At 34.7% G+C, this 72,089-nt stretch overlaps 4 protein-coding genes across 6 annotated transcripts; 1 reads left to right on the top strand and 3 right to left on the bottom strand.

Moving 5' to 3' along the window:
* Positions 1–10,497: 10,497 nt before the first annotated feature.
* On the bottom strand, positions 10,498–16,566 carry LOC145557363 (F-box/kelch-repeat protein At3g23880-like). Its single transcript, XM_081618547.1, has 2 exons — positions 16,355–16,566; positions 10,498–11,386 (listed from the first exon to the last, which is right to left on the bottom strand). Exons 1-2 carry the CDS (start codon positions 16,564–16,566, stop codon positions 10,498–10,500), a joined length of 1,101 nt encoding a protein of 366 aa, XP_081474673.1.
* A 6,116-nt stretch (positions 16,567–22,682) lies between these two features.
* On the top strand, positions 22,683–31,670 carry LOC145558305 (F-box protein At3g07870-like). The gene is made up of 3 exons (XM_081619506.1): positions 22,683–22,936; positions 23,021–28,297; positions 31,393–31,670. Exons 2-3 carry the CDS (start codon positions 27,080–27,082, stop codon positions 31,459–31,461), a joined length of 1,287 nt encoding a protein of 428 aa, XP_081475632.1. The 5' UTR covers positions 22,683–22,936; positions 23,021–27,079; the 3' UTR covers positions 31,462–31,670.
* A 276-nt stretch (positions 31,671–31,946) lies between these two features.
* On the bottom strand, positions 31,947–37,604 carry LOC145559447 (putative membrane protein At3g27390). Of its 2 annotated transcripts, none has more exons than XM_081620872.1 (10): positions 37,478–37,604; positions 35,304–35,412; positions 34,985–35,177; positions 34,678–34,814; positions 34,282–34,570; positions 33,961–34,067; positions 33,681–33,852; positions 33,177–33,372; positions 32,854–33,094; positions 31,947–32,704 (listed from the first exon to the last, which is right to left on the bottom strand). In XM_081620872.1, exons 1-10 carry the CDS (start codon positions 37,569–37,571, stop codon positions 32,479–32,481), a joined length of 1,764 nt encoding a protein of 587 aa, XP_081476998.1. In that variant the 5' UTR covers positions 37,572–37,604; the 3' UTR covers positions 31,947–32,478. The 2 variants fall into 2 exon arrangements, with proteins under 2 accessions (XP_081476998.1, XP_081476999.1); XM_081620873.1 differs by having other exon boundaries at positions 31,947–32,659.
* A 5,335-nt stretch (positions 37,605–42,939) lies between these two features.
* LOC145558304 (F-box/kelch-repeat protein At3g23880-like) lies at positions 42,940–45,829 on the bottom strand. Of its 2 annotated transcripts, none has more exons than XM_081619505.1 (2): positions 45,676–45,829; positions 42,940–44,476 (listed from the first exon to the last, which is right to left on the bottom strand). In XM_081619505.1, exon 2 carries the CDS (start codon positions 44,403–44,405, stop codon positions 43,317–43,319), a length of 1,089 nt encoding a protein of 362 aa, XP_081475631.1. In that variant the 5' UTR covers positions 44,406–44,476; positions 45,676–45,829; the 3' UTR covers positions 42,940–43,316. The 2 variants fall into 2 exon arrangements, with proteins under 2 accessions (XP_081475631.1, XP_081475630.1); XM_081619504.1 differs by having other exon boundaries at positions 42,940–44,443; positions 45,676–45,824.
* Positions 45,830–72,089: the final 26,260 nt, after the last annotated feature.

The raw sequence follows: 72,089 nt of genomic DNA, 5'->3' as shown, positions 1-72,089 counted from the left end.
AAAATCAATGATTCAGGTCCCGATCCATTCAGGCCCGTGTCCGGTTCGGTTTTAGACCGGTGTACAGCCCTACTCCCATTTACCTAATATGCCCAAATCATTTTTCTAAAGTAAAGGAGGAAGTGAGATAATTAGATATTAATCCAAAATAATAAAAAATAAGGGTTAGCACTTGGCAAATGTGGAAGTCTATTTAGAACAAGGGTAGTATTTATTACAAGTAATTACAAATATGACTAATTGTACAGTGAAGAATATGTGATAATGCAGATTATACAATATACATGCACTGAACAAATAATTAGCATTCTGATGATATCGAAATTATGAGCTCATTCCCTGCTACCAGACCTGAGGTGGCTACAGGGCGGCTGAGTCACGGCCAATAAACTGTTTTAAATCAGAGCAGATTACTCACCAAACACTGGCACAACGAGGATAGAATGATTTTCTTCCAACGGTGTAGACTTTGTACTGTTGATGGCCTTGGTGTCAGCCATGGTGGATATACAAATGTTTATGATCATGCACCTCGATTTATTAAGCATGATGTTCTTCGACTCTTCGTACATATTATGATGCCTCTTGGTTAGCTGGAAAGCACCCACATATATTGAACGCCTTTGTTCTACTAAACGAGGGAGAAGACTGACCTTACAAGGCAACAATTCCGACTGTGGATAATGAAAGAGTGCCGTGCAATCAATACTAGATATGAACAATGCAGGAGATCCATCTCCACTTCTCCAGATTTGAGACTATTTCTAATTGTAAAACTAACTATGAACATCTTAAAGCTTCAAGCCTGCAAATCAAGAGATAATGCAGCATATGCGTAGTTTCCTACTTGACTTTCTTCTACTCAAATATACATCTCCTTGTGTTACAACTTACAAGAGATAAAATCAAGGCAATACATGCGAAAAGGAGGAATGAAGCAGCATTTGTGCAATTGTGTCTTATACCTCACCTACCACAATATCCAGACTCGGCTCTCCCTCACAGCCAGAAGAAAGAAAAGGAGATGAAATATAGTACTTCATTCCAAAATCTAAAATATTTACGCCAAAGAGGACCAGACCAACAGCTACTTTAAGAGAAACTAACGGAAGCTTGCAGTCAACTTCATAATTAAACCAAACGAAGCTCACCTAGCTGATCTATTATAGTTCAGAAAACCAGAGTAAAAGAACTGAGAACCAGCTTACAACCAAGAAAGTCACAATTCTGGCTTTTCAACTCTCAAACAGCTGTGGTAGCTCCCTATCCAGACCTGGTGCCCTCTACTCTTAAGGTCATATCATTTGCTTTCCTCCCTGCAAATTTATCAGAGATGAAAAAGTATATACTGACATGTTGTTTTATAATTAACCACATCCTAAAGCTGAAAGAGCACCAAACTATTGATCTACGAAAAAGTTAGTGGAATGCACGAAAGGATGCACACAAGCCTAATCCCTTTACTGGTTCACAGGGGTCAGTGCCAAGGCTTTCAAAAAAAATGAGAATGAAAGAACCCAACCTCAGACCTCAGTATTCAGAAATCTCACCAAAATTTGTCCTAGCAAGAGTAGCAACTCAAAGTGGACAAGCAGTTTATTCGGTTAAACCAATAAATAAGGTCAGCACTTTCACCAAGTAAATAGACAACCATCAAACTTACAATCTTGATAAGTTTATCAACTGAATAATGTCATAAATAATCACTTTAAACCTAGAAACTTGTTGAGTTGGAAGGAAGAAATAAGAAAGAAAATTAATGACAAAAAGAATTATAGAAGTTCGATAAATTGCTCATTAAACAAACACTTAGAATCTTGAATATACCACTCCAAGGCAAACTGATACATCTAGTTGTTTGAGTAAATAGATCACATGTCACATGAAACATCCAATTAGGGGAATCTAATCAAGCCTACCAGAATCAAATCAATTGAAATGCCGAAGAGGAAGTCAAGTGACAAAGTAAGTATGATTTTCGAAATTTTTCCATGTAAAGCTTGATTTTCAGACACAACTAATTAAGTAATTCTTTACTACTACCGTACTGCATATAATTTTTATCTGGTTTACTGGTATATTCAGACACTAACACGTCTAGTTTTTCATGTAAATAGATCGCGGTGTCGCATGAAATATCCAAACAAGAGAATCTAATCAAGCCTACCAGAACCAAATCAATTGAAAATGACGAAGAGGAAGTCAAATAATAAAGTAAGTATGATTTTCTTTCCATCTAAAGCTTGATTTTTTTGACACTACTAATTAAGTAATTCTTTACTATGGTTTTTATAATTTTTATCCGGTTTACTTTTACATTCGGACAATTTGTTTGAAAAAATGGTACTTTCAAGTAAAGTCAGTCTCCATAGATTATATTATTTGTAGAACAACTGAACAAGTAATATGCTACTCACAACTCACAAAGACAACATTAAACTTATTACCAGAAAGCTTAGTTCATGAGAATTTTTATTTTTATTTTTTTTTTGATAAAGTATATGAACAAAGCCTAATGATGTCTGATGTGAACTAAGAGTAAATTGTAACCCTAGGAAAAACTAATAATACAATTACAAGTTTACAACCATGAAAAGACGATCAAAACAGAACTACCAATATATGCAATTTCGATAAGATCAGTTAGATACTTGTGAAATAGCAGGCTTAAAAAATAGTAACAAAGTAACTTACAAAACCATAGCCGCTCTCTGACAAGGTTAGATCATCACCCTCCAGGTATAGAGCTAAGCTCTCTTTGTGCGATTCTACATGTCATGCCAAAAAATAAAAAGTTCAGAGAAGGCACATGTTTCACAATTTGTGTACCATTCAAAATAGAAGAAACTAATAAATCACCATCCCCTACCAAGACTATTAGAAAGTCCTTTCCAACTAAACCCAACTATAAGCTGCCCCAATAAACTCTCCTTATCAAGGTCTATGAAAAATAGCTTCATCTATGACTTAAGGCCTGTTCTCATTGACTGAAATGAGCCGAGCTCAGCTGAACTTAACTTATTAGAGCTGACTGAACTGAACTTATTAGAGCTGAGCTGAACTAAAATGAATATTTTATAAGAGAAGGAAATTAGGAGCTGAGCTAAGCTGAACTGAACTTATTAGAGCTGAGCTGAATTGAACTTATTAAAGCTGAGCTGAGGTGAACTGAAGATAATCATATGAGAACAGGCCCTTAGCCATATCATCCTCTTTCATAACCCAAGGTATAGCTCCCTGTCTCTCTCGTAGAATAGTGAAAGAGATTCGCAGAAAATTGTTAACTTGGCCGTTGAGGAGCAGAGAATAGATTTATCACCTTCAGGACGAGCTAACTCCGTAAACACCTCGATAATCAAATCAAAGGACATAATCTCGAACACATTGTCCTTAATTTTCCCAACCGATACACAAAATTACCCACATTACACAAATGAGTACAGTGTATGCCGGAGATAACGGGGCAAAATAATCAAGTCCTCCATGACTTATTATGGAGGAAGAGCCGGGGAACGCATTACCACAGTTTTATAAGGAAAACCAGTATGTTCATACCAAAAGCTCATCGCAATTTAACGTGTTTCGACAAAGAATCGTAAACAAACCTGAAACACATAGTATTCGAACAATCAGAGACCATATCACTGGCATGGCCAATCTCATTCTTTTGACAAATTGTTCAATCAAGGAAGTTTGAGGCATTTTCAAATGGCAGGATTCCAAAACATTAGGGCATTAAGTCTCTTATCCAACAGACAGTTTAATTAACAGAGCCTTTAATTGTGAAATAATAAGATTAACTCTTAAATGGGAAATCAAGAGTATCAAATTCAAATTCATGGAATTCTTTATTGTCAGGATGTAAGATGTATTTCCTTGCCGGTATTAGATTTCCTAAAAAGCTGGTTTCCAGCAACTTGATAATGATTGTGATGAAGATGTGAAATTATGAAATCGGAATCATTAATTAGAGAGCATCAAACTTGAAAACACACCTGAATCGATGTAGAGATTTTACAGGTAATCTCAATAGTAATATTTGGACAATGACTAAGGTACATAAGTTGGAAAAACCATTACTATAATCAGTAGTTCAGTGATATGAGATGATGTCCCAGGAAATGCAACTTTAAATAATAGTAGTCATAGTATTTGTCTTGTTAGCGGTAATGTTGGTGTAACCCTAAAATGCCTATAAGCCAGGAGTAGAGGGTGTGTTCTTGCGTCTTGTTAAACCATTGCCCAAAAACTAAAAGAATATGTAGAAAAAAAAAAGTGTGTTATTGCGTCTTGTTAAGCCATTGCCCAAAAACTAAAAGAATAAAAGAAATAACGCAAGTTTGATAAGATTAACAAACTTAAATATTAGCAGCCAGTAACTTACAATTCAATCGATGCTCTGCAAAATTCTTCATGGTTGTCACCTGTATTCCATTGCCAAGGGTTGTTGTTTAAAGGGGGTTGCCCAGTTGATCTTCATGATTAACGAACTTCGTCAATCTTTTATGCCATGTCAGAATTTGGAGTAAGTGGATGACGACTCAGCAGCCGAGTCAGGAGTAGAATGATACACATTGGCATATTGTTTGTAAACGGCGCTCGCTACTGTTACTTAGGGGCTGTTACTTGATTGACGGTCGAAGATGAATTTTATGTTTGCATTTAATGTTGATAGGTGGTGGTTTACTGCTTTGCTGTTTTGCAAGTGATGTAATTATTGTCTTCTTGCTCCACTCCTGTATAATTTGACCCTCAAATTGAAATAAACTTTTGAATCTAAAAGACAAAAGTCAAAAATATAGAATTATTGTAAAAAAAAAACAAAAAAACAAAATATTGAATTATTGCAATAATTTCTATTTATTTGAATTTGTTAAATATATATAAAATATTAAATTTGAATACTGTTTGTTCGTAACATTGAATATCTTATATATGTAAATGTTTATGCTTTACTATTAAAAAATAAATTTACTATTCAAAATATATACTTGTACTTTTATTTTTTAAAAACTATATAATTGTAATTTTGTTTTTAATATATGTAACATACCTATTTTCACGGTATTTAAGAAAAAATATACCTCACGTGATTTAAAATAGGGTTAAATGATTGATAAGAGTATGTGGGTCATGAGCTTTAAATAAGAAAAATTTACAACTTAAAAAAACATAATAATAATAATAATAATAATAATAATAATAATAATAATAATAATATGTAGCCCTAAGGGTTATATTAGCATTAAATATACTCTTGGAAATTGTATAAAATTGGGAATTCATGACAAAAACACGCGTAAATCAGTGTTATTAGTGTTTATATTTTGATGATTTCTTAACTTTTTACGATTTTCAAGTGTAAATTTAATGATTATATGTAGCCCTAAGAGCTATGTATGACATTTTCCTTTTAAAAAAAATATAGAGCGCCACATAAAATTATGATTTTGCGCTATGTAGGATAAAATGTGCTACGTAGGATTTGATGTGTGCCACATAGGATAAAAACTATAAAAATATTAAATTATAAAAGTCAAGATGAAATATAACAATCCAATTCATCAAATTGATCCTATAGTAATGCCTCAAAAAAAAACAAAAAAATAAAAATATTAATCCTACATGCATATTAATGTTTATCATAGTTTAGGAAAAAAATTAAAATTTTTTTAAAAAATATGTTGATCCTACATGCATATTAATGTTATTATAATTAAAAAAAAAAAAAAAAAAAAACTTAAAAAATTTTAAGAAATATGTTGATCCTACGTTATTTTGGATCAATGAATAAGAACCCACTTGAAAAAACAACCAAAAGAGAGAAATTTTGTACTCCAATTGACCGATCAATCACGAGATGTCTAATTTAATCATATGATTGAAATTCTATTCTTTTTAGATTGGCAAATGTTTAGGTCCATGATTGTGACGAAGCCCTTCTTTTTATTGGTGAAAAATTAATCCCTTTTTAAAAAAAATAATCCTTATCACCTACGTGCATAGGATTATTATAATTTTTGTACATGGTGTGGCCAGCCACAATTTCTATAATTTTTATTTTTTAAAATACCATAAGTCTTCTCACTCCTTTTCTTAACTTGTTCTTCAAGTGATCAAACTATACCATACATCACCAACAACATATCTCTACTCCATTCATTTTCTCAACTTGTTCTTCAAGCCACACCACACATCACCAACAACTATATCTTTACTCTACCCATTTTCTCTCTCATCTTTGCCAAATTGCTGCAATTAAAGCCCGAAATTGTAGAAATTGGGTGTCAAATTGCTGTGAAAACTTGTGATTATTTAACCTTAAGATCATCAACAACATTTGAAGTAGTGAAATTGATGAGAACCGGAGAAATATGAGCTTATTTTCTACGTGAAATCTTAGATCGAACATTCTTCGTCAAAAATTCAGCAACAAAAACAACAATAGTAATATGAGTAGATTGTAGAATATTTATAGGGTGTGACTGGTTTGGTCAGGGGTTACTTGTAGGGTGTTACTGGTTTGGTCAGGGGTTACTTGTATGGTATTACTGGTTTTGGTCAGGGGCTACTTGTATGCTGTTACTGGTTTGGTATAGGGCCTACAAGTAACCCTTGAATAAGTAACTCATACAAGTAATCCTTGAATGAGTAACTCTTGAATTAACTCATACAAGTAACCCCTGAATAAGTAATCATACAAGTAACCCCTGGAAAAAAAATACAAGTAACCCTTGAATAAATAATCCATACTTACAAGTAACCTCTAAGAAAAAAAATACAAGTAACCTCGGAATAAGCAATCCATACAAGTAACCCCTGAAAAAAAAAATAATTAACCCCTGAAAAAAACAAGTAACCCTTGAATAAATAATCCATACTTACAAGTAACCTCTGAAAAAAAATACAAGTAACCCCGGAAAAATACAAGTAACCCCGGAACAAGTAATCCATACAAGTAACCTCTGAAAAAAAAATACAAGTAACCCTTGAATAATATAATCCATACTTACAAGTAACCCCTGAAAAAAAAAATACAAGTAACCCCTGAAAAATACAAGTAACCCCGGAATAAGTAAGTAATCCATACAAGTAACCCCTGAATAAAATACAAGTAACCCCTGAAAAAAAAATAAGTAACCCCTGAAAAATACAAGTAACCCTGACAAAGCCAGTAACCCCGTTATGCGCGTGAATATTAACCCCGTTATGCACACCTGGGTGTGTTATTTTCGCTGACTTGGCAGCAGGCCACACGGTGCGGCCTGCTGCACCAAAAAAGCTTTGTTATTTCTAAGGGAAAAAAAAAACTTAATTAGAAACAAGATAATAATGATTACAATTTTAATAATGATAAAATTTAAGTTAGGAAAAAGATATGAATTGTTTTTATTAACTTATATATGTTGTGCTTTTATCTACCTTTTCAGTTTTTTTTTGCATTTGTGCTTTGATTATGTGGTTTTATTATTTTTAACTATTTTTTTCATTGCATTGTTTTCTTAGGTCTACTTCGTCGATTCGAGAACTTAATTCTTCCAAAAATGATTGGAAAATTAAAGTACGCGTATCAAAGCTTTTTGATGTTTTGAACTTTCGGAAACATAATAGTTTGATTAGTTTGGACATGGTTTTAATTGACGAAGAGGTATGCCTTTAATTTTATTTTTTTAATTTGATCATACTTATTGTTCTAAATTCATTGAATAATATATAATTCTTTTTTGAAAATTTATTGTGTAACTTACCATATTATTTTAACTTACAATATTTTTTGCATATGTAGGGTGATTATGTCCATGCTTCAATAAAGGAAAATTTGTCCAACAATTTCTCTCTAAACTGGTTGAAGGCAAAGTTTACACAATTCGATATTTTTCTGTTGTACCTAACAAGAATGAATATCGTGTTGTGAGTGATAACAAGATAATGATACAATTTTTTCAGATAATAATAAAATTCCGTTGTATAGATTTGATTTTGTTCAATTGCAACATTTAGATAAGTTCCGTAGTAATGCAACACTCCCCGTTATATATTTTACATATTCGTATTTTTATTTTTAAAAAATTTATAAAGTGTTATCATTTGATGAACTAATTTCTTTTAATTGTTTTTTTTTTGTTTCGTATATTAATTGAAATAGAAGATAAATGGTAATTATTATTTTAATATATTTATATATATTTTTAGCACATAAATAAAAAAAATGTTTTAAAAAAATTCAAACAAACCGTACATCGCACGGGCTTCATTTAGTAATAATAATAGTAATAATAATAATAATAATAATAATAATAATAAAAATCAAATGTGGTATGTTACAACTTGCAAGTATTATGAATCTAATTTAGGAAGTGTAACTCTTAATGAAACACGGTTGGTAACTTTAACTTTTATAAACACAAAGAGGGAATTAATGATACTTAATTACATTATAACTCCATAACTAGATTAGTTAACGGTGAAAGTCGTACACCGACATTGGTGTTTGTTAGTATAATCCGCCTTTTATATAAACACATACTTTTTCCCTTTTTTTAATAAACTAGAGATGAGTTTGCGCAGAGTTTTTAGAAAGTTTATTAAAATAAGATGTTAGTGTGGTAGATAAAGTTATTATTTTATTGAGAAGTAAAGTGACAATTCAATAATATGTGGACCATTGGAAGAGTGAGAAATGATATTAAATATGAGTGGGGACATTAGTGGGTAAAGATATATTATTACTCCCTTAGTCCTTATATTTTTGCCTCATTTGTCTGTACACGGTCTCCAAGACGCATCTTAAAACGTTTATATTTTCATTTTAGACGTAGAAATTATAAAAATGTGATATTAATAAAATATACAACGAGACGAATCTAACAAGATCACTCATCATATGATTATATAATCTTTTAAAGAATAACAACAATTTCGAATTAGTAAAAATATATAAACAATCGCAATGTACCACGCTATACTTTTAAACATTTAGTAAAAAAAATCGGAACAGTTTCAAATTTTGAACATTTAGTAAAAAAAAACAGAACATCGAAAATCTTGAACATTTAGTAAAAATATCTGAATAATCGCAATGTACCACGCCCTAGGTTGCACAAGAACGGGTACTGACACGGATACGGAAAAACGTTGAACAATTACCTTATTTATCTTACTCTACTTAATATTTCTAGAGTCGACGCCTATACTTTTGAACATTTAGTAAAAATATTTGAACAATCGCAAATTTTGAAAATATATCACAATATAATAAACATCAATTTTTTGAAAGAAGCTTGTCTAACTCGTATTAATTCAATAATTTTGTAGTATAAACTGAACATTTAATGCATATAAAATGAACATTTCTTTATAAAATGTGAACATATAAATTGGATATTTATGTTCATTTTTTGTGACATGTTCATATTTTTTTTTACTAAATGTTCATTTTTTGTAAAGTGTTCAAATTTTTAAAACTAAGTGTTCAAATTTAATTAAATAAAAAAAAACACTGACAATCCCACTACCTCTATACGGAGTATTTTATTACTTTCTCCAATTTATCTTAAAACTCCGCCCATGGAAAAATGGAGCAAGTATTTAAAAACGGAGGGAGTAATTTTTAATTTTTATGTAACTTATATTAGCCTTGTCTATAACATATAAAGTTTAATGTAACTTATATTAGGCCATTAGCGTTTTCTATAACATATAATGTTTACCCTGTCTTTATGTAACAAGGTGTCAAAATCGAACCGATTTGAAAAAAATCATCCGTTTCAAATTGTAACCGATCCGATTTGATCCGAGAAATTTAGGACCCAACTCCGATTTGTAACTGACCCGAACTTAATCCAAATCTGAATTTATTCTAATCTGAACTTAACCCGACACCGATTTGATTCGACTTGAACTCAACCCGAACCCGATTGACCCGATTTGAACCGACCCGACCCAAGTTAAAAGAATAATTTAATTTTGACCCGAATATATCTGATTCAAACAAACCCGACCCGAATAGACCTAACTCAAACTCCATCCGATTATCTGAATTGACACCTCTAATAATATATATAACAATTCATTAATTAAACTTCCATACTCTTAATTCACACTATAAATTAGAAATTACGTAATTACAATTCACACAAATAAACAATGAAAAATTACAATTTTAGTTGATAATTGGATGTCCTCATAAATGGGTTTGCCTCATTTTTCGTAAGTCAAATTGTGCCATGTGTACTGTGTGCCAATTAGTGAAGGGATTTTGCAAAATTTAATTGAAGAGTGTCGGAGGCATCTTTTCTTAACATACGACTGACTGTTAGAAGGCGTAAAGTCCAACTGGAACTCCGTCTTCTTACATGGCTGCTCAGTCAAGGTTAGTAATCCAAGTCATGAGGTGGATTTTACATGGTATCCTCAGCTTAATAGGTTGAAATACCGTAACTGCCCTTAGATTGACAAAGTTTGTTAATCATGAAGATTAACTTGGAATTCCCCTGTTTAAAGGGGTCGACTATCACGCTCATTGAATAAGACTAAACTCTCTTTGTAGGACTCCACATGCCAAGCAGATTCAGGTTCAGGAGTCACATATTTCACAACTATAACATCCTCCGTAACAGGTGAAACTAACAAACTACCTTCCCCAACCACTAGCATCAGCCCTTTCATACTAAACCCAACTATACGTTGCCCCGGTACACCTCCATCAAGGTCTACTGAGAACAGCTTCATCCAAGACTTATCCTCACCATTTTCTTTCATAACCCAAATATTGTATCTCTTGTATTCCCACTCATGGAGTAGTGCAAGAGAGTCACGAAAAATCGTTAACTCAGTCTTACACCGAATAACAGACTTAACACCTTCAGGACACGCTAATTCCGTAAACTTCTCAGCACTCAAATCAAAGGACACAATCTCAAACCCATAGTTATCGATTTGTCTCAACCGATACACATAACCACCCACATTACACGAACGAGAATACAAACACAAAGGAGCATCATATTCAACCCTCCTCCACAATTTTCTCCTAAGGGAGAAAGCAACAACTAAAGTTCTCAAAGCAATAGTATCATCTATCATCATATTATAGAATATAATCCTTACTAGTTTGTAATCATTCGACGAAATATCATACCCAAACCCGAAACACATATCACGAACAACAGACCGAGGAAATCCCATTTTCTCACTTCTTTTAAACACAGGAAGAGTATAGCATTTTCTAATTGAAGGGTTCCATAACATCAGGGTATTGGGTGTTTCATCCCACAAACAAATTAAACCATTAACACAACCAATAATCAAGAAATAATCAGAAGAACCCTTAAAAGGGAAATTAAGGGTTTCAATTTTCAGAAATTCTTCATTATCAATATGTATGCTAAATTTCCTATTGTGTATAATTTAGGAAAGTTGTGTGTATTTAGGAAACAAGTGTTTGATTCCTAAGTTTGGTTAAGTCGGCTACCTAGTCTATGTACAATTAGGGTTTTCTGTACTCCTAGTGCTATATATATTGTAAAGCTTCCGCAAAGTAACACAAGTCAATTGACATATTTTCCTAAACTTTATCTTGGTATCACAGCCAATGGTTAATTGATCCTTCATAAATTTTTTTTTTTTCTGTCATTCAAACCCTACTCCTCCGCAGCTCCTCCACCGTAGCAGCCCCTTCTAGGTGCACTTTGGGTCAGCGCAGGGTAGCAGTTTCAGTTCCCAGTTTCTGTTTCTCGACCAATTGGTTAGTTTGTTCTTCATATTCTCGTTTCAATGGGGTCTAAGGTCCAACTGATTCATGATGCTTTTTCTATTTATTATTTACATCCGTCAGAAGGTCCTAGTAATTCCCTTTCTAAATATCTGCTAAAAGGGGATAATTATGATGTATGGGAGAAAGCTATTGTGAATGCTTAGAAGGTAAAAATAAATATGGGTTTATCAATGGTGATTGTGTTAAACCTAGTGCTGACCAAGCTGCTGAGTTGGTAGCATGGAAGGCCAATAATTCTACTATTTGTTCCTAGATATTTAATTCTGTTGATGAATCTATTCAACCGAGTATTGTGTCCCACAAAATTGCTAAGGACCTATGGTCTGATTTGAAGGAACGCTACTGTGTTTCGAATGGTCCTCGCATAAATCAATTGAAATCTGAATACCACTTACTTCGTCAACAGGACTTGTCTGTTGTGTCCTATTATAACAAGTTTGTGGCGTTATGGGATGAGCTATACGGCAAGGAAGACTTGACTTGTGGTTGCACTTGTGCCGCAGCTTCTAAGATCCGTGCCCGTGTTGAACGAGATAAAACTCATGATTTTGTCTTAGGTCTTGATGATGCACAGTACAACGGTTTACGTACTCAAATTCTTAGCATGGATCCTTTTCCGACCATCAACAAGGCGTTCTCTTTAGCATCACAAGAGGAATGTCACAGAAATATTATTCGAGAACGTGATGATAAAACTAAAATTGTGAGTTTTGCGGTGCAATCCGCTCCTACCTCGGCTCCAAATTCCAATGCCACTCCAGCCCCTGCGGGTTCTCAGTCACCTCCACCAACGTGTACTCATTGTGGTCGCACTGGCCATGTTTATGAACGTTGCTATCAGCGCATTGGTTTTCCTCCTAGCACGCGGGGAGGTCGTGGTGGACGTGGCAGGGGTGGTCGCGGCAGGGGAGGCACATCAGGTGACCGCAACAACCAGTCTTCATCTCAACCAGCCACGGCCAATGCCGCACAGCAGATAGGCAGCAGCAGTAACACAGATTCAGCCCCCAATAATTTTGGTACAGGCTCCAATGATCAGTTGCAGCGTATAATCAACCTGCTCGAAAGTGCCCAATCGAGCAACAAACTGTTTGGTAAGAATAATGGGTGTACTTGGCTTCTTGATAGTGGCGCATCCCACCATATGACAGGGACTTTGGACTATTTATTTGATGTTTGTGACTTGCCCCATAGTCTTGTCAGTCTTCCCAATGGTGTACAAACAGCGGCTGTTTCTCAAGGTAGTGTGAAATTGGGAAAGGGTTTAATACTTCGGAACGTCTTATATGTTCCTCACCTCACTTGCAATCTGATTTCTGTCGGACAACTCATTCTTGACTCACATTGTATTGTCACATTTACCGATCATTTTTGTATTGTGCAGGACCGCTTAACGAAGATGGCGATTGGACTCGGTGAGCTAAAGAATGGGGTGTATGTCTTTCGGGAATTGGAGCAGCCTATTTTGTCTCATGCTACTACGGCAAACTCGACACTTCTCTTGCATCGTCGTCTTGGTCACCCTTCAAGCCAACATCTATCTTATGTTAGTAGTGCTAGTAAAAATAGCAAAATAAAGAAAGAGTTAGACTCTTGTGATATATGTTTTCGTGCTAAACAAACTCGCACGGTTTTTCCCTTAAGTGAGAATAAAGCTGATGATTTATTTAGTTTAATTCATTGTGATTTATGGGGTCCTTATACAAAATCATCTTCCTCTAGTTCTCATTATTTTTTAACTATTGTTGACGATCATTCCCGTGCGGTTTGGGTGTATTTGATTAAGGAGAAAAGTGAAGTTCCAGGTTGTTTGCGTAGTTTTCGAGCTATGGTTAAAACTCAGTATGATAAAGTTGTAAAAATCATACGTTCTGATAATGGCACAGAGTTCACTACTACTCCTTTGTTACAGTTTTATCATGAGGTGGGAATTTTGTTTCAGTCTTCTTGTGTAGGTACCCCACAACAGAACGGACGAGTTGAACGCAAACACAGGAATATTTTGGAAGTAGCTAGAGCCTTGAGGTTCCAAGCTTCTCTTCCTATTCGATTTTGGAATGATTGTGTTAAAACGGCAGTTCATTTAATTAATAGAACTCCGACTATGGTACTTGATGGAAAGTCTCCGTATGAGATTTTGTTTGGTAAAGCTCCGAATTTGGAGTTATTGAGAGTATTTGGGTGTTTTTGTTATGCTCATAACAAACCACGAAACAAGGATAAGTTTGCTCCGCGTGGTCGAAAATGTGTGTTTTTGGGGTATCCTTTTGGGCAAAAAGGATGGCGAGTATATGATTTGGAGACAAGGGAATTTTTTGTTTCAAGGGATGTTCGATTTATTGAAGATGTGTTTCCTTTTTCTACTGAATCACAAATTGAATCCCCATAAGATATGTCAAAGGAGTTTGCAGATTTGGACTTTGGTGTTCCTGATGATTCCATTTCTGCCTCAAATGTGCCTGATGACAGGGGGAGTACTCCTATTCTTGCTCCTGCTATTCCTGCTCCTACTACTCTTGTCTACACACGTAGACCACGCACAAGTCAGAGTGCTAGTACTAGTCAGCCTTCACAACAGCCCTGCACATCACCAGCACCAACAGTGCGTGTGTGCGATAATGAGGCTGTGCTGGCAGGGGCTCCTACATCTACACCTCTTGATGCCTCGGCCCCTTCACTTGTTGCCCCAACTCAAACGACTCGTCAGCGTCGTCCTCCTTCTTGGCATACAGATTATATTTGTCACTCGGCAACACATACACACCCCATTTCTACACCCGAACCAACGTCGTCTTCAGGTACGCGGTTTCCTATTGCTTACTATGTGACATATGATAAGTTTAATACTAGTCATCGTGCATTTGTTGCTGCTTTAAATGCTAACATTGAACCTAGATCGTATAAGGAAGCATCACAACATGGACGTTGGCAAAAGGCTATGAGAGCCGAGATTGATGCCCTAGAGAGAAATCATACATGGGAGATCACTGATTTCAATGGGTTTTTAAAATTAAGCTTCGGTCAGATGGTACAGTTGAACGTGATAAGGCACGGTTAGTTGTCCTTGGCAACCACCAAAAAGAGGGTGAAGATTATACGGATACTTTTGCTCCGGTGGCTAAAATGGTCACTGTTCGCACTTTTCTTGCGGTTGTCGTTGCAAAGAAGTGGGAAGTTCATCAGTTGGATGTCAATAACGCCTTTCTTCATGGTGATTTGAATGAGGAGGTATATATGCGTCTTCCCCCTGGTTTTATCGGTGCCTCTCCCGGCAAGGTATGTCGACTACGCAAGTCCCTCTATGGTTTGCGTCAGTCACCTCGTAATTGGTTCCATAAACTTACTTCTTCCCTCCGAAAGTATGGGTTTCAACAATCTCATGCTGATCATACTCTATTTACATATCGGAAAGGGGGAGACACGTTGTCGGTTTTAGTGTATGTCGATGATATTTTGGTTGCAGGGAATAATCCTACCTTGTGTTCAGCTTTTAAACGCTATCTAGATGATTGCTTTCGCCTCAAGGATCTAGGTCCCTTGAAGTATTTTCTTGGCATCGAGTGTGCGAGATCTTTAGAAGGTATGTTTCTCAACCAACGTAAGTATGCATTAGACATACTAGAGGAGTCTGGTCTTCTTGCGTGCAAGCCTGTCGAGACTCCTTTGCCACAGAACCACCAGGTTGCACTGTCTACTAGCCCACTGTTTTCGGACCCGGCACAATATCGACGTTTGGTTGGTCGCTTGATTTATCTCACTATTACTCGGCCGGATTTATCATATGCTGTTCATATCTTGTCTTAATTTATGCAAGCCCCGAGACAAGATCATTTTGATGCTGCCATTCGTGTATTGAAGTATTTAAAGGGGCACTCCGGGCAAGGTCTAATGCTACGTGCTGATTGTGACTTGCAACTCTATGCCTTTTGTGACTCGGATTGGGCAAGTTGTCCCATTTCGCGTCGGTCTGTTAGTGGTTATTTTGTGACCTTGGGTCGGTCTCCAATATCTTGGAAAACAAAGAAACAGTCAACGGTTTCACGCTCTTCGGCAGAAGCTGAATACCGTGCTATGGCTCATGCATGTGCTGAGGTTAAATGGCTGCGAGTGTTGCTTGCTTCCCTTGGGGTCCAACATCGCCAACCTGTTCATTTGTTCTGTGTTAGTCAGGCTGCAATCCACATAGCTTCAAACCCGGTTTTTCATGAACGCTCGAAGCATATTGACATCGATTGTCACTTCGTGCGTGAGTTGTTGCTACGTGGTATCATTTCTATGACACATGTTGGTACTAAATTCCAGTTGGCAGATATTTTCACTAAGTCCCTTGGGGTTCCTGCTTTTTCATTTCTATTGTCCAAGTTGGGCGTTCGTGATCTTTACGCTCCTACTTGAGGGGGAGTATTGTGTATAATTTAGGAAAGTTGTGTGTATTTAGGAAACAAGTGTTTGTTTCCTAAGTTTGGTTAAGTCGGCTACCTAGTCTATGTACAATTAGGGTTTTCTGTACTCCTAGTGATATATATATTGTAAAGCTTCCGCAAAGTAACACAAGTCAATTGACATATTTCCCTAAACTTTATCTTTTCCTCCTTTAAATCCAATAAATATTTCCTAAAAAGCACATCATAGTTTCTATCAAATTGATTATGATGAAGTTGTGAAAGAATGAAATTTGAAGAGCTGATTAAAGAACACCATGATTTGCAAACACACCTGAATCGAAGTAGAGATTTTACTGGCAATCTGATTATTTGGTGCAACATCTCTTCTGGTAAATTGATGATCATTTTCTGCATTTTGTAACTCAAAAATTGCAAAGTTATCAAATATTTTGGGATTTTCTCTTTGTTTGAATAGAAGGGGATATGAAATTGGAGGTTGAAAAAGACAAAGTAGTTATTGACAATAGTCACAATATTGATCATTCTTACAAGTACGTGGATTAGGTTCGAATAGATCAGGTCGGGTATTTCAAAGTTGAAATAAGTTAGATTATTGCGTTTATACAAATTAAAATCTGAATTTGATTTTTTGGAGTCAGGTCAAATTGAGTCAGTTTCGGACCCTTTTACTTACAAGTAAAAATGTCAATATGATAAAGTCACCAAGACGTATATCGATATATAGGATACGTAGAGTGAGGGAGTATTTGACATTATTTAATAGGAAAAATACACTTTAATAATCCCAACTATTGGCGATTTACCTACAATAGTCCAAACTAACGATTATTCTACAATAATCCTAACTATGCACCCAGTTTTCCTCCAATAGTCCCAAAAACCGGTTACCTGTTGAAATGGTAAACTTTTTTTTTTTCTTTTTTAAACGCCACATGTCAACATATGATTGGCTTATTTTACAAAAAAATAAAATAAAATAAAATAAATATCAAAAATAATCCCAGCCACCCCTCTTCTCTTCAACCACCTTACACCCACCACGAAACCCTAGGCCATGGCAACTCCACCCTAATTCATCTCCCAACATCGCGGCTCCGCCGTCGCCCACCATCGCCTGCCCCTTCTCACAGGGTAAAGTTGTATCCCCTAATCAAAAGTAATACCTAAATCCTCCAACTAATGTAAATAGGGAAGTAGCTAGGGTCGAACTCCACAGGGAAACAAGTCTTTTTACTCCTAATTATTTATTATAATCTAAATTATCTAAGTAACCAATATTTTTGGGAATAAATTCTATACTACGAAGAATAAGTTTAGGAAGAAAAGAAACAATAATAAGGAAGCCTAGGGTCACAGGTTCACCAATAATTAATATTCCGGGATAAAACGAAGTAATTAATAATTAACAATGCACAAATAACATGATTAACAGGCTCTCGCAATTTATTAATCAACATAGATCTAACAGGCTCTCGCAATTTACTAGATCTAAGTTCCTATTGAAAATAGCCTTTAATATTAAATTAACATCTGCTCGATTCACCAATTCAATATTGCTAAACATTCACAATCAAATTACATCTGCTCGATTCATAATCTAATTGAAAAGAATTAAAACAATTCAATAAAAAATTATCATGCAATACCAATAATCAATAATAACAAATTATCCCTTTATATTAATTATGGATCCCCATAAACCCTAGAATGAAACTACTCAGACATAATCATAACTAAACTAATCAAATAACTAAATAAAAGCATAATCAAAGAAGTAAGTAAAATAGCTGAAATTAAAAGGGAAGAAATTGTTACCAAAAGAAAACTGGATTAATGGAAGTAATTAAGAACAAAAGTTGAGAGAGAATTTAAGAGAGAGAAAATATTCTAAGTAGAGAGAGAAAGTCTAAGAAAGAAGGTAATCCAAAATTACGCAATCTCGTACTTAAACGTTCCCTAAAATGAAAATTAAAACTAACTAATCAGGTCTTGAGAAAACACGCGCCCGATTGGGCGAAGGGCCGCCCGATCAGGCCCGCCTTTTTCCTTGCGCTCCTTCTCAACAGCGTCGCCCGATCGTGCTAGACGCTCGCACGATCGGGCGCGCTATAGGCCAGCACAGCACCAAGCATGCCGCGCCCGATCGTGCTAATCCTTGCCCGATCGGGCCCTTGCTTCACTTTGAGGTTCGGACTTCGATTGGGCTTGATTTCTCGGCCCAATCCGGATTTCCTCTTCGGGTCTTGAATACTCGGTCCAAATACCTCGGAATCCCAATTACCGAGCCCTTAATCACCGGCTCGATGACTCTAACCGGCCTTGGGCTTCAAAGATGGTCGTGCTCTTCTAATTCCCGTAGTCGCTCCATGAAAAACCCGAGAAAATGCTCCAAAGGCGCAATTTCCTACAAAACTCAACAAAAACTACGAAAACACTAGAAAACACAAATTAGTAATAAAAGTGGCTCGAAAGAGCTAAAAACACTACTAATTATGACCAAGGGACGGGGGTAAATTACTATATAAAATGGACATATCACCTTCCGACCAATCGCAGCCTCACACTGCTTCTACCACTCCCCTTCCTTCTTCCTCCTCCAACCTCAAAAACCACCGGTCACCAAAAATCGCAGACCCGCCCCACCAAGGCACCAACAACCCTCCCAACCCCTAAAACCACCATCCACGATCCACCTCCACACCAACCCCTAATTGCTCGCCTCTTGATCCTTCCGATTTCAGACGAATTTGGGGGACTTTCTCAGCATTAATCTCGATTATTTTGGTGTGATTTAGGGTTGCTGGTGGTTTCACGGGCAAGGTTTCGGGGGTGCGGCTGGTGGTGGTTTCACGAGGGGGTTGTGGTTCGGCTGGTGGTGGTTTCAAAGGGGGCTATTGGTGGTTTCACGGAATCACGGGCAAGGGTTTCACGGGTACGTGCTGGTGGTGCGATTTAGGTTTTTTGGCCGATTTCGGGGGTGCGGCTGGTCGTGGAAGTTGTTTCCGACTTGGGTGGCTGGAGAAGGTGGTGTTTTAGGGTTGGGCGGTAGGAGGTGGAGGTGGTGGTTTGGGTTGGTTGCCAGAATTTTTATTTTGGTTTTTTTTTTGTTTTTTTTTTTAATTTTTTTGGAACCACTCACACGCTGATACGTGTCAAATAACCTACAATAATAGGTTGTTGACTAATGTTGACTGGTTTGGGACTGCTAGAGGAAAACTGACCTAATAGTTAGGATTATTGTAGAATAATCATTAGTTGGGACTGTTGTAGGTAAATCGCCCATAGTTGGGATTATTAAAGTGTATTTTTCCTATTTAATATTCATACACATTCTATGATTTATAAAGTGTTTTAAAAAGTAGGTCGTGTTTAATGAATAATTGTAAATTGAAAGATTATGCGGATCATATTTGCTGATTTTAACTAGCTAATTGTTTTAACTTATTTGACTAGTTGATTTTATAAGAGTATTTGGTAAATAATTAAATATACTGTTGCTCTTATCAAACACACTCAAAATTTAATTTTTTGAATTAGCTCATCACCAAACATCTCAATTAGCTTATCCTTATAGATATGCCAACATTATGTGTGAAGGGACCCTTATGCCTTTATTCATATTTGCAAGCCAACCCCAATTGATCTTTATGATTGACGAAAGTCGTCAATATAATGACATTACTAAATATTGAATAACATTACTTGATGACACCTCATGAGTGAAGCTAACGGCCGATTTAGTTGCCATTTTGTCGTTATTCCACCGACACCACCATCAAAACTCTTTTCATTGAAAGCGCTTCATGCTTCTTCCTCCATTAGAGTTTTCCCAACCTAGACCATTGTTGAAGTTTCCTCGATACCAAAACCAATGAACCTTCCCCATCTCCACCCACCTTCTCCGATATTAAACGAAATCCTATGAATGAAGGGTGAAATTAAAGTCATGGTCAACCCCAAAAAGTATGGTGACCATATTCTCCAGAGAAGGTTTTGTATGAGTCCGTTTCACATGAGTCCGGTTTATAATGTATACTCCCATCTCCTACCCACTGTCACTGCCAGCCCTTGCCGGCGGCCGACGACTTTCTCCCTCCCAACCCCTGGTGACGACGACCCTCCCCCACCGCCAACCGAAAAGAGCCCCAACAAACACGTTTAGGTGGACTGTTGCTAAAGGAAAATATAGCAACAATGGTTCTTGAGAGGTGGGAACCCCTGTGTCATGTATTACTTCACTATTGCAAATCAGTCAATTTTTATGTTGGGTAAATTGAAATCTATATTCGTCGGCCTTTGAAGTTTCTAACTCCATAATCTTGACAACTTGCAGCCCTTTCTATGGACAGAGGCGTCCCATGCTTCAATATGGCTCAAAACTTCATTGTGTAAGTGATGTTGGGTTGTTGAGGAGAAAGAAAGAGAGGAAGGAGGGGTTTTAATACCTGACCATTATAATCTATTTTCATATATATATATATAACCAATTTTATGATATATTTAACCTATTTTTTTGATACGTATAACTTAATTTTTGACAATTATAATATAATATCTGATATATATAATCTAATATCTGACCATTATAATCTAATTTCTGACCATTATAATCTAATATGTGACTATTATTATCTAATTTCTGACCATTTTTAAATAAAAAAAAATTCCTCAAAATTTTTTGTTCTGTTTGTATGATCGGACTCGGACTCACGTGAGTCCGTTCTACACAAAACTTTTACCTCCATTAAAGCTCCCTCAATAAAGGTTGATTTTTGAAAATGCTGAAAGAAATAATGTCAACGACAAAGGGAGAGGAGATAGCAAATGACAATGATTGATTGATTGTGATGTTAGTTGTGGTGGTGAAGAGGTGAGGTAGGAAATTTTAAAGTTGAATTGCTTTTGTTAAGTTAGATTAGGAGGAGTGAGGAGAAAGAAAGTTGGCCGGAGAAAGTAATAGGAAAGAGGAAGGAAGAAGCTAAAACTAACAAACATTCTAGTAAATTTTCAAAAACATCCTAAATAATTTTAAAATTTTATTTTTTACAAAACAATAACTACCAAAGTACCCATCTTACTATATTATTTATTATTTATATTTAACTTAAAAAAAATCAATAAGGATAATAATTACCTATCCCACCCCCTTTTTTTTTTTTTGGTATTTCTTTAAGGAATTACAATAATTAATCAAAATTCACTTTTTTTTTTTAAACATTACTAACATTTCACTTTGTCTTATTTTCTTTCGCGTATAATACATGTCGAGCATTAGCACGGATATACAATTCCTTTATCAACAATTCACCATAGCACTCTAAATCCCCAATCAATTGTAAATATTACCTTGTATTTTCTCCGTATTTACTCTCCCACTTCACCTCACCCTTTTTATAAACTTTCTCTCTCTTAATTCATCCCCCACCCACCAAATATAATAGCCCGATTTACCACTGTCATTGTCATCTGCGAGCTCCATCACTAACTCCATCCAACTTTCAATAATACTATGAAAGTCCCACTAAAGAGAAGGGAGCTTCATCCTTGACTCCTTGTTAAAAAAAAAAAAAGAAGCGAGCTCCATTATTTATGAATATTGTTAACTTTAAATATTTTTGTAAATGTTGTATAACTTTTATTTATAAATCAATTTTATTTTTTTTTTAAAAAAAGGATAAAGAGCTGCATATAAACATTTAATATACTTCTTTTTTACTCCCTCCGTCCCCGAAAGAACGACTCATTTGGCTTAATTTTAGTCCCAAAAAGAATGACCTATTAGAATTAAAATACCCACCAATTTGCAACAATATTTGTGCAAAATTAGCTTCCCCATATAAAATTTTGTTTTTCCATATACTTTTATTACTATCTCTCTCTATTTTTTTGTAAACCCCATATAAATCTTTTCAATATACTTTTACTTCTTTTTATTTAACTTTATTAATTCCCGCGAAATCAACCCAAAAGAGTCATTCTTTCGGGGACGGTGGGAGTAGTATTAAGTTGGAAATTTATCGACACGAATAAATTGGTGTAAATAAATGTTTATTTGTTGTCTTTTCTGTCCATTTTTAGCTTCTTATATGCAGTTCTTAGAATTGCATATATTTTTTTCCTAAAATTTTTTTTGATTTGTCTAAAGTAACTTGTACTTTCTCAATTCCAAACAAACATCCAACCTAGGCCTTGTTTGGTTGATTAAATATTTGTTGGGAAGTCAAAATTTCCATAAATTTCATATTTAACCTCTTGTTTGGTTGACACAAAAACCTGAAAATGAGTGCATTGAAAATTTATGGGAATTTTGAATTCCCACCATGAGAATTTACTACAGAGTACAAATTTAAATTGAAATTTCATGAGAATTTGTACTTCCCTTGTAAACCAAATGACCTCCAATTTTTAAATCGACCAATATACTATCACCTCCTCCGATTTAAATTGAAATTTCACAGGAAGTTATACTTCCCTTGTAAACCAAATGGCCCCTTATTTTTAGAAACCGACCAATATACTATCACCTCCTTCGGTTGTGTTTTCACCCTCATCAGTCATCAAATTCATCAACACTTCTAAAAATGAAACAACACTACACAAGAATACAACCCATAAGAGGGTCTCCTCCTTTCGAACATTTCTCTTTCCAAAACTCGAGAATTCGAGGATCAAATTAGCATCTTTAGATGAATTTATCTGCAAATTACTCAACCCTATTCCAGAAATCGAATCCTGCATACACACCAGCTCTTAGGTAAATCAATGGTTGTCTTATAATTTTATTTCATTGCTTAACTTTTTTTGAATACTAATTGCTTTTTACATTGTCATTTTCCAGATTAATCCATGAATTCAAATGGGTGTTTAGAGAGATGGGGTTGCAGCTAAAGACAAAAGATTGTGTGTTTTCTGCTCTCCTTTGATTTTCTGCAAATTTAAATATAAAATTCATAATTGACAAGCTTATGAATGAATCTTGTTGCTTGTTTTGTACTTATATGTCAAGCTTTTTGAGTATGAGTTCACATATATCACCTAGTTGTGAATATAAGTGTATTAAACTAATGAATTAGATTTGTACAATGAAATTGTTATTTCCTTAATAGACCTTTTGGTATTGTTTGTGAAAAATAAGAGTATATTAGCAATTGATTATTTACAGAAGCTGGAAACAATTTCATAAAAAGTGGTAGAATAGGCCAATTCAATGTAGTTATCAAATCGGCTACCTCAATGTAATTAAGAAAATCTCAAACCATCTCAGTGAAAGTTTCCTTATTGTTTATAATGAATTTCAAATGCTTGGTTTTTGAAGAGGGGATATTTCTTTCTTTCTTTTTATGTTCTTGAATACTAGTAAGATTTGTTACATTTGGATAATCTTTCAGCGGCTTATGTGACTATATATCACGTAGTTGTGAATATAAGTGTATTACACAGGTTAGATTTCACACTTACTAGTATTAAACTAATGAAGTAGATTTGTACAATGAAATTGTTATTTCCTTAATAGACTTTTTGGTATTGTATGTGAAAAATAAGAGTATATTAGCAAATCATTATTTATAGAAGCTGGAAACAAGTTCATAAAAAATGGTAGAATAGGCCAATTCAATGTAATTATCAAATCGGCTACCTCAATGTAATTAAGAAAAATCTATCTAAATTCAAGTGCTTGGTTTTTTAAGCGGGGATGTTTTTTTCTTTATTTTTTATGTTCTCGAATGCTTGTAAGATTTGTTACATTTGGATATATTCAGAGTCGTTGACGATAGTTGCCTATAAGTTTTATACTTCGATAAGAGAGATCTCAGGCTTGGTTTGATGCTTCGATGAGCTGTTTGGTTACTCTTCTTAAGTTGGACTATGATTGTAATGTTTTAATACAAGGTTTTGGAGGAGAAAACCAAATTTGAGGAGCATTTAAGGTACCCTACTTGTGATTAGTTCAATTTGTGTGGTTGTTGTGCATGCCTGTTGTGATTGCCTTTGGTGTAAATTCTTTTGTGTAGAAAAATCAGTGTTGGTAATTTTCAAGAGGGTAATTGAATATTGAACAATATGATTATTAATTGCAACATTACCTGCATATGATTTGGCTTATCTGAGCTATCGCATTTCTTATCTCATGGGTCCCTCTTATATTTCTCTCTTTTTCTCTTTTTGTGACTTGATCTTCTTAGATATTGTACAGCCTCTACACTTTGCAATAATTTATAAATAAATACATAAGTAGAGGAAGTAGCTTATATCATAAATTTGTAATAGATAAGCTTATGAATGAATCTTGTTCCTTGTTTTGCACTTATATTTCAAGCTCTTTGAGTATGAGTTCACATATATTTGTGAGTATAAGTGTATTGCGCAAGTTAGATTTCACAGTTAGTATTAGACTCATGATTAGGTTTTCCTATGAAATTGTTATTACCTTAATAGACTTTTGGTATTTTATGAGAGTACAAGAGTATTTCAGTATAGATTATTTATGGAAGCTGGAAAGAACAATCTCATAAAGAAGTGGTAGAATAGGACATTAGAGAGATGGGAAGGACAAAGGTGTGTGGCTGGATTTATCTTTCTTTCTTTTTATTTTCTTGAGTATTTGTGCTGATTGCTGTTTTGGTCTACTGGGATTACTTTACAATTCTTGCCGTGTATTTGTCTATCATTTCATATTTAAACCAGGAAGCATTTAGTCAGAATTGTTCAATTGATTTCCTTAATAGTCTGGTGTCATATCTCTTATGCCAGAGAACATATTTTGCTGAAGTTTCTGAGGTAATGACATATTTGATACTTTGACAAATGCATATGTCATATCCGAATCTACCTAATAATGGTTTATTTCTTTTTCCTCCGAGTTTATAACAACTTTGTTGGTTCAATTTTGTTGGTTCATTGCATTTGTTATTCTTCTGTAAAATTTAGGGAAATCTATTGTACTTATTTATATACATTCATTTATTATACTTTTATACATTTGTTTGATGTGAGTATTCTGGCAGAAGTGCTTTGTTTATAGTAGGAATAAATTGTTAATGTGGTAAGTTAATCTTTGACCTTATTTTTTCATAAATTTTTTAGATAAATAATATTATGTGGGATCTTGTTAGTTTCTTCTCAGTGTAATTTTCAAATATCTACTTTATATAATGTTTTATACTGATACACAATTAAAGATATTTACATATAAGTTAATTGAAATAAGTTTTGGCTTGGTTTAATCAGCATGAGGTCTAGTCTAATGTGATTTGGAACATAAATAAGTAACAAGTTCTTAAAACAATGTAAATTTGTGAATCTCTGTGGGAGTTGTTCATTTCCAACTGTAATCATCCTGTTTGGCCTCATACTTATGCATAGGTGTTCATTAATCAAGTTCTATACTTATTGGTGCTCGGTTGGTGAATGGTTTTAGAATTATCCGATCCCAAATGAAACAAATTATCAAAAGTCTGCTAGCTCAACACTATGATTTTGCCTGAATTGAGCTGATTTAGTTACCTGTTTAAATTCAAGCATACAATACTTTAAGTTCACTGTTTTTGGATCCATTCATAAGTGTAGCATATGCTGTGAACAAGTCAGCCACAAAGACCATTAGTTGTTATTAAAGTGATGGGAAGGACAAAGGTGGCCAGGTGGGTATGCTTTATCTGTCAATGTAATGCTAGATTTCTGCTTAGATAAGTTCTTCAAGCAACTTTATTAGTGCTTGCATTTATATGCGTCTTATTTGACTCATTCTTCCAAAACACTGTTGTGGTGAAATGTAAACACATCCCTAATTTACACATATTAAAATTCATCTATGTAATGCTAGATGTGTGCTTGGGTAAGTTCTTCAAGCAATGAATGCTTGTATTTATAAGCGTTTTATTTGGCTTGTTCTTTCAGAACTTTGTTGTTGTGGATTATTAGCACGTCCTTAATTTACCAAAAGGCCCATTGGAAATAAACGGAAGTGTAAATAGTTAAACAGGTTTAGGACTTTGTTACCTTTAGCTTCTTTAAGATTTTAGCTTTATATTTTTATTTTTATGTTAAAAAATCTGTTTTGAAGAAGATTATGCACATATACTGTTCTTGAAGGTTCCTCCCTGCATTAGTGTTGTAAATATCATCATTTGTTATGGAGCATTTTGCCATTTAGCTCTTATCAAATATATCATTATGATTATGTCAGTAAAGTCAATTCTTTTCAACCTAGTTAATACTACCGCCGTTCTTTTATGTTCTACTCACTGTGAGTGGGTGTAAGATAACGTAAGAGAGAGGATGTTAAAGGGTGGCTTTGTGTAAAGAAAAGTGAATAAAGTAAGGGGGAGAGAGAGAGAGAGAGAGAGAGAGAGAGAGAGAGTTTGAAAAGGTGTAATTATTGTGGGGATGGAAAGGTAAGATGATAAAGAGAGTATGTCGTTCATAAAATAAAGCAAAGTGGGTAGAACTTAAAAGAACAGCCTAAAATTAAAAGTCAATAGAACAAAAAGGATCGGAAGGAGTAATTATTAAATTATATGATGTGATCAATCTGATCATAGTTGTGATTTTTATATGGTAAGTAATCAATATGCAGGATTCTTTCTGCTAGAAATCATTCATTCCATTCTGATAAATGAATTGAATAAATACATTAAGTTAATATGGGCTGTATCATTTGGGATTCGATTCACTTTGATATGATTTGAAGTTTTTGGGGGCGTTATACTTAATGTAAATGGAGCCTTGATGGCCCAAATTCAGAAGGCATAGTGGACTAGGTTTTCAGAAGGCCATCCATCCTCTTTCAATTCCTTCATATAGTTTCTGCAGCCATTCTCTCACCTTTTTAAACCTGATTTTGGATTCATCTACACCCCCATTCTCCTTGTTCTGAAACTAAAATAAAAAAATAAAAATGAGTGATAATCCTGAAAAATTGGTGCTGAAAATTCTGGTGCGATTGCCTACAAAGTCTCTGCTGCGATTCAGGTCTGTTTGCAAATCCTGGTCTTTGTTGATTAGTAGTCCCAATTTCATTTCTTCACACAAACTTCACAACCAATCTACTGGTAACTATAATCTGCTCTTTAGGTGCTTCACCGATAAAGAAATCTACACCTTATTTGATGAAAAGTGTAGATCTAGTGCTTTACGAACTTTTAGGAAAACAATTGGGGAACTTGATTTTCCATTTTATCAGCCTCTAAGGGAGTACTACACAGTTGTGGGTTGTGTTGATGGGCTCATTTGCTTATGGGATGAAACTTATGACCTTGTGACTCTGTGGAACCCCGCCATCAGAAAGTCTTATCCGGTTCCTTATTTTTATGGTAAACCGTCTGATATTACATCACGGACTTACCTAAAATGTTCTTTTGGGTTTGGCTTTGATGCTTTAGCTAATGACTATAAAATTTTGAGGATTGCCTTTTGGTTTCATAGTTGCCCAGCAGGTAGGAGAGTTGACCGTGAGCCTTTTTCTTATAGGACTAAACCCTTTTTATGCTCCGCTGACATTTTCTCTTTGAGTACTAAATCATGGAGAAGTGTCAAGTTTTCTATGCTGTTGCAGCAACTAAGTGTTCCGGTTTTTGTTAATGGTGCTCTCCATTTCTTGACTCGCAAAGATAGTAATCAGTGCTGTATTGTGTCATTTAGTCTGAATGCTGAGACTTTTGTGGAAATGGCATGTCCTCAGGGTGGGAAACTTAATGCTAACTTAAATCATCAGATTGCGGGGTCCTCTGGGACTATTTTTCTGTTCCATCAACTTCCTGAGAATCAATATGACATATGGGTAATGAAAGAGTATAATGTGAAAGAGTCATGGACCAAACTATTCTCAATTAACTTGAATCATGGAGGACGGAAACAATTAATTAGCGTCACTAGGAATGGAGGATTGATTATATGTGGGAAGGGTAGCTGGATTGGCTACCCGATTGTGGAAGATGTAGAAGTTGCGGATCTTCGGCCCCTGAAGTCATACATAGCTGCACATGCAGAATTCTATTCGGAAAGTCTGGTTCTATTGGGGAACGACGATTGTGTAACTTATCAGCAACGAAAAAATGAGAAGAAGAATGCAGAGGCGAGGATAAGGCAGATAGAGTGCACTTGCCGTCTATTTGATGTAAGCTTCTTTTTTCCTTGCTGGCTTTGAACTTGCATCAATTGGTAAAGTATTATCTTGCTGTTTCATTTTATGAGCCGAATGTCATAATCCCATAGCTTCCCAAATCAGGGTGTATATTAAAGTTCCCCCCCCCCCCCCCCCCTCCCCCCAAAAGCCCGTGGATTGTTTATGTGAAGTCTCTGATCTAGTCATTATATTCTGCTAGCATGTCTAGTCCATGTTTTTTCCTCTTTATTTACATGGACGAGTTATTTTGTTTTTCTTGGTCATGTGTAGATTTTGCATTTATAGTCCCTATGTCTTGCAAATTTTAATGCATGTCTGACTGATATCCTTCCTTAAATATCCGCTTTTCTTCTTTGTCACGTAAACTTGAAACATCTAGCTAGATCCAATGTGTGTGACTAATATTTGTCACGTGAATTTTTACGCACATGTTTTAAATCTGGAATTAGATGTTCTAAATTTTGCAAATCAAATGTTCTAAATTATCACTCACGTAGATATTCTAAATTTTTACTTCTATGTTCTATATTTTTAATCATGTGTTCTAAATTTTAATCACACACACACGCACGTACGCACGCACCGCACACGCACGTACGCGCACACACACGCACACACGTGCACGCGCACACACACACACACACATACATATTTTGCATAAGAGTTGTAACTCTTTGTGTTGAAGTTTTAATGAATGTTCTGTGCAAATATCAAATATCATAATGGACTGTTAGAATTTATAAGTAACTCTTGTCTAGATTCCATCCGAGAAAGGAAAAAAAAAAATTATTATTAGAGGAAGATGATTAAGAGTGATATGAGTCCATTGGGGATCAAGGGAAATATGACATTGGAGTGTTGGACAGTTAGAGTGGACGGAGAAATTTTAAGCAAAGACAATGACTTGACTTTAAATACGTATACTTTCTTTTTTTTTTTTTTTTTTTTTTTTTTAATTTTAATTTAATAACAAAGATTCATTCATAAATATAAAGTCAATGAAATCTAGAAAGAAATTTATATCTAACAAATACGTGACCATTGAATCAAATCAAATTTCAGCAAAGCTACGATCATTGTGGCAAATCGTACATTCTTTATACCTTCTTTCACATTATTATGATTTACAACCTTCTTCTACGAGGGGTTCTTTCGATTTGTTGTACCCGTAAAGAAAATTTCCGCCTCATTCGTCTAGTTGTAATTGAAAAACTAACTTCCTTTATTATCCCGCACAAATCTTTATCCTTGAAACAACTCTATAACAAAAGAACAAATCCCCCTTCAAAAGAGGAAAAAAAAAAACCTTTCTTTCAATGGAGAAAAATTCTCCTAATGAAGAAGAAAACCCTTTTCTTTCGCGGGAGAAACGTTTCTCCTAGAAGAGGAAGAGTTTTTATAAACCTAAAACAAACAAAAATAAAGATAAAAGGCTCACAAAAAACAAAGAATGGGGCTTTTCAACAGTAACAACCGATGGAAGTCCCTCCAAAGTTTAATAATGAAGGCTAGAGTTTCTAGAGCGAAGAGAGGGGTATTAACACGGTTCATTAACTAATGACTTATATGTATACTCTCATTCTGCTTGCAAATTTTATTTATTTTCTTTTGCAAGGCCTATTCAAACCTCTTATGTGTTTCCCTCTCTTCAAATCTCCTCTTGGCCCTCTTTTACGGGACTTTATCAATTTCTATGTGTATATCTTCATCTTTTGAGTTTCCAATTTACACTGTTGTCACTTAAGGATGCTTATGCTGTTGAACAAGAGTCTCTTAGAATTAAAAAAAATAAAATAAAATAAATAAATATTTGCTTAAAATTAAAAAAAAGGGTGATAAAAATGCTTTGAGTTCAGCTTTTGCAAGCTGTTTAGCCCTCATGAGTAATGACCTGTCTACTTTTGATTTCCCCATTTCTTAGTACGGTAAGAAATATATTTATGTATTTCCTTTGACCTTATTTTCCTTGGCATCTTACAAATGCACAGTGTGACAGTGATTGTTAGCTGCAGTATTAATTTGTATTGTATAAGTATGGACACTTGGTAAATTACTAAATTACATCAGTTTGATTCGTTGATATTTTCATGCGCACATGAGAACTTTCTGTTCATGACCATTTTTGGCAACTGGGAGGGTTAGTATTATAAACAGCTGGGTGTTCTCTCTAGGACATAATGATATGTCATTTCATCATCTTAGTTGCTTATGTGTCTCTGGATCCATTCTTGTCTTGTTTATTTGCAAATACTTAGTTTTATGTGTGGGTGTACTTACATGTTGATGTGAATACAACTTTATTTGACATGTTACTTTGATTGTTGTAACTCATAAACTAGAAATTTAGTAGAAAACATCTTGGTTTATGATATTTAATAGCTGTTTTTCTAGCAGCATACTAGAATTAGTCAAATGTTATGCTGAAGTAGTATGTGCATCCATTTAAGATTTTTGTGGGGAAAGCACATTCGTACTATGTAAGTATGTATATTAAGATTCAATTTTAGAGATCCTAGAGTTTTTGAAGCAAGCCTGTGATGTCTTCAGCCAAACCAGTTTCTTTCATTGTTGCATTTGAGAACTAGAAATATATCAGTAGCTTACTTTCCCCATCCTGAAAAAATTCTGATCAATATCAAAAAATTATCTTCCCGTTTTCGTTTGTATTATGATGAACGCTACAAATGTTTCCTTTCAAGTTGTTTTTTTAAGTGTTCTGTATTTTACAGCTCTTTTCCAGTTTCCTTCTGAGGGAACAGAGATAATTCAGGCACCTAACTACACTATGATGTTACTATGAAGTAATGAGTATGTCTGGGCCGTCTGGCATGTATGAGTCTGTTTAAAAATGCTATAGCTTGTTGGATACAGGAAGTTGCCTAAGTTATATGTTGACTTTTTGCTGTTTATTAAAATATATCAGTATAGAAGAGTCGTCTTTTGTTATAGTCTGTTTTGTATCAAAATCTTCATATCTGGCTGGATAGTTTATGGGCATATTGAATAGTGTGTTATATCTATATAAAGTCATCAGAGTAAGCAAATTAATTGTGAAAGGTACTCATGCTTTTCCTGAAAATTCACAGGACGTGAGGATGAACTTTGCTAATCCAGATGTCAGAAAGAGACTGGGATGTAGGTGTGGGCCGCCCTAGTGGTTTATGATTGAGGCATGTTCATGGGCATCAAATCTGGAGACTGGGATGTTGGTGTCGCCGCCTTAGTGGTTTATAACCGTTGTTGCAAACTCTTTAGCAGCTTGTCATTTTCATTTGTTTTTAAAAAGTTTTTTGCTCTAATTCTCAGTACTCCAACCTCTGCTGCAGCAGCCTTGGAGGTTATAAACGTTGTTGCAAACTCATAAGCAGCTTGTTATTTTCGTTTTTTGTTTCGTACTGTTGTTCTCGACACACTATTTGAGATTTTAGTGGGTTTGAATGTTTTATTGGATTGCATATCTAAATTGAATGATTTCCTGGTTTCAAATTTTCTTTACCCTTCTTTAGAAGTACTACAGTGTCTGGTTTTCCATTAGCATCTGAGTATCTGGTTTGTCAAATCAGATGAGAATTTGCATTACATAAAATCTGAAAACACAACAAATAAGATAGGTTCTTACAGAAAACTATAGCAACTTATATAAGATATTTTATAATAGTGTGATTAATCAAAAATATTATCTACAAACAAGATGGATTTTAATCATTTTACTATCTATGCTTGTCATTGACAGGGGCAAAGGGTAATATCTACTGTAGAACCTACTTAAGCTACTAATTTGGCTCTTTTATTCATTTGGAAGGACTCCAAATGAGTTTACAGGTCAAATAATATATTTTTGGAACCATGCATATGGTACAACTGGTTGTATCGATGACCAAGGACATCTAGATGCCTTAGCGACCAAAATCATAAAATTAGTTCCTATAAGAGAGCAATCGACTAATTAGTTCATTCATGATCTTCTGTCAAAGCGTCAATAAAAGAACTATAACCTAGTATTGCTGGCTAAAATATGGGGCTGTGGGCTAGCGGTAGAGTTAATCTTTACAAAAGATCTGATAGTTGGTTGATCAGTTCCATTCATTGGCATTGAAAGTCTCCCTTTCTGATTCCAGCATCTGCAAGACTGCAACTCAACTACCAAAATATCTCAGAAATGCTATGCCTGCCTATACAATATTTGCCACGTTATCCTGGCTTCCTCCCCTGGCTGTTTCTTCTGAGGTTTGATCCAACTTCTCACTCTGTGTAGCTTTTTTTTCCGTAGAGTTTGACACAATGTAGTTCACCAAGGCACCAGTCTTGGCAGCCTCCATATACAATACTTTGACCAAATTCTGGAATCGCCGCCTGAAAGTTGGCATTCTTGTCATGGATCCCACAATCCCCTGCAATCTAGAGGGACAATAATGTTTTGTTTATTACTTGCATTTTTAAATCATAACCCTCTAGATGACTTAAATTGCTGGGAAGTAGAAAGCAAAATCATAGTTTTACTTTTATGAGTTGCATTGATATAATCTATATGTTACGCAAATACATACCTTCTGATGACAGATTGTAGTTGTGCTCTTCTGACATTATCTTCAGATGGAAACCCAATATTATCCCAATCCTCTGGTGTCTCATTTTTGCAAATCATGATTGCTCGACGCAAACAAGCCTCTTCACTGTCATCCAAATTTAATATTCTGATCTGCTCTTTCATGACCAACAAAGGTTCGATTAACCACTGAAACATTTTATCTCTTGGCCAATTTGTAATCGTCAAATCTGCCTCATCAGCTACAGAAAAAACACACGAGGATTAGGGCATACACGTCAATACTGAAAAAATTACAGGATGTCAGGTGTGGTAGAACCATACAGATGACTAAACCAGGTGCATCCGACTTAGCAGAGGCAAGCAAACACTTCAAAATGCACCATGCAGGGAGTGCAGTACCCAATTTCTTGCAGTCCCCTTTCACAACACACTCTTCGATGTCTCTCACATTTATCAGACCTTCATGAAGTAATTTCCTTCCATTCACCTCACATGATTTAAACAACCAATCCAGTACCTAATAATTTTCACCAATAAAATGCAGTAAGATATCATGAGAAACGAATCTAGTATCAGAAAATCTTATTCAAAAATCAAGATTATCTTCTAATTTATTAAAACACCCTTCCAACCTGCATTCCTAAATCAAGAAAGTGTTTCAAAGTTGGGAAAAATGAGAGATTTGGCTCGCACAACCAAGAATTGTTACAAGTGATAAAATTATTTCTCGTAAGTACTAGTGCAGGATTATTCGGTGGTAGTAATGCAATTACTAAAGTGGCATAGAAACTCAGTGAGGAGTGAGGATCATGCATGTCATCTTACCTTTATAGGCTTATATTGTTGAATTGCTGCTTTCAATGTTCTCGAGCGTTGTGAGATAAGCTTTGAATCACTTAGCTCTTCTTTTCCATCCTTTTCAACATTACTTCCATTGTCATATGATGAGGTTCTTCTATGTAAGCTATCTGGAGGGACATGATTACGATATCTTGGCCTGGCTGTCCCAAAAAATTGCCATAAAATTCAATTGTAATCTGACAGTGAGGGAAGAGAATTTTGTACATAAATTGATAAACTTAATGGTTGAAGTTCGGTAAGATACCTGGGAAGGCGTGATCCGGGTTCCAAATAGAGTAAGTCATTTGCATACTCATCGAAGAGTGAGACAGCAGCTACAACAAATGCAATTCCCATTCTCAAAGATTTTTCCTGTGACCATTTAAGTAATTAACATCATCTCACTGGTTTTTCAAGGCATGTTAGTAAGAGTATATTAGATACGTAAGGAATTAATACTACGTATTATCATATATGTTGCAATTGCTTCTGTGATACGGAGTATGTTATATCTGATATTTGCTATATATATATTTATAAAAAAAAAAGACATTAAATCCTCTCTCACAAAGTAAAGATCACACACCTGATGAACGACAATACCAGCATAGAATCCAAGAAAAAAACTAGACATAAATGCAGCAAGAACTGATCCAACCACGGCAAGAGGCCAAAGGATAATGGCCAGACCACCAAATGGGACACATACTGTCTCGAGGAACGGTCCTTCTCTTCCAAGGAAATCTTCAATTAGCCTTTTCCATCCAGTAAAAAGCATGTATGGGCTCTTCCAAAGAGCAAGAACTGTTATCGAAGGTACATCTATCAACAAACCGACTAGGCTGACCAACAAACAACCCGGCAACCTTGATAGCCTACAAAGAGACAAAACAGTACATGAGTAGAAACATCCAATCCTCAAAAAATTCTTATGCATGAACAAGCACATTATCTTTTTGGAAAAAACACAATTTATCTTTACTTTATCTCTAGAGGCTTCTCATCAGCGGGTCTTTTCATGATGAGCTCATCCATATAGGAGAAGTAGGAGTGGAAGCAAAAATCAGTGAAGTCCCGTACCACCGTGCAGCTTCCCTGAATCGTTTCCCAACAGCCATCCTAAGACAACAAATAACAAATGTAAGCAATCCAAAATAGTAATAGTCCGTAGAATATATCTATGTTGCAATCGAAAAAGTAAAAGGTTGACAAGAAGAATAATGTTTGAGGTCCTTCAGGACGGTCATCATCCTCTATTTCTTGGTAAAGAATAACCAAATTGGACTTACAACTATGCAATGGTAGGTTTTGTCAGTGACATTTTCTCCAACAGCTTCAAAAGTTGCAAGTATTGGCGAAAAAAACCCAAATCCAAAGCCACCTATAAAGCTTCCAAGAATACCAGCAATAGGCCAAAGAACAAGAGGCAATGGCAAGGAAAGCAGCATCAAAATCTTCAGCGTAATTCCAAGTTTCTTTGTTCTGTTATTCAAATGCCAAAATACAATAGGTTTAAGAACACAATAGTAAAATACCATGAAAGTGATAAAGATTTATGAAGGCATATAATTTGTTCTGCTAGAATAGCATGAAAAGAACAAAGCACACCTTGCTACACAGTAGAAAGTCCAAATGATATGGGCAGGCCAAAGTCCAATAATCACTGAAGAGTTTCCAACACCGATAATGCCAGCTGCAATCGGACTGATGACTAAAGCTGCAATATGTAAATCAGATCAAGAGTATCAATTTGTGCAAAATATGATTAGCCTAAAGCCTACATGATCACACTTATATAATATGTATCTTGCCGTACGTATCTATTTCGCATCTTTCTGTACAAATCTCATTTTGTATGTTAAAATGTGTTTCCCTTGTTAATCATCCCACCTTATAAATTACCCTGACTATGTATTTCACAATTGTAGGGGTGAAATGAGTCGTCACACAATCATTTTCCACAAAATTGTTATTACTTGTATGAAACTGCTACAATAGAATCATACAATGTGATTTGTAACAATTGAACTGCAAAACTGCTAGTAGAGAACAAGAAAATTTTGGGACTGTCATTGGTTCATACAAAATGCAAAAGGCGAGTTTGTAGCCAAGATTAAGACTACAGAGTAATAAATTTGCATATACTTGTTTGATTCTTGGAAAATCCAAGTGAGAACAAGTGTCCTTTAACATGTAAATTGGCCATCTGAAAATAATTTAGTATCAAACAACAATTTTGTCTGACATATTCTGTACAATGTGCAGGCAACTCCTAAAATCTTTTACCAGGAGCTTGACTCGAGCTTAATAATATAAGAAAATCTTCAAATAAATGCAAAGCCAAAGCTAGTAATGAATGAGATCATAAACACGGTCGACATAAACATTCAGTGACTCAATGTCTCATTAACATCCTCATGGACAACCAGACTTGGTAGGTCAATACACAAGAATGTGGTTGGCACGTAATAATTTAGATATGAAACTCGACTACCCTCAATTATCAAATTTTTGGATGATGAAGCTAGCATAAGTTTTCATAATGTCTGTATCCCTTTTCCTATCTCTGATACAATACAATTTTGATTTGAATGGTAGCAAGGCAACTAGTGATGGTCATATTGTCAACCAACTACTCCGTAAAATCTAACACTACATGCTTGTAAAAAAAAAAAAAAAAAAAAAAAAAACACACTAGATGCTTCATTTGGAACTCTATGATTGCAGTGTTACATTTCTGCCAACTACTCAATAAGACCATAATCACCATACTAGGTGAAATTTGTTATAAGTTCAGATTAGTTTAGTTCAAAATAATAATAGGCTATCCAATTTCAAATTCTAGCTGAAGTGATTTAGTTTTGATAAGATAATAATAAGGTGGACAGTTACATTCATTTTGACTCTCCTTTATTAAGTATTCTTTTATAGTCGGTTCAATTGCATTGCTAGAGGAACAATATAGATTGTAGTGAACTTCAACAATCTCCATTATTAGGGACACTACAAAACCATGATATCATTATATGTACTCTCCAATGCATGAGTTAAAAACTTTCAATCAGCATTGCCTATTTACAGACTACGGAGTACTTATGTATCGTGTTGAGACGATTTATGCTCACTTAGGCCCCGTTCGCTTCACCTTATTTTTGCTGAACTGAGATTATTTTTACTGAACTAAAATTATTTTTGCTGAACTTAAATTATTTACTGAACTGAAAATAATTTTACTGATTTTCTATTATATTTTTCTTTAAGTTTATTGAGTTTTACTTAACTGAAATTATTTTTACTGAACTCAACTTTTTTAAGGTGAAGTGAATAGGGTCTTAGTGAAAAGACGGGATTTCAAAGATTGTATTAAGTTTCTTAACTCGGACTCTTAACCATCAAAACATCATTCACCTTAATTAAATACTAGTAATCTCCCCAATTGTCCCTAAAAAAATGACTACCTTCAATCAAACGTAACCTATTGCTCTTACACCATTTATTACACATACACTTTATATCTGTATTAAAAGTTAGGCAACCATATAATTCTTAATACATAGATTAAGCAATCAATTAAGAAAAAAAACAAGCTCATAACTTACAAATTAAATAACAAAACTTAAGTAAGCAAGAATACAAGCTCTTAACCTTCCAAATTAATTACATAGCAAAACATGCAACAAAAGATATCTTCTTTTTTAAGAGAAAAGCAAAAATTACACAAAAATATATATATTGATTGTAACAAAAAATTTATCAAAAAAAAATATGAGAAGTATTATAACCTTTGAGGATGCCCAAAATAAAGAGCGAAATGAAAAAGGGCAAAAATTTGATGAAGCTCCAAAGCTTCGCTATAAATCCCACTGGTACATTCATTTGTATTTTATTTTTCTAGAAATTTTTAATTTTTTTTTTTTACACAAAAGAAATTTTTAATTTTGATAGTACGTGTAGACTGTAGAAGAATAATTATAATTAACTTACAAGTATATGAATTTGATGAACCGCCTTATTATTAACATTAATATTATACAGTAGTAGGGGTGTCAATTCGGTTAAACAGTTCGGGTTTGGGTTGGGTTTATCAGTTTCGGGTTATAACGGGTCGGTTTATAACGGATTGAAATAATAAACGGGTCAGTTTGGGTCGGTTTTGAAAATTATCGGGTCAGTTCGGTTTGGTTTTTTTAATAGCAGTTTCTATTCGGATCGGGTCCTTATCGGGTCGGGTTTTAGTCGGTTCGGGTCATAATCAATTTGGGTTGAACTGGGTCGGTTTGAAAACGGGTTTAGCCCATTTAATGTGGGTTTCGGTTAAAAACAGTTCGGGTGTTAATCAGGACGGGTCGTAATTGGTTCGGGTCATTATCAGTTTGGGTTTAACTGGGTCGGTTCGAAAATGGGTTTCGGTTCAAAATAGATCGGGTGAAATCGGGTCCAACCATTATCGTTTCGGTTATAATCGGTTTAGATTGAACTTGGTTGGTTTGAAAACGAGTTTACCCAATTTGAAACGGGTTTCTAATCAAATCATATCGGGTTAAAATTGAGTCGGATGATTATCGAGTCGAATTAGTCATATAATGGGTAGGAACGAGTCATGTTATAATCAAGTCAAGTCATAAATAAGTTGGGTTTATCGAGTAGTGGGTTGAAACAGATTAGATCATAAACATATTGGGTAACAGGTTGTAAATGACTCAGTCATAACGGGTTACGGGTTTTAAACGGTTTGGTCATAACGGGCTACGGGTCGTAAACGGTTCGGTCACAACGGGTTACGGATTATAACCGGTTCGGTCACAACGGGTTACGGGTTGGAACGATTTAGGTTTATCGGATTTTTATCGGGTTTTAACGGTTTTCGGTTGAAAACGGGTCGGGTTACTATCGGGTTTAAACGTAATCAGTTTGGGTTGCTTTCAGTTTCGGGTTGTAACGGTTTGGCTTGATAACGGGTCGGGTTAGTAACGGTTTGCACAAATTCGGTTTAGTTCAGTTTCGGTTTGGAAAAAATTGGGTCGGGTCAGTTTTCGGTTTCCAAAAAAGGGGTTTTAAACAGTTCAGTTCCTTTTCGGATCAATTCGAAACAGTCGGGTTTAACGGTTCGGGTCAGAAACTGACAGCTCTATACAGTAGTAGTATACTTTTATTTTCTCAAATATAATACTTTTTTTGTTTGTTTGTTAATGATATTTGAGTGCATAATTAATTATTAATGTTATGAAAATTTTAATTAGTTGGGAAAATAGTGAAGATTTAGTGGTGGCAGCATGACTAGAAGATGCCATATGTCAGTTAGATGGCAATGAATGCTGGTGCCGTGTCGTTAGATGGGTCCTTCTCAACCCCACCATATCCAACTCAAATCTTGCTTTATGGATTAATCACCCCCTTTAATGTGACTTTAATCGTTACTCCCTTTGTTTTTAAAAACTTGCTCCATTTTTCTATGCGCGGAGTTTTAGGAGAAATTAGAGAAAGTAATAAAATATAGAGTTAGGGGGGTTGATGGAACAATAAAAAATTATAGAAAGCAAAAATAGTGGAGAGAATTGGAGGAGTGAGAATATATATTAGGACCACTTAATGAGAGAAATTGATTAAATATTGTAAAAGCTTTACAAAAATAAGAAAATGGAGCAAGTGTTTATAAACGGCCGCAAATAGAAAGTGGAGCAAGTATTTAAAAACGGAGGGAGTACTCCGTAATAACTAGAAATGTCCCGGGTAGAATGTCAATTCGGATGTTCGGATCAGGTTTGATATGGTCAGATTAGGTCAATTCAATTTTTAAAGTTGAGTTATATCAAATTGTTGTATCTACGTGAATTTAAATTTGAATCGGATATTTTTTAGGTTGGTTTTAAATCGGGTTAGATCGAGTATACTTTTGACACCTCTAGTCCCAAGTTATTATTCTTTGTAATTTTTGTCTCAGAAAACACAAGAGAGCTAAGTGAGGTTTTTTAAAGGGGTATCCATTATCGGATATTTCAGGGCAACTTTTATAAAATTGTCCGTTGCCAGACATTCTACAGTTGCATTGGGCACAAAGCTCAATTGACAGCTTGTATCTGGCATCAAAAGCTTCATTTTAGAGGATTGAATCGTCGTTTTGAGCTTTGATTAGGTCGTAATTGTTGCTAGATAGACCAGATGGTCTCTCATTTGGGGTACTTTTCCCCCCGATTTATCAAAATCGTTCACGTCAAAGGGGTTGTCCACATATGATTCATGTGTTTTGTTTGTTATCATTTCTTCCTATTATTATTGGGTTTTGCTACCTGTGGGGAATATTTTCAAGCTTTTAAATCCCACTAGCTTGAACCCCACTGTGATCATACACTAAAGTACGGTGGCGTCCAAAAGGGAAGAAGATAGAGCAAAAGAGTCGCCAACAAGTTTTTTAGGAACTTGTAAACCGTTCACAGGATGAAGGTTACACCCCTTAACGATCCAAGAGATCGTCAACTCCATAAGGTCATGAACCAAATAAGGGTTCGGGGATGATGGTACAAATCCAACCTAAAAGAGATTGAACCTGCCCTAATAATAGGCCTCTACTTTATTCTGATCGTATTCATGTGCGCTTTCTGATTAACATGCAATCATTAGGATTAACCCTAAACCTGTTTAATCTATGTTGGTTGAATATTAATGCACAAACAAACTATTATTGGCGATCACTTGAATCATAATCACAATTAACCCTAACAAGATTATTAAATATCTTATTAAGCGCGATTACAAGTACCAAATTCCCTTTAAACATGCAATAAAGGTGATCAAGCAATAAATAATATCAAGCAACAATAATAATCATAAATAATAATCATGAACAATTACGAATATCATAATCATAGCAATCATAATTAATAATAATCATAATTATAATAATATTCATGTTAAAGCATAAAAGTAAGATCCTAGGCATGATACTAACAAGATTAATAACAAACCCTAGCATGTCACTAAGCAATAAAAATCAAATCTTTAGCCCTAATATGATACTAACATGAATAAATATTAGGAAGAAAATAAAAGGCATCATAGCAATCATAGTTAATACTAAAAATAACCTAGACATGATACTAGGAATATCGTAATAACAATCTAAACATGATATCTACATCATAATAACAATAAATCAATTAAAGTACTTACTTTGATGCCTCGTACCTCTTTCTAATAACAAAATACACACGTTAGTAACTTCAAGGAAAATAATAAACAAAGCAATTAAATTAAATAATTGAAAGAGAGATTTGGGACCAAACCCTCATAAATTAAACCTTTCACGTCTAGGGCGAAGGCAACTTCTTGATCTTGTGAATGCGGAATTTTGTATGAAAACAAGGTAAGAAAGAATTGAATGTATGAAAGAATGCTAATACTTGAGGAGAATTGGTGAATGATAGATGTAGATGATGAATGATTGTAGGTGAATGAAAACGGAATTTTTAATACGATATTTATAGAGAAAATCAACCAAAAAAGATAATTTAACAAAACAGAGTCTGACACACGCAAACCAAGGTTGGCGCCAACCCTGGCTAGCTGGCGCCAGGCACCAATGGCTAGCGCCTGGCGCCAAGCCTGGTTCCAGGCGCCAAGGCCTGGGGTTGGACGCCAGTCTTGATTTTAACGCGTTTTCGAAAATCCGATAAGTTTACCGTACTGGAGGATAAAATAATATAATTTCTTCGAAAATGCTATTTGATTTTGATTAAAACTCTGAAAAGTCAACAAAGTCAACTTATCAATGTTAATTGAATTAGGAATGAAAAGAACCTTCTAGAAGATTCTAGAAGACTAAAACCATTCCTAATTTCATTAGGAATGATAAATCATATTAGGCCCTCCCCAAGATCATTGGGCCGTACATAAAGCTCAAACCGGGCCCAGTTTGGTAAATTGGCCATAACTTCCTCAATATTCATCGGAATTGGGCTTATAATATATCATTGGAAAGGTCTTTGCAAGCCCCATCCAACTACACTATTATTGGACCCATATCATGGACCAACCAAACTGGATTGGCTGTTTTCTTAAAATAAAGTTTTCAAAAACAGAGAGAAAAGAAAAGAAATAAAACTATCCGCAACACTAGACCTTTCCACACTTTCGTTTTATTCGATTATGATTCGACGTGAAAGGTACTCATCACTGGGTTTGGTTTTGGGGAGACACAAATGGGTGTCTACACTACCGTCTTATTTCTGGGTTTTATTTAGTGATTTGGTTCTGTAAGAATTTGGGTTGATTGGATTGAATTATTGGTTGATTGCCTCGTATAGTCGTGAGTGACATTGTAGGTGTCGTAATTACCTCTTTTCGATCTTTACAACTTGGTATCAGAGCCATAGTTCAATTTGTCACATTATGGAATCAAGTAGTAGTAATTTGATGGTTAAATTGACATCAACTAATTACTCAATTTGGAGACCTATGATGAAAGACCCGTTATATTGCAAAGATACATAAACCAATAAAAACAACCACCTAGACAAATAGTAGCATTGTTAAACTAACAAAACCTGAAAAAATAAATGACAAAGATTGGGTGAAGTTGAAAATGAAGACTTAGAGACTATTAGACCCAACTACAATAGTTGGGTAGCCATTATGTTTCAAAAAGAGACTACTAGACAATTAATTCATATTAGCATATTCAACCACGTGTCACAAAAATCCGACTCTTATGAATTGTGGAAGAAATTTGAAGGTCTTTTTGAAAGAAAGGCCTCTCATACTAAAGCATCATTAATCAAGAAACTAGTTAATTTGAAATCAAAGGGTGTGAAGTCAATCTCTATTATATACATAGTATTAACAAGTTGACTACTATGAAGATTGTTAACATTGTTCATGTTGAGTTCTTTGCCTAATAGTTGGGAAACCTTAGTTGTGACTATTAGCAACTCTGCTCCGAATGGTGTGATATCTTTGGATGTTCCATTGTGTTCCAAACCATGAAATTCTTTTTATATTTTTGTATAATGAAATGCCCTCAAATTGAGTATAAAAAAATCTTGGATACAAGTCACACAAGCAACTATCCTTAAGTACACTCAATGCATAATTAACTTTGCAATTCCACATATTAGTCAACTCTAATTGCACTCAAATGCATTAAAAACTTTGCAATCGATCAACTGTAGTGGGTAAAGGATAAACATTGGACTTCAAGTCAAGAATACAGTCTCATGTAAACATCATAGACTATATGCAGACAAGCTCATCAAATCAATTCAAGGTGTGACTTAAACATTGATTCAAATAATTTTACAGCACACTTTTGAAAGTTGCAACACTATCTTATCCTGCAATGTGACCTGATGCATCAATAAGATCAACAGTTTGACCTCATTCACTCCATGGAATTTACAAAGAAAATTCAAGATCCATCAGCAGCATCACTATGTAAAACCTATATTCATATATTAACACACAAACACGTACGGGAAACAAAGCAAAAAAAAAAAATTATTTATACCGGCAGGCTGAATGTACAACTCGTGATCATCCTGATAAAAGTTCTGGGTATACTCGTTCCCATCTCCTGCAATATTCGTCTTCATCAGTTTTTTGCACCATCCAATGGTATTCGAGCACAGTCTAGAGAACACCGTGTGAGTCCTTCTGATCTAATAGAGCTAGACTCTCTAGGTATGATCTCATATGAAAACCACGAATAGAACCCTCAACATGGGTTTTGAATTCCTCAAACTGATTGGTCTTTGCATTATATAGAACTAGTTTGCCACCGATATTTTGCAGTATAACACAGCCATTGCTTCTTAGACTTCTGACCATTACAAATGACTCAATCACAAACTGCTTTACCCATGATTTAGGCGCACCATAATCTTTCATAATCCACAAACTAAGCTTCCCTGACCAATACCCATTTTCAAATACAGAAAGCAAGTCACACCATGAGGCGATGGTTAAATCGCTAATATTGGCATCCTGCAAGGTTTGGGGAAGCATCATGTCTTTGAATGCCTCGCCTTTCACATCAAACCCCACAATTAGCTTGTTATAAGCCAACCAGTGAATAACACCATTTACATAAGCTTGCCGGGTATCAAGCACAGGGACTGAAGCAGAGCCATTAACTTCCCAACAACTTGAGCTAAGTCTAAAAATTGCAATTTTGGCGTCAACTTGGAGGGCTTCAAAATCCGGATTCTTAAGATAAACAATCCTGATAACCTTGTAATCATTCTTAGAAGAGTCAAACCCAAAACCAAAAACTGACCGACCCAAATCAGTTGATTCAACATCTAGTTTGAGTTCAGGAAGGGTCAGGAATCTCCTAATAACCGGATTCCATAAAATCAAAGTATCTGTTACTTCAACAATATCATCCGACAAGCATACTAACCCATTCACACAACCCACCATCCTAAAATAATCATGATGTTTACTAACAAAAGGAAAATCAATTGTCATTATCTCATCCAATTGCTCATTATCATGGCAGAGTTTATACCTCACCTTTTTTTCTGCATGATCAAAGCTTCGCAAAAGGACAAGATGGCGTTTAGCCTTGTTGTAACAGACATGGGCCAAAATGAAATCGGGATTTGTAATTAAGGAATACCAAGACCTACAGACACACCTGCATCTGAGCAAAGTCTTGGCTGGTAACCTCATTAGAATTTCCTGCACCAAATCGTCATATAAACCCCCTGTTGCCATTGATTCTTCTATTACTGCTTTGTGATTGTAGTTAAACTCTGAAAAAGAACAAAACTCTCCTCGTCACAAATCTGACCAAGAACGGTGAATACAAAAATAATCAACACAAAGTGCCAAGAAAATATCTCATAAGCAATTTGTCTTAATCTTGTAAGAAGTCTTTCATAATGAAATTGACCACGAAGGTATCAAATGCTATAGGAACTTAAACAACAATTATCAAGCAAATATGATCCTTCATTATGAATTAATAGTCATACTTTATAAGGATATTCTAATTTCTAAATAAATGTCAAATAGTAAAACAAGATATTTCTACTACAACCCCAATTAGAACCCCTCCTGTATTAAGTAGTTGTTACGCATGGTTTAGCCTCCCTTACTTCCTATTAGAAACACAGCTATTCTCGGTCCAACCCCATCCATGTTCGGCCTCCTCATGTCTCCACCATACATACTAGGCTTACTACCAAAATCTTCTTCTCCTAGCTTGTTTTTGGTATCCAATACAAAATGTTCTAGCTTCTTATACATGGTATTTTGAGGAAATAACACTCTATGATTCCTTTTTTCCAACACACGAAATATTACAAGCAATACTCATATTACCCTAGTGCCTCCAAAGAGGCTCTTGGCAATGGCCCGGTCAGAAGGCCAGATCGATGTACACAACCTTATCCTTTGATTATAGAGATGTTTCTAATTGACCCTTAATTTAAAAGCACGATCATTATTTAATACTCAGCAATTAATTTTTTAATAAATAGTACAAACAATGAAACAATAAAAAAACAAATTAATTATTCAATTAATCCATTACAATCCAAAATTCCAAACCCAACAAACATCAAACTACCTTCATAATAATGGACAATGATCAGAACTTAAAACCAACGACAAAGATTCAGCTTGATACAAATCACTAAATCAAAATAGAAATAAAAGATTCTACCATATCAACAACCTGTATAATAATTTCATTAATTCCATAAGAAGAATGATTCTAAAACCAAATCACTCTACCAGTCTACCCTGTTCTAATAATCAGATTATCAAATAATATTTATTGAATATATCATGCAACATCAATTCAATCAATAAATAAACTGAAATCAACATGGGCTAAGACAAAATTAAAAATTGGGAAGAAATTATTGGAAAAAAATACAAAAAATATCAACTTTAGAGTTAAATTGAAATGGGTATGAACAAAATCAAAACATGGCACAAAAATTAAGAAAAAAAAGAAAGATCAAAGTAAGAAGAGTACCTGAATTAGGAAAGGGTTTTTAGGTTTTTGTTACAGCAAAAAGGGTTTTTATACAAATGCAATGAAATTAATGGGTAGTGAATTAAGCTACTTAAATTACAAGAGGGGTTAAGCAATTAGTCAACTTTAATTGTCACCTTAAAAAAAGGCAAAATGTCTGTTTAAAATTGATTTAATAAAGAAAAAGATAGAGGCGTCCACTACTTTTCTTCCAACTCAAGGAACACGTCAAGGAAATTCGGTTGTTAATGTCTATCTCTTTTGAATTTTGATTGATGATCATTTTTTTGTAATTTTGTATTGTGGTTTTTAGCTCGAATGCTCGTTTAGATTCTCCGTGACAGGTGACATCAATGCTTACTATATTTAAGATGGATGTCGGTAATGTAGCGAATTGAATCGATACGATAACACAATATGAATCAATCATAAAGTGAGTTGGTTAGTGTTCGGCCTTTTAATTCGCTAATCTATGTAGGTAAGGTGACCTTTTTTGTTTAATAAATTAGTCGATTTAGTGTTGATATATTCAAATTTCAACTCAAAATGAGCACAATTTAGCTTAGGGATGAGTAAAGTTACTACCTTTATTATATATTATGTGCAATTTTTAGATATTATTTGACACATAATATGTAACAGAAGTAGTATATACAAATTCAAAACTCTAATACGTATCTAATTTAATAATGTAAGATATCGATTCCCAATCTTATATTCATTTCTCAAGTCGATTTTAAGTGGCAAACATCCAGTTTAAACATCCAAAATTGTGTGTATAATACCCTTTTTTTTTATTTTACAGATGTACGAAAATTCAAAGTTAAAAGATTTTAGTCTTAGGATCTGTTCTGATTTACAAAACTGAATTGATTGGAGCTGAACTCAATTCAACTGAATAGAGCTGAAATGAATTAATTATGAGAGAAAAGAATTAGGAGCTGAACTAAACAAAACTAAAATTAAGCTGAAAAGAACAGACTCTTAATATACATATATGGTATGGTATGATTTGGTTGTTGAAAAAAATAAATAAATAAAAAACTAAATTACATTTAATCATTTGGACTACCACATACTGTTGTTGACATTTTTTTAAGGGAAGTAATAGTCCAATACTTGTATAATAACTTAGGGTCTGTTCTCTTACGTTGAAATTCAGTTCAGTTCAGCTCAATTCAGTTCAGTTTAGTTCAATTCAGTTCAGTTCAGTTCAGCTCAATTCAGTTCAATTCAATTCAGTTCAGTTCAGTTCAGTTCAGCTCAATTCAGTTCAGCTCAATTCAGTTCAGTTCAGTTCAATTCAGCTCAGCTCCTAATTTCCTTCTCTTATAAAATATTTAGTTCAGTTCAGTTTAGTTTAGTTTAGTTCAGTTCAGTTCAGTTCAGCTCAGCTCAGTTCAGTTCAGTTCAGCTCAGCTCAGCTCAGTTCAGCTCAGTTCAGTTCAGTTCAGCTCAGTTCAGTTCAGTTCAGCTGAGTTCAGTCAATGAAAACAGGCCCTTAGATATTCAAATATCAATTTCAAATCGGATACTAATACCATATAATCAAGTTTTGGTTCCTAAAAAAAAAAAAAAAAATATATATATATATATATATAATCAAGTTTTGTATTAGGATTTTTAGCTCGAATGCTCTTTTAGAATCTTCATGACAATTGACATCAATGCTTAAAATATTTAAGATTGATGTTGGCAATGTATTTGCATTGATATATACGATAACACGATTTGATTCAACCATGAGTGAGTTAGTTAGTCTTTAACCTTTTGATTTGCTTATTTGAGTAGTATGAGCTTAATCATTTAATAAATATGCAAAATTAATGTTGATGTATTTCAAAGCAAAATTGACACAATTTAGCTTAAGGCCATGCAAAACCTTTTGTCTTTTTGAAGATCAAAATGTTAAAAAATTTGATTCACATTGGATTTGATCTGATACTGATTACAATTGGATATGGTTTGGGTAACAATTAACAAATATTCGATCCATATGTCTAGAATTTTGCCTATTCCTGGTTTTTTATTTTTTTAAACCTAATTAAAGGATTTCAGTCTTGATAGAGTATAAAACATATTCTTGGGTACGATCTCAATCATCAATATAAGATTTTGGTTAAGATGGTCCGTTAACATGGTATAAGAGCTAGCGTAACACAAAGGTCACGAGTTCGAATCTAAATTTTCTTTTAAAAAAATTAAAGAAAAGGTAATGAACTAAGGATATTTGTGGCCCTAATGAGTTACAGATAAACATTACTCTGTAATACATTTCTATATTTGGTTTTAAATTAATAATCTATGACATAAACACACGTATATATATTAGTGTAATGAACGAAACTTTTCATTTATTTTACCACTAGGATTGGTTGTGTACATTATTTTCTTTACCAAATGATCATTTATTAATTAATTGAGATGATATGGTTTGCCTTTTTATTCACAAACTTATGTTAAGGTCTTATTTTATCAAACTCAATTCCAAATTTAGACAAGATAGGTTTAGAAAAAATAAATTCAAATAAGTTTTGATAAGATCGAGCTATCATATTTAATTTACAACTAAAATATATAAATTTTGAGAGTAAGGAATAGCTCAAGTGGTTAGAGTCTGGGATCGATTCTCACCCCCGCCCTTGTGGCTCTCTAAACACCAATATATATATATAGAAAAGTAAAAATCAAATAAATAAAAAAAAAAAAACTATATTAAATTTTTCATTATTGATGACAATACTTTAAGAAACATAATAATCATATAATAATTCGGATTTCAAATTTATCGGATACAAATATCATACTTAGGGCATGTTCCGATTGACTGAACTCAACTGAGCTGAGCTGAACTGAACTGAACTGAACTGAACTGAACTTATTAATTAGTGATTTCTAACTACGGATTAGTGATCTTTGATTATTTATTGATTATTTATTACTATACATATGTGTATATACAAATGTACATGTTATTATTAATAATAATAATATTATTATTATTATTAATTTTGATTATTATTATTATTATTTATTGATTATTATTATTATTATTATTATTATTATTATTATTGTTATTATTATTATTATTATTATTATTATTAATATTATTTATTGATGATTATTATTTATTACTTATTGATTATTATTATTATTATTATTATTATTATTATTATTATTATTATTGTTAATATTATTATTAATATTATTATTATTATTATTATTATTATTATTATTATTAATAAGAGCTTAAAAGAATGAAATTTGGCTTTATATCATTAGCAATATCATTAGACGTAAATTAAGAGCTGAATTGAACTGAACTGAACTGAAATGAACTGAACTGAACTGAACTGAGCTGAACTGAGCTGAACTGAACTGAACTGAACTGAACTGAACTGAACTGAACTGAACTGAATTTCAACGGAAGAGAACAGGCCCTTGCAAATTCCAAATATGTAATATCCGATCCAAAATGATTTTAGATCAAATATCTGATTTATGCTCAAATCTATCTATCTATCTATATATATACTAAAGTAACAACCGCGGATGTCATCACTGCCTACGTGTCACTTTCTTATTTTATTTTTTTCCCTCCAAAATACATGGATGATGTCATATTTTTCCTTTACAAGCTACCCTATTTAACATTGCTTTGAAAATTAAATTCCATTTGAATTTTTAAATTTTTGGTTTTCTATAGATATTTTGTTATTTAGTTATTTATGATTTGTTAACAATAGTTAATAATATAATTTAATTGAAATTTCCTAATTAAATATGAAAATTATGCACTTTTGGGAATTGTATATTCATATTTAATCAAAAATTAATTAGGAAAACGGAGGAAATAGATATTTTATTTCAATATGTGTTCAATTCTTATTATAAAATCGTGCATCGCACGGGATTAACCTAGTGCTCAACTATAACTTTAGCCCACCTAACTTAAAATAAAATAAATATCAATAAGAATTTGTCATTTTGCAAAAATAAGTTGGTCATACATTGAGCCGACATTAGATTGAGAATTGGGCATACCATCTTCTTTCTTAGTTGTTATACTTTTATTTTTACAGTTTTTAAGACACTTTTTAAAGATGAGATAGAAAAAAAAAAAAAAAAAAAAAAAAAAAAGATGGATCCATGTGAGTAGGAGAGAGATAGAGAAAAAAGAATATAAAAAAAAATAGAAAATATTGTAACTAATTATAAATTTCTAAAATGGAAAACTGTAGCAATTAAAAAGAAACGAAGGAAGTATATTGAAAATTGTATTATTATAAATTACACATAGGGACATAACATAATAATTAGTAATGTATAAATCATTTAGAAGCGGTGGAATGCTTTAACTATCATTATACTATACATCATTGTGTATCACTTACAATTAAATAAAGCAATGGAAAATATATTAATACCTCGTAATCATCAAGAAATGTATCGCAAGTTTTTTGTAATTATGTAATATTGATGAGAAGTCGATCAAAAAATAGTTTAATTGTGTTGCATTAATATGGGATTAAAATTAAGGCCCTATTAGCAAAATGTTGTTGTAGACTTGTAGGTAGGGCTGTACACAGTTTGGTCTGGACCGTAACCAAATCAGACCAAACCGCATTTTAGCGGTTTGGTTTGGTTTACGGTTTGGTTTCGATTTTTTGGGAAATACGGTTTGCGGTTTGGTTTGGTTTTTCAAAAATTATAAACCAAACCAAACCGTAAACCAGTAAACCGCATTTTAATATGTATATAATTTTTAAATAAATTAAAATAGTTATTATATATTATGAAAAAAAAAATGAAAAATCATTAGAAGACTATAAAGTCAGTATACTACTATACTCAATCTCAAATATCAATACTTAAAATTCAATAGGTCATATAACTATAATGTAGTATGAATTATTTTTTTGGACAAATGTATTATGTTTTTTTCCATTGTTAATTTGTTATGTATTATTTTTATTATGGGTTATTGTGTTAGCACTGAGCACTTGATTAGTTGGTTGTTATTTTTATTAAAAATTTGTAGTATAATTCAATCCCTTTGAGCTAATGATTTGAACTTTATTATAATTTTATTAATATTTGACAATTTTTAGAAAAAAATGTTGTCTCCTCATAAACCGCAAACCAAACCGCACCAAACCGCATTATTACGGTTTGGTTTGGTTTGGTTTCAATACTAATATGGTTTGGTTTGGTTTGGAAAATTGACCAAACCGTATTTTGCGGTTTGGTTTGGTTTAGACTCAAACCGCACCAAACCAGACCATGTTCACCCCTACTTGTAGGGGCGGCAATTAACTATGAAGGTATTGAAATTAAAGCAGAGTGTTAAAATATTTGTTGGTTTGTTCCAAATAAAAAATAATAATAAAAAAAAGTCGTTATAAATTTTTCGCTATAGATTTTATTTATGTGTTTATTTGGACTAGCTTAACCCACTAAAAGATACACCCTCCTTTTCTTTTTGTTTGTTACGTTTGTAGGTGAAACTAATACGGTTTAAAATCGAATCGAATCATAAATCAAATCAAATTAATATTGCGATTTGGTTAAAAAAAAAAATCCAATAGGCACATATCTAAATTATAGCCCAAATCTAATTTAAGTCTTACTATATATGGTCAAAAATAGGTTATGTTGAGTCAGGCCCAAAAAAAGTTACAAATCAAAGCTCAAAACACTAAGCCCCCAAAATTGTGAAAACAGTGTGGTTTGGTTTGACCAAATAATAATATGGTGTGACACGGTTTGAAAAATCTCAAACCAAATCAATATGGTTTGGTTTCGGTTTGGGCTATAACCCACACCACAAACCAAACTTTCACCCCTAGTTACGCAATAGGTCTAAGCTGCACCCTTGTGCTGTTGTGCACCTATTTTAGATGCAACATCAGCCCACAAGCCTAATTTCAAACGTGCCCCATTAAAAAAACCTCAAACCAAAATGAGCCCACCCAAAAACTAAACATATTTTAAAATACAGCCCACTCTACCATTACTTTCAACAGCTATTATTTTTTAAAAATAATTTTTTTAAAAAAAGTTACTCTTAAAGTTAAATTTTTGAAATTTATTACTCCTCCCTTGATTTTCTTTCTCTGACAATCAAACACAATTCACTCTCTCTGTAAAAACAATCATGAATATTTGAGATGAGATGAAAAATCAAACGAATTCTCCCCCAAAAAGAGGCAATTTTATGTAAATTTCACTTAATTTTGTTTGAATTTATATGATTATCACTTAATTTTGTTTGAACATTGTTGGATACTCTGTTGTTCAAAATTTTTTATTGGAATTGTCAAAAAATTAGTGAAATCAAACGTATACCTTATTTTCACATTCTAAAATGCATATGTTCATATTTTGAATTCTTATGTTCATATTTTGAATACTTATGTTTACTTTATGAAATGCATATGTTCATATTTTTTATGCATATGTTCAATTTCTTAAATGCTATGTTCATATTTTGAATCCTTTTGTAAACTTTCTGAAATGCATATATTCACTTTCTAAATCCATATATTCATATCTTTATGTATATGTTCACCTTCTGAAATGCTTTTTTTTTTTAAGGGACACCTTCTAAAATGCTTAATTATGTTCATACGCATTCAAAAATGAAGCAATACATATGTTCATATTTAAAATGCGTATGTTCATTTTCAAAAATGCATATGTTCATATTTTTAATACTTATAATGCGTATGTTTCATAATCAATTTATTTTTTATTTCTTCAATTTTCTTATGTTCATAATTATAGGCCGTAAATTCAATTCATATGAATACATGTTCACAAACCTAATCAAATTGATCAAAATTTATTAAAAAATCACATAAAAAAAATCGAAATTCATACATAGATCATATTGAAAGAAATTAAATTAGATACAATTATAATTGAATATAACCTAAAAAAAACCTAATTAACAAAACAAACCACTGATTCCATAGTAAGCAATAAAATCAATGAAAAAGTGAAACAAAAGATAAAAATAAAGAAAACTAAGGAGAGAGAAAATGACGAACGGAAGAGGAAAAACCGAGGTAAATAAAATTTTGATGAAAATTATGATCGAAATTTTGATGAAAATTATTATTGAAATTTTGATGAAAATTTTGATTAAACTATGATAGGAAAGAAAAGTGAAGAGAAAAGTAGTACAATCAACTTGTGTTCATCACCTATTATAAAATGCAAATACCCAAAAATTGTATATTAATCACAAATTTAGAAAATATAACCAATTAAACCAAATTACAAATCAATAACATACACTAACTTATACTTACAATCTCTTCAAGATTCAATTAAATCCATCACGGATCAACGAAAATATAAAAAATGGAGGAGAGAAAATTTTAATAGAAGAAGATAATATCAAACACAGTGCGTGGAGAGAGAAAATTTCAAAAAAAAATAAATAAATAAGAATTAAGTAAAGAATTTGGAAAAAAAGAGAAAAATGTATGTGAAAATTAAGAAATAAGAAAAGAAATAAAATAGGAAGAAGATTGAAGGAAGGAGATGAATTAATATATACCAATACTCCAGTAGTACATAGTATATATGTGTGTTTGGTATATAAAATGGGGTATTTGATGACTAGTGCAGTCACCTTAAATGCAAAAGGGTACATCTAAGAATATGTCCTTGATGAGTGGTACAGTCACCTTAGATGCACAAGAATATACCCTAGTTATGTAGCCTTTCCAACTAATTGAATGGAATTTTTTTTTTAACTTTTACGATTTCCAATACACATATTTGAGTACAAATATGTATTACACTAACAAAAGCAAAATCTTTTTTTGGAGAAAATTTTCCCTTTCAAACTCTACTTAATTCCTTTTTTTTTTTTTTTTTTTTTTTTTTTTTTTTTTTTTTAACCCTAAGAGCATTATGTCTAATTTAGGGATGGCAATCTAGTCCGGATCCGACCCTATTCCGCCCCGATCCGAGGTAAAATATCCGCTCTGAGTCCGAGAAAAAAGTAATCCGAGTTCGACTCCGTTAAAATAATCCGACTCCGAGTCGGAGGAGGGTCGGAGTCGGATCCTACAAAAAATCCGAGAAAAAAATCCGACTCCGACAAATGTCCGACTCTGACGGATTATCCGAATCCGACTCCAATAAATAGTGGATTTTTGTGTGGGTCATGGTGGCATTGGGTGTGGGTTGTAAAGGCCCAAATAGCCCAACATCTCAAAGTATATTGAATAATGAAAAAAAAAATCGGAGTCGGGTTGGATCGGAGTCGGAGTCGGAGGTCGGATATTGAAGTCGGAGTCGGAGTCGGATGTCGGATGTCGGATGTCGGAGTCGGAGTCGGATGTCGGATCTAACATCCGACTTCCTGTCGGGTCGGAGTCGGATTTAGCTTAATCCGCTCCGAGTTCGACCCGTTGCCATCCCTAGTCTAATTATGTATGGTTGTGCACATTTTTTCTACCCAATTCAATTAGTTGATTAAAACTTTATTATTTATTTATTTATGGGTTGTCAATTGACTTACATTTACATTTATATAGAGACTTCTATATTTCAATTACTTTTCCATATTAAATTTGAAAATCGAGCATAATTCGGGCATTATCTGTTGTACAATTATATGTGAGTTATACTATATTAGACCTGACAAACGGGTTGTTCGGGTCGGGTTTGAGCCTTGTCAATTTCAGGTCAGCAAATATTCGGATCGAAGTTGGGTCGAGTAGGGTGCATTCGAGTTTCAGGTCAAATTCAGGTCAACACTTCGGGTTAAGTTCGGGTCGGGCCAAGTTCGGGTCTAGTCAGTTCATGTCAAGTCATTTTAGGTCCGGCCAATTTTTAGGATCAATTTTCGGGTCAATTTTGAGTCAGGTCAATTTTGGGTCGGGTCAATTTAGGTTGGGTCAAGTTTGGGTCGAGTCACTAAAATAAATTCACTTAAAAAAATATACTCGCAGTTGGAAAAATTAAGTAAAATTGTTAAGAAAATAAAAAAAATCGTGAGAACCTATTACTTTGGAAAGAAAGAAGCCCTAAAATAAGTAATTCACCATTTCACCCTATTCACTTCAGGAATCGGCTCACTTCGGGCCGGGTCAAATTGGGTCGGGCCACTACATGTTGGTCGATTCGGGTCAATTAATTTGGTTTTAAATCTGGTCGGGTCACTTCGAGCCGGGTCAAGTTTGGGTTTCGGGTTAATTTCGATTCGGGTCATTCGGGTCGGGTTATTTCGGGCATCGGGCCATGTTCGAGGCAACTCCATTTCGGTTCAGGTTAGGTCAAGTTAGTTCGAGGTCAGGTTAGAATTGCCAGATCTATACTATATAGTGTAAAAAAGTTTATATTTTAATTGGAAAATATTTATTCAATCAAGGCTAACAAGATCCTACTTTCTCTCAAAAGAAAAAAACAAAGATCCTACTTGATATGGCTTAAACTCAAAGTTTTTAATAGCTGACCATAAAAATCAAAATACAAGTATAACAAACAAAGAGAGTACTTATATTAAGAGTACAAACAAAAACAAACAAAGAGAGTAATTAAGAGTTATTTTACCAAAGTTGGGGTGTTCAATCCAAACAAATAAACATTGTCGATTTGTGATAAGAGTCATAAGACTGATAACATATAGTGTTATAGTTGGTGGGTTTTCCTCTTTTTGAGGTATTTTATTTTATTTTTTTGTCTACCTTTTAGAGTCCAAAGTTTAATTTCTAAGTCCAAAATTTTTGTAACGAGATCCCAATTGAAGTGTCTAAGTCAAGATTGGTGAAGTTGGTCGGGTCTATTTTAAATTTAAGTCATATTAAATTACGATGTCGGTAAAATATATACAAGTAAAATCTTAATTTGTGTAGACACCCATTTGTGTCTCCCCAAAATCAAAACCGGTGATGAGTACCTTTCACGTCGAATCATAATCGAATGAAGTGAAAGTGTGGAAAGTCTAGTGTTGCGGAAAGTTTTAATTTCTTTTCTCTTCTCTCTGTTTTTGAAAACTTATTTTAGGAAAACAGCCAATCCAGTTTGGTTGGTCCATGATATGGGTCCAATAGTAGTACAGTTGGATGGGGCTTCACAAGAGCTTTCCAACAATATATTATAAGCTCAATTCCGATGAATATTGAGGAAGTTATGACCAATTTACTAAACTGGGCCCGGTTTGAGCCTTATGTACGGCCCAATGATCTAGGGGGGGGGGGGCCTAATATGATTTATCATTCCTAATGCAATTAGGAATGGTTTTAGTTTTCTAGATTCTTCTAGAAGGTTCTTTTCATTCCTAATTCAAGTAGCATTGATAAATTGACCTTTGTTGACTTTTCAGAGTTTTAATTAAAATCAAATAGCATTTTCGAGGAAAAGATGCGATTTTATCCTCCAGTACGGCAAACTTATCTGATTTTCGAAAACGCGTTAAAAACAGGCCTGGCGCCTGACTCCAGGCATTGGCGCCTGGCGCCAATTAGTTGGTGCTGGCGCCAGCTCTGTTTTGCGTGCGCCAACCTCGTTTTGCGTGCGCCAACCTCGTTTTGCGTGCGCCAAGTGCTCTGTTTTGATATTTTATCTTTTTGGCTGATTTTCTCTATAAATAATGTATTAAAAACACCATTTTCATTCACCAATTCTCACGAATTCTCATCAGCAATCAGTTTTCATTCGCAATCATTAATTCTCTAATTCTCTCTTTGTAGACACCTAAAAATGTCTCCCCAAAACCAAACCCGATGATGAACAACCTTTCACCGCCACTATTGGTCGGGTTTAGTATTTAATCCCGAGAGTGCTTAAAAAATCATATTTTATTAAATTCATATTTTTGAACAGTCCATGGATTAGTCTTGATGTTTGGTAAAAGCATAGTTTTAATTTCGGCCCAAACTTATTAATTAATTTTAAGCCCAAACCTTTTTTATTTTATTGTTTTATTATTTATTTTTGGCCCAAACCTTTTATTTATTTTTATTTAATTATTTTCTTATTTTAGCCCGAATAATAAAAAGTCAGAAAAGCCCCGAAATTATCAATCGGCACTTAAAATGCCGAAGGAAATTAGGGTTAAAAATGTATTTAGACGGAAAAACGGGCTGGAATTTCCCGCGCCACGGCAAGTACCTATCGTGTCACGGGAATCCTTCCCGTCTGACGGTGGGATTTCCCGTGACACGGGAAGTCTGCCGTGACACGGGACATTCCGTGTCTTTTCCGCGTAAACCCTTGACGCGTTTTCTATCCCGTTTTCTGAAAATTTCCCGCGTCACGCCAAAAGTGTACCGTGACACGGGAAAGTGTACCGTCTGACGGTGGAGCTTCCCGTGTCACGGTACAGTTTGACCGTGTCACGGGATACTTTTTTAGGGTTTTATCATTTTAGGGTTCCGTGTGCTCCCTCAGCACATTTTCCCTATAAATACCCCCCTCATTTCTGATGAACGGGGCACCGAGTAATTCTCTTATTTTATTTTCTCTCTTCTATGCTTTAGCCTAAACACTAGCCTACCCTTTTCACTTCAAAATTCCTTCTTCAAGTACTCAAAGGAGTCCATACTTTACTCGTGGTTCTATCCTTAAGCCAAGGCGTGAAAGGTAGAATTGTTTGAGGGTTTGGCCCCAAAATCAACTTTACTTTATTTAATTCAATTTAATTATTGTTTTATTATTTCCTTGAAGTTACTAACTCGTTTATTATTTTGTAGTTGCAAACAAACAGAATCAAAGTAAGAGTCATGCTCCTTTTATTTTTATTATTTTTCTAACGATTTTATGTTGTTGAAATTGTGATTAAATTGGTTTTAATATTAATGTTATTCTATTATTGATCACCGTATTGTATGTTTAAAGGGAATATGTAATTGAAAATTACGCCTAATAAGATAATTTGGACAATCGGTTTAGGATCCTTTTAATCTTATTATTAATTGAAGTGATCACAAATATTTTAGAATTATGTGTGCATTAATGTTCCACCAATTTAGTTAAATAATAGTTTGGAGCGAATTGAATTATTGTTTGTATGCCTTTGAGATCGCAGGAATGCTTTTCAATATAAGAATCGAGTAGAGGCCAATACGGGCGAATGTGACTCCATGACTCACTTCGTACCATCATCCCCGATCCTCCTTTCGTGGTTCCGAACCATATGGAGTTAGTAATCTCATGGATTATGAATGGGGTGTAACCTTCACGGGTCAATCGTTGTTGCCTTCGTTATCCCTTATTCGTGGTTGCCTTTTATGATCCGTGAACGGTTTACAAGTTCCTTAAAAACTTGTTGGCGGCTCCCTACTTTCCTTGTCCCTAATCGTATTATGTGAATTCCTACTTCCTATGAGGGCCAAGCATATTCACCACATGCTTTTAAAGTAGGCGCACTTCAAACGACGCCTACAATTTGGCGACTCCACTGGGGAGGATTCTTAATTATTTATCGATTTGAGTGATCGGTATTTAATTAAGATGAGTGGATGAGACTTGAAAGATTCTTGAAAAAATATTCCTGTGATTAATTTGGCATTTTTTCTTCTGCATAGACGTTTTAACGTCGCATTCAGGTCTGTCCCGTAGGAAAAATTGGATAACTTGGTTGCGCGCGAAGGAAAACAGGGCACTAGTCAGATCTTCTGACTGCCGTGCCACAGTACAGTGCACCGTCTGACGGTGCACAGTACCGTGACACGGGAATTTTTGTCGTGTCACGGCAGTCCTAAAATCAGTCCGGTGGCTTATTTTCTTTCCTCACAGTTGACTTCCTTCGATTTTTCTGAAAAAACGTATGTGTTCTACATGCGTCTTAGCCCCGGGGGATTTAAGCTCTATCGACCCAAAAACGCTCATGGCAATAAGGGTTCATCCGAGTTATTAAATCTACCCAAACCATGGAGTCGAGTTCGATTTCATCACGAACTCGCAGAGCTGCCCATTGGCATACACCCTCAAAGGAGGCTGCCTTGCTAACGCGTCCAAACTCTTAACCATGGTACCCTTTTGACACCCAAGGCTTAACCAATAGTTGAACATAGATCTTGACTCTAGGTTGCGAACTTTTTTTTATCATAGTGCCTAAATGCTATGTGGTTGTTTGGTGCTAACCTTCACGTGTTTGCTCTTTTGTTTAACCCATGACTGAGGGTTTTTATTCTCACATAGTAATTAGTACGGACCTAAAATCGTTTAAAATCTGGAAAAACCACAAAACTGACCTGGAACTGCGCACCGTGTCACGGCATGTTCTGCCGCGCCACGGTGAACAGTGCCGTGACACGGGGCTCACTATCGTCTGACGGCAGACTGCACCGTGTCACGACAGTCTACACCGTGACACGGTGCCCAGGAAAAGTGTCATGTCAGTCTTTTTTTGATTCTTGTGCGTACGTATGTGGATGTTGTGTCCGGTTTGGTGTCATGTCTAGTTGTACGGTCAAAACACGCGTCCATAACCTCACCTAATCACTCACATATCGTGTTCACACACTTTTTTCTTTAGTCGTGCACTACTTTTTGACCGTATTTTAGGGTAGTCTTGTTTTTTGTGTCGTTTTTTTTTCGGAGTAAGTCGGATGGTATCCTCCCTTTAAAAATAAACAAGTAGAATTTCAAAATTATAGATTTTTTTTAAAAAAAAAAAAACAAAAAAATTCTCGTGCCACGTCAGCATCCACCGTGGCACGGGAATGAGTGCCGCGACACGGGACTGTCTACCGTGTCACGGCACAGTCCACCGTGGCGCGGTGGACTTGCAGCAAAAAAAATAAAATAAAATTCCCGTGCCACGTCAGCATCCACCGTGGCACGGGAATGGGTGCCGCGACACGGGACTGTCCACCGTGTCACGGCACAGCCCACCGTGGCGCGGTGGACTTGCAGCCAAAAAAAAAAAAAAAAAAAAAATCCCGTGCCACGTTAGCATCCACCGTGGCACGGGAATGGTTGCCGCGACACGGGATTGTCCACCGTGGCACGGTGGACTTGCAAAAAAAAAAAAAAAAAAAAAAAAAAACCACCGCGTCACGGCAGCTCGTCACGTGACACGGTACAGTCTTCCATGTCACGGTGCCCTTGAAATAAGTCCAGTCAGCTTTTTTTTAAGTCTTCTGCGTTAATTTGGTCCTCGCGTCAGTCATTTTGGATATTGTTCACATGTCTAGCCATACGATCATACCACGAGTCTTATGACATCACTTAGTCACTCACGAGTCAAGTATAGTCCACACACTTTCTTTATGTTCCGACTCGAGTCGTGCACCAGGTCGTTTATGATCGTATATTAGGTTCATGCACCCTTTTTTCGTCATAATAAAAAATGAGTGGAGTTTTCTCACCTGTTTTCAAATGTCTATTTTTTTCCTTCCTTTCCTATCTTGAGCAATAAGTCAAACAATTAAGTGAATTATTTTATTTCACAGTACTTGGTCAAGGAACAGGGATAGATTAATACGGTTCGAGCCATTACCGCAACAATCTCTCAGATCTAATAGGCGTTCAAAGAGAACTTTGTCATCTCCGTTACTCATCACCTTTCAATGGCCACTAAAGAAGACATTGAGAACATCAACAAATCCATTGAGGCACTGTCTTCCATGATGCAAACCCTTACCACTAGGGTCACTACCATGGAACAAAACAAGGTCACTGTTTCCACCCTTGACAAACTGAAGGAACAAATGAGTAAGATCTCTGAGGATTTCACTTATGTGGAACGACCTCCCACTCCTTTGGATGTGAAGGATAGACTCCCTGAAAAGTTCTCCACTGCTGATATTCCAAAGTTCAAGCCTACTGACAATCCAATATTCCATTTGAAGGCGTTCTCTGCAACCATGGCTCTTAAGGGATTGGACGTAACACTCTTCCCTACGGTGTTCCCTCTCTCCTCAGAACATGCTTGCCAACAATGGTTTTATTCCTTAGATGCCAAGCATACTGCGACTTGGCAAGATGTCACCGAAAGTTTCATGAATCGTTACAAGTGTAACATTCAAACTAAAACTTCTGAACGTGAACTCTTCATTCTCAAACAGAAAGAGAATGAAGGCTTCACCGCTTACCTGAACAGGTGGAGGGAAACAGTTTCACTCTTGGTAGATCCCCCCAAAGAAAGAGAGATGGTTCGCCTCTTTATTCAAAATCTGACTCATAAATATAGGGAACATCTCAAATTTCTTCCACTGAACACTTTCGAAGCTGTATACGACATCGGCATCAATATCGAGGATGAGCTAATAAAGACTGCTGGTAGTAACAATAATAACACTTGGAAAAACAAGAAGAACAACCATCCTTCTTCTTCATCTTCTAAGCACGAAAATACTACCAACAATATAAGCCAAGTTGATCTCAATGAAGTGTTAGCTCTTGATACTCCATTGCCCAAGAAGAAAAGAACTTACACTCCTTTAGGAATGACTTATGATGCGGCCTTTGATCGCCTTTATAGTTAAGGCTTGATCACACCTATTGGGCCATTTCCAGAGCCAAAACCTGAAGAAAGGAGCGCCAAATGCAATCCCAATGCCCATTGCAAGTACCATGAAGGAAGGGGCCACACTACGGAGCAAGGTTGGAATTTGAAGGACTTCATTCAAGACTTGATGGATGCAAATAAACTTCCTGTCCCTCCAGGCGGCAGGAAGTAATGAATACAAGGCACACAGATCCTTTGTGCAAGATTTCATGCTTTTTTTTATTCTTTTGTTTCAACCCTCTCCCCCAATAAGTCTAGCATAGGTTCCCGTTATCCATGTGTACTGTCTATGTGTCATATTTCTTACCTTTTCCATCAATGAGAATTCCTTTCCTTTGCAATCGATCATCGAATTCATTTGCAAAATAAAAATAAAAATAAAAAAAATCAATTACCGAACTAAACCCAAGGTACACCAATGACTTGAGGCACCTTTGCAACCATGTCATTCCCTGTTAACCGTTCAATCACATTCCATTTCTTCATCAACCATTTTGAGCCTCGTCTAACGTTTGGCCTTCATTTCTTCAACCCACATTCATTTAACCCTGGGATTGGAAGATGTGTAATTGTATAACATTAAAAAAGCAAGTAAAAAAAAAAAAAAGAAAGCAGCAAAGCAACAATAAAGCAATGTCTAAAGGCAAGTGTTCCAATGTCTTTGATATGAACACGTCTCAAATTGCGTCTCTCATCGAGTGCTCGGTACCGTGCCTGAGAAACATGAATGCTAAGTGAGTGATGGACCGCATGATCTGAGATTGCCTACATTGATTCAAAAGAATGAAAAAAAAAAAAAAGTTCAAAGCAAAAAAAAAAAAGAAATGTGTTGAAAATAAACTTGCAAAATTCAAAATTTTCAAATTCACAATTACACATCTTGGGGGCTTCTCTCGGGTCTTGAGCCTTTTACCTCTTTCTTCCTTAAACCATCAACTTAACCACATTACAACCCTTGAAAGACCTCTTTGAGGTGTACATACACTTGTGCAAAGTTCGGTTAGAGCTACGTTCGGCCTGATTCCTAACGGATACGTAGGCAACCTCACATCGAGGTGCGGCCACATTCATATTCATATCCATGCATGATCGAGTCAAAAAATATCCAATGCTTATCCCTACCCATTTAGAGCTAGACTTGGGGGCTTGAACCCAAATCACATTAGCTTACCCAGCCTGAAGAGTCATCATCTTTAACTCTTCTCACATCTCTTTCCATCGCTATAACCCTTGCAGCCAGCCTTAGTATCACATTCATACACTTCACTCACACATCCATATCCATATCAATCATCCTTCCCTTTAAGAGCCCTTTATCATGAAATCTTGTTTCAACACTGTGCATGTTTCATCATATTTAAAGACAACATTCAGTAGAAGAAACATTGTATACTTGCTTAGCTTTCTGACCTGAGCAATGTTCATTGTTTCGCATAATGTGCTAAGAAACATTTATATATAAATGATTTTTAATCATACAAAGCATATCGTGCTTAGCTCCTTGACCTAAGCAACGTTCATTATGCAATAATCACTATACGTGCTTAGCTTCCAGACCTAAGTGACGTTCAAAATCGCTTCTTTACACCATATATGATGCTTAGCTCCATGACTTAAGTTCATTCATCTATCGTGTCACATGATGTAATTGTCCTTAGCCTCCTGGCCTAAGAACATGCATCATGCATACATTACTTTCAAGAAAAGCAATTCAATCCATGCGATTCATTTTGTCTTGCTCAACGAGGAAGCTCAAAACTTCTTTCCTTTTTTCGCGTCTTTTCTTTTGGAAGAAATTTCGAAAATAAAAGTTCAGTTTTCACATTTTTCTTTTTCGGGAGAAAGTCGGTACCCTCCACTCATGACAAAAATTGACGGAAAATTTTTGCTTTTGCATCTTCGTTTGCTTGTGTCTGCACACACACATACACTCACAAGTCATACACATGTCATGTCACAGTATATACGAGTCCATTGGCAAATTTATTTTTGCAGGTCTTATCTACAGCCCACGTCCAGGGACAAGCGGACCATCTACACCCCACGTCCAGGGACAAGCGGACCATCTACACCCCACGTCCGGGGACAAGCGGACCACCATCATTTCATGACGCAAGGTTCTCGATACACAGAGACTTGCAATCTCATCATCTTTTGACTTTCCTCAAGCATGGAAAGTATTATCCGGTGGATTTTTCTTCAAGTATAGAAAACCGCCAAATCGGCTTTCCTCAAGCATGGAAGGCATTATCGGTGGAATTCTTCAAGCATAGAATGACACCATATTCATCAATCGGCTTTCCTCAGGCTTGGAAAGCATTATCGGTGGATTTTTCTTCAAGTATAGAAAACTGCCAAATCGGCTTTCCTCGGGCTTGGAAAGCGTAATCGGTGGATTTTTCTTCAAGTATAGAAAACCACCAAATTCCTTTGTCGGCTTTCCTCAAGCATGGAAGGCATTATCAGTGAAATTCTTCAAGCATAGAATGACACCAAATTCGTTCATCGACTTTCCTCAGGCATGGAAAGTATTATCCGGTAGCTTTCTTCAGGCTTAGAAAGCTACCAAACTCTTCGGTCGGCTTTCCTCAAGCCTGGAAAGCATTTCAACAAACGTCATCCGGTGGATTCCTTCAAGCATAGGAAGCTACCAAGCTCATTTGCCACCAATACACTGGTGTTAGATAAGCATTCTATCCCTTTACTCTTTTATCTGTAGAACTAACATTTTTCTGCAGGTATCGGCGTATACAGAATGATTTAGGATCGCAGAACGTCTTAAATCATTCTCCGTCCCTATCGGCTACTTTGACTATCGTTTTCGAAACTGACGTTTCTACAAACTCAGTCAAAGTGGGGGCTTCTGTAGACACCTAAAAATGTCTCCCCAAAACCAAACCCGATGATGAACAACCTTTCACCGCCACTATTTGTCGGGTTTAGTATTTAATCCCGAGAGTGCTTAAAAAATCATATTTTATTAAATTCATATTTTTGAACAGTCCATCGATTAGTCTTGATGTTTGGTAAAAGCATAGTTTTAATTTCGGCCCAAACTTATTAATTAATTTTAAGCCCAAACCTTTTTTATTTTATTGTTTTATTATTTATTTTTGGCCCAAACCCTTTATTTATTTTTATTTAATTATTTTCTTATTTTATCCTGAATAATAAAAAGTCAGAAAAGGCCCGAAATTATCAATCGGCACTTAAAATGCCGAAGGAAATTAGGGTTAAAAATGTATTTAGACGGAAAAACGAGCTGGAATTTCCCGCCCCACGGCAGGTACCTACCGTGTCACGGGAATCCTTCCCGTCTGACGGTGGGATTTCCCGTGACACGGGAAGTCTGCCGTGACACGGGACATTCCGTGTCTTTTCCGCGTAAACCCTTGACGCGTTTTCTATCCCGTTTTCTGAAAATTTCTCGCGTCACGCCAAAAGTGTACCGTGTCACGGGAAAGTGTACCGTCTGACGGTGGAACTTCCCGTGTCACGGTACAGTTTGACCGTGTCACGGGATACTTTTTTAGGGTTTTATCATTTTAGGGTTCCGTGTGCTCCCTCAGCACATTTTCCCTATAAATACCCCCTCATTTCTGATGAACGGGGCACCGAGTAATTCTCTTATTTTATTTTCTCTCTTCTATGCTTTAGCCTAAACACTAGCCTACCCTTTTCACTTCAAAATTCCTTCTTCAAGCACTCAAAGGAGTCCATACTTTACTCGTGGTTCTATCCTTAAGCCAAGGCGTGAAAGGTAGAATTGTTTGAGGGTTTGGCCCCAAAATCAACTTTACTTTATTTAATTTAATTTAATTATTGTTTTATTATTTCCTTGAAGTTACTAACTCGTTTATTATTTTGTAGTTGCAAACAAACAGAATCAAAGTAAGAGTCATGCTCCTTTTATTTTTATTATTTTTCTAACGATTTTATGTTGTTGGAATTGTGATTAAATTGGTTTTAATATTAATGTTATTCTATTATTGATCACCGTATTGCATGTTTAAAGGGAATATGTAATTGAAAATCACGCCTAATAAGATAATTTGGACAATCGGTTTAGGATCCTTTTAATCTTATTATTAATTGAAGTGATCACAAATATTTTAGAATTATGTGTGCATTAATGTTCCACCAATTTAGTTAAATAATAGTTTGGAGCGAATTGAATTATTGTTTGTATGCCTTTGAGATCACAGGAATGCGTTTCAATATAAGAATCGAGTAGAGGCCAATACGGGCGAATGTGACTCCATGACTCACTTCGTACCATCATCCCCGATCCTCCTTTCGTGGTTCCGAACCATATGGAGTTAGTAATCTCATGGATTATGAATGGGGTGTAACCTTCACGGGTCAATCGTTGTTGCCTTCGTTGTCCCTTATTCGTGGTTACCTTTTATGATCCGTGAACGGTTTACAAGTTCCTTAAAAATTTGTTGGCGGCTCCCTACTTTCCTTGTCCCTAATCGTATTATGTGAATTCCTACTTCCTATGAGTGCCAAGCATATTCACCACATGCTTTTAACGTAGGCGCACTTCAAACGACGCCTACACTCTTAATTCATTCATCTCTTCATCTTTTTCTTTCTTCTCTAAACCTTGTTTTTATATACAAAATTCCGCATTTACAAGATCTAGAAACACCTAGCCATATTCGAAGTTGCCTTCGCCCTAGACGTGAAAGGTTTAATTTATGAGGGTTTGGTCCCAAATCTCTCTTTCAATTATTTAATTTAATTGTTTGTTTATTATTTTCCTTGAAGTTACTAACGTGTGTATTTTGTTATTAGAAAGAGGTACGAGGCATCAAAGTAAGTACTTTAATTGGTTTTAATTGATATTATGATGTAGAAATCATGTTTATATTGTTATTATGATATTCCTAGTATCATGTTTAGGGAAAAGGTTATAATATCAAATATGTTAAATATGATTGTTACGATGCTTCCTATGTTCTTCCTAATATTTATGATTGTTAGTATCATGTTAGGGTTAAAGATTTGATTTTTATTGCTTAGTGACATGCTAGGATTTGCTATTAATCTTGTTAGTATCATGCCTAGGATCTTGCTATTATTATGCTCTAATATTAACATGAACATGATTATGATTATAATTGTTATAATTTATGATGATTGTGAATATTATTATTATTATTATTATTTTGATGATGATTATTTTATTTATGATAATTATCATGATTATTTCAATTATAATTTATTTTTGTGATGATGATATTTATAATTATTATTCATGATATTATTTATTATTATGTTGCTTGATATTTATTGTTATTGCTTGATCACGCCTTTTTATGCATGTTTAAAGGGATTTGGTACTTGTAATCACGCTTAATAAGATAATTAATAATCTTGTTAGGGTTAATTTGATTATAATTTCAAGTGATCGTCAATAATAGTTTATTTGTGCATTAATATTCAACCAACATAGATAAACAGATTTAGGGTTAATCCTATTGATTGCATGTTAGTCAGAAAGCGCACATGAATACGATCAGAATAAAGTAGAGGCCTAGTATTAGGGCAGGTTCAATCTCTTTTAGATTGGATTTGTACCCTCATCCCCGAACCCTTATTTGGTTCTAGACCTTATGGAGTTGACGATCTCTTGGATCGTTAAGGGGTGTAACCTTCACCTCGTGAACAGTTTACAAGTTCCTAAAAACTTGTTGGCGACTCTTTTGCTCTATCTTCTTCCCTTTTGGACGCCACCGTACTTTAGTGTATGACCACAATGGGGTTAAAGCTAGTGGGATTAAAGCTTGAAATCTATTCCCTACAATTTGATATTTTTTTTGGGTTAATTTTTTACACATCTAAGCTCTAACTATTGGGGGTGAGAAAAAATTCAGGACACCTGTATTGGAACTAGAAAAAGTAAAGAACCAGCTGGTTCGAAATTGGAATTGGACTCATGATTTCAATTTCGGGTAATAATTTAAGGACTCGGTCACAACCGGTTCCAATTTCAATTCTCAATTTTTTAGAACCGGAATCAGTTGGGTACCCAGTTACCCAACATATATTGAACTTAATATATTTACAAAGAACAAAAATATGTTGAATGCAACTAATTAGTAAAAAAAAAAAAGGGTAAAATAAAAAAATAATATTAACTTAAATAATATAGCTTAATGCATGTAAAAATATAAGTATTAAATGCTAAAAGTGAAAATGAAGCAAAAAAAAAAAATTATAATTTGTATTTTATTTTAACATTTATTTATATAAGTGGATACCCGTAACCGGTGATCGATGGAACCAATTCTAATTCCTAACTTTTAGGATCCGGTTATACCGGTTCCAATTCTGGTTCAAAATTTTAGAACCCGGTCCCAACTAATTCCGAGTCCGAATCCTAAAATTTTGACTGGATACCTGGTTTGCTCACCCCTGCTAACTATATTAGATTGACACTATGTGATGGTTTTAGACTTGCATTTTGTGATTTGTCACTTGCTTTGCAACTTGTCTTAGGGCTTGTTCATATTTACTTATTTTCAGTTCAGTTCAGCTCCAATCAGTTTAGTTCAGTTCAGCTCCAATCAGTTTAGTTCAGTTCAGCTCTTAATTTCCCTCTCTCATAAAATATTCATTTCAGCTTAGTTCAGTTCAGTTCAGCTCCAATCAGTTCAGTTCAGTTCAGTTCAGCTCCAATCAGTTCAGTTCAGTTCAGCTCAATTAAGTAAATATGAACAGGCCCTTAGTTTAGATTTGGAATTTCTTAAAAAATACTTCGTATTCAAGAGTAAGATAATACTTCCTTTCAAAGTAGATGACGTGTTTCTTTTATCACGTTTGTCAATACATAAATTCAACCGTAAATATCTCTAATTATTAATAAATAATATGAATTGTTGATATTTTTACATGAATAAAAATGATAGTTTGAACCGACTCCGTTCAAGTGTAAGAGAGTGTTAAGCTTAAGCTACTTCTATTATCAATTAGTTTTGGGATAGAATTTAGGCAATATCCTCTTTGGCAACACCATCTCTAAGACAAATACGGAGTGTATGACATTATCCAAAGGAGTAAACTAAAAGGATTGCCATGATTTTCATTAATTAGGGAATGAGGCATTGATGCATCGTGGCAGCGACAATTGCCAATGCCTATAAAGGTGAATTCAGGATTGTTCACCGGTCCAAGACTGGACCAGATAGAAGACCGGAAATAATGTACCTATATACGGGTAAGAACTTTTTGTAAGGTAGTAATAATATGTTGTAGTATGTAAATAAATAACTAGATGTCGAGCGTTTCTGTTGAGTAATTAGGTTTTGATGATTGTAAACTAATGATGATTATCTATCTAACGTGTTTGTTAAATTGTGCATAAAAATAACAGCTTATGCTTGGAACAAGATACAAGGAACCAGAGTATTGACAAGTATATATATAAGGGACTTTAGCAATATAGGATAAGCAATAGAGGAACAAGAACAATGATGAGTGTTATGATTGATAAGCATGATGATGGCGAAGGAACCATGAAGGTAACTATATGTATGTAAGTAGGTGTTTGCATATGTTAGCTTCATGAGGTAAGTACTCTATGCATACATGAGTTGTATATGTATAAGGGTATTTATGTTACTTTAAGTTTAATTAGTTCTCTCACTCTCACTTGAAGTTTGTTTATGAAAAACAAAATTCAATCTAATGTCCTCTTAAGTGTTTATGTGAAGACAGGAAATGACTTAGGTGAAGTCAATGGGTTGAAACTTAGAAGACTTCAAGAGGAACATGAGAGAATGAATGAGACTAAAGCAGGTTCTATCACAGGAATCAACCCACGAAGGAACAGAAGATATTCTCTTAGGAGATCCAGAAGGAACCTTTGGCAGGCGGGTTTCCCACAAGAGTCGGGGCATGTTCTCTAACAGGTACATGAGGTGTTCACTAAGAGGTACACACAAGGAGCTTCCTAACTGAAGCATGAAAGCAAGCTAAAGAGTGAAGCTTGGATTGCAAAGGTGACAGCCAGTTCCAGTTAGGAACTTGGTCCGCGGTTCCAGAAGTGGAACGTTGCCCTAAGATCTAGGATACATTAATACTACAAGGATTCAGAACAAGAGTTTCGGAGAAACAACATGAAGACGGAGGAATCGAAGTATATCGCTCTAGGATTATGTAAGTATGTTGGACATAAAAGTCAGTCTGGAACAAGTCTATAAAACCAAGGTAAACTTCTAATAGTCAATGAAATTAGAGTTACTGACTTGTTAAGAACTCAGAGACTGTTAGAGTTCCGAAACCTGATAGAAACTTAAGTCTGCACGTCTTTAAGAGTCAGTTTTAATGATATAAATATTTACCTAATACGTGCATATCTTTTAAAGATTTGGTTTTACAGAATAAAGATATTTATTTTCTTATAAATCCCTTTGGTAAAAGATAAGTTATTTTTTGAAAGTATTTTCAGCAAAAATAAGTTTTGAATAAAATATGATTTTATGGTAAGTATATCTTTTGGAAAAATATAAGATTGAATAAAATCCGATTTTATAGTAAATATAGCTTATTATTATTGACAGAATATATTCTTAACAAAAAAAATATATTTTTGGAAAACTTATTTTTGGAAAATATCTTTTAAACATATCTTTTTATAAAACTTATCGTTTACGAATTGGCTGATTTGGGTGTACTATAAAATATAAATATGCTCATATATATTCATTCAAAGTTGAGATTGACGAAATGCATTGGTCGTGATTAATGGTTTAGTTCTTCACCACGAAGCTAAGTCAAACCTCCAGGCCAAGGTTCCAGTTAGGATTTGGTTTCAGTTCATCATCTAATCAGTTCTAGATAGATTTTTAGTGTCAAGCATATTAGTTTTATCTCTTTATTAATTAATATGTATTTAGAGTTATTCTTTGAGATCTTGTTATTGGGAAAAAGGGTTTTGAGTGTTTTATGTATTGGGGTGTGAGAGTTCGTGAGTAGTCTCGTTATCATAATTTTATGAGTGCAAAGTGTGAGCTTCTAGGGTAAAGCCAAGTGAGCTTCTAGTGAGAGGCCGAGTGGATAGAACTCTAGGAGTGTTGTGTGAATCTTAGTCCGGGACTTAGGTTGGATAGGATAGGGTCCAATCTGATAGAGTTATGAGAAAGAAAATGTTGGAAAGCTTGATTATATTGATGAATATACACGAGTATACATAGTACAAGATTAGAACATTGAACATACCAAACTATGACTAGATACAATATGTGGCTAGGTACGTTAGCTAATTATAAGGGATATACTTTGACTATCAAAATTAAGGAGTAAATCAAGGGATTTACATATTCTAAACAATAACTAATAATGATAATGATGATATAATCATCTTTATCCTTTATACTCCCCCGCAAGACGGATGTTCGGAACGAGAGACCGATCTTGGATATAAGATCTCAAATCTTGTTCAATGTAGGAATTGAAGTGGTTGTGAGAAAGGTTGCATTGCATTGCGATTCTCCAATAAGGTTTGGAGTGAGTGGAGCATTAGAAGGTTTTTTAGAAAAAGAAAAGGAAGTGTATTAAAGGAGCTTTTTTTTTTTTGGATGGAGGAGTTGCGTGAAGAAGTAAAAAGATAGTATATAGAGAGAGAGTAAGAAGGGTTTTAATGGGTGTTTTTCACGGTTTTTAAACACATGAACCATTGATTGTAAATATTTTTAAAAATAAAAATTTGCTAGCGTATGCTTGCAACAAATGGGAGGGGCAAAAAATATAGAGGTTCCTTCACCATCATTGAAGGCGAGATAGAAAAAATTATAATGGTGGTGATGGTGATTTAGAACAGAATGTTATGTTTCTCCATAATGATTTTGGTGAGAATTTCGTATATGGTAACACATGGTAGGTAAACTACGGGATATCGAAAAAGGTTTGTTTCTCCGTGTAAGGGGTTTGGAGAAAAAAAAATATATATCAATGGCATCTCTTGGTATATGAAATACGGAGTGTCAAAAGAGTTGAGCGAAAAGTGTGATTTTGGTTTAAAGCTTTCCGAGAAAAAAGTTTGATATGGTCACCATCATTTGTTGGCGTCAACAAAGGGTTTTGATAGGGTAACCATGGTAGTAGTGGAAGCAAGAAAAGATGGATCAAAAAGTTCATGATACCATAATAGAGTTATGAAAAAAAATGTTGGAAAGCTTGATTATATTGATGAATATACACGAGTATATATAGTACAAGATTAGAACATTGAACATACCAAACTATGACTAGATACAATATGTGACTAGGTACGTTAGCTAATTATAAGGGATATACTTTGACTATCAAAATTAAGGAGTAAATCAAGGGATTTACATATTCTAAACAATAACTAATAATGATAATGATGATATAATCATCTTTATCCTTTATACTATCGAGTAGCAGATTTACGGGTAGAAACTGAATTGTGAAAATGTCTAATTGTAATAGGTTGTAACTAGGAGTGTTTGGCCTATTATAGTGGTTTGGTTTGAAATCACTTAGAGGGTCGAGGTTTTACTTCCAGTTAGGCCCTAGATGGCTTCCTCGTAAAATCCGCTTTGGATTGTTTAAGTTCCTAACAGCAATCAGTTTTATATTCCGTGAAAATTAGGCATTAGGAATATACTACAATTCAAAACACCCTCCCCCCCCCCCCCCCCCCCCCGGGAATGTAGTATATCATCCAAATAACAGTTTCAATTCAAGAATTTGTAATTATAAATTACCATATCATTTCTCTAACTACGAAATTGCCAGGAAATGGGTCATGAGTTCATAATTGAAAACTAAATGATATATGAAGCTATATAACCACTTGGTACGATATGCACATCATCAGCACATGATTATATGAGCTAGAGTGAAGGGAGAATAAGTACTCCGCAATACTAGTCACATGATCATATCACACCTTTGATATTCC

The sequence above is a fragment of the Chenopodium album genome, chromosome 9 (assembly GCF_948465745.1).
Source record: "Chenopodium album chromosome 9, dcCheAlbu1.1, whole genome shotgun sequence".
Taxonomy (NCBI): Eukaryota; Viridiplantae; Streptophyta; class Magnoliopsida; order Caryophyllales; family Amaranthaceae; genus Chenopodium; species Chenopodium album.
This window is presented reverse-complemented; position numbering and strand designations above follow the sequence as displayed.

Coding starts and splice junctions, on each gene's coding strand:
- LOC145557363 (XM_081618547.1), bottom strand. CDS start 16,566: ATGATCATCAATTTACCAGAAGAGATGTTGCACCAAATAATCAGATTG. Junction 11,387..16,354: donor TTAAAGGAGGAAAAGATAAA/GTTTAGGGAAAT, acceptor TAGGAAATTTAG/CATACATATTGATAATGAAG.
- LOC145558305 (XM_081619506.1), top strand. CDS start 27,080: ATGAGTGATAATCCTGAAAAATTGGTGCTGAAAATTCTGGTGCGATTG. Junction 28,298..31,392: donor GCACTTGCCGTCTATTTGAT/GTAAGCTTCTTT, acceptor GAAAATTCACAG/GACGTGAGGATGAACTTTGC.
- LOC145559447 (XM_081620872.1), bottom strand. CDS start 37,571: ATGAATGTACCAGTGGGATTTATAGCGAAGCTTTGGAGCTTCATCAAA. Junction 35,413..37,477: donor TATTTTGGGCATCCTCAAAG/GTTATAATACTT, acceptor TACATATTGCAG/CTTTAGTCATCAGTCCGATT. Junction 34,068..34,281: donor CTGGTATTGTCGTTCATCAG/GTGTGTGATCTT, acceptor AAATGGTCACAG/GAAAAATCTTTGAGAATGGG.
- LOC145558304 (XM_081619505.1), bottom strand. CDS start 44,405: ATGGCAACAGGGGGTTTATATGACGATTTGGTGCAGGAAATTCTAATG.